This window comes from Orbicella franksi, chromosome 11, assembly GCF_964199315.1.
Source record: "Orbicella franksi chromosome 11, jaOrbFran1.1, whole genome shotgun sequence".
In the NCBI taxonomy this organism is placed as follows: Eukaryota; Metazoa; Cnidaria; class Anthozoa; order Scleractinia; family Merulinidae; genus Orbicella; species Orbicella franksi.
This window is the reverse complement of record NC_138155.1, coordinates 13,571,718-13,629,759: the sequence shown is the minus strand read 5'-3', so window position 1 is coordinate 13,629,759 and position 58,042 is coordinate 13,571,718. Positions and strand designations below refer to the sequence as shown.

At 38.4% G+C, this 58,042-nt stretch overlaps 3 protein-coding genes across 4 annotated transcripts; 2 read left to right on the top strand and 1 right to left on the bottom strand.

Annotated features, from left to right (window-relative positions):
* The first annotated feature begins 2,211 nt into the window (after positions 1–2,211).
* Positions 2,212–9,434, top strand: LOC145502124 (carboxypeptidase B-like). Its single transcript, XM_081481403.1, has 8 exons — positions 2,212–2,322; positions 3,021–3,119; positions 3,658–3,762; positions 4,556–4,681; positions 5,999–6,089; positions 7,326–7,537; positions 8,051–8,138; positions 9,247–9,434. Exons 1-8 carry the CDS (start codon positions 2,212–2,214, stop codon positions 9,432–9,434), a joined length of 1,020 nt encoding a protein of 339 aa, XP_081337529.1.
* Positions 9,435–11,577: 2,143 nt separating this feature from the next.
* Positions 11,578–23,204, top strand: LOC145460307 (carboxypeptidase A4-like). Of its 2 annotated transcripts, XM_081445068.1 has the most exons (11): positions 11,578–11,654; positions 15,887–16,025; positions 16,747–16,831; positions 16,980–17,201; positions 17,626–17,727; positions 18,192–18,296; positions 19,445–19,555; positions 20,601–20,691; positions 21,349–21,551; positions 22,302–22,392; positions 23,017–23,204. In XM_081445068.1, exons 2-11 carry the CDS (start codon positions 15,934–15,936, stop codon positions 23,202–23,204), a joined length of 1,290 nt encoding a protein of 429 aa, XP_081301194.1. In that variant the 5' UTR covers positions 11,578–11,654; positions 15,887–15,933. The 2 variants fall into 2 exon arrangements, with proteins under 2 accessions (XP_081301194.1, XP_081301193.1); XM_081445067.1 differs by lacking the exon at positions 11,578–11,654 and having other exon boundaries at positions 15,639–16,025.
* Positions 23,205–37,570: 14,366 nt separating this feature from the next.
* LOC145502666 (carboxypeptidase B-like) lies at positions 37,571–55,108 on the bottom strand. The gene is made up of 10 exons (XM_081482011.1): positions 54,839–55,108; positions 54,153–54,234; positions 51,426–51,644; positions 50,854–50,955; positions 47,963–48,067; positions 47,429–47,542; positions 45,012–45,114; positions 44,384–44,592; positions 38,828–38,912; positions 37,571–38,186 (listed from the first exon to the last, which is right to left on the bottom strand). The coding sequence occupies exons 1-10, from the start codon at positions 54,895–54,897 to the stop codon at positions 38,005–38,007; spliced, it is 1,260 nt and encodes a 419-aa protein (XP_081338137.1). The 5' UTR covers positions 54,898–55,108; the 3' UTR covers positions 37,571–38,004.
* Between the last annotated feature and the right edge of the window lie 2,934 nt (positions 55,109–58,042).

Here is a 58,042-nt window from a genome sequence, read left to right as displayed (position 1 = left end):
TTAGGCAGTTTTGCCCATATTTTGGTCCAAGGTAGCGCGGAGAATGTTGACCATATGTTACTGTATTATATCCAGGAATGCTGAAATCAGTTTGTCTTAAGGAATAAGAAGTGCTATGAGTATTAAAAATGTTGCTAATGTAGGCTGCACGTAATTTGTGTTTGACTTTAAACATAAGGGTGCATACATTACGTTTCCTCATCGGTAGTAACTAGACTGATTTACAGCAGTTCAATTGTTTGATCGTGTCCTTAGCTGTACTTCTAGCTGATCTTCCAGCAGTAGATAATGAGATTTAGAGACAAACGTAGGAAAAAAATAGTTGCTATAACGTACAAAGCTATTTCCAATTTGTTTATAGACATTCGGTCATATGTCCTGAACATGACCCGCGCAAAGATAAATGGGATAAAGCAGGTAACCTATGCCAACATAGTAGACGACAGAGGTTATTAGGGAAAATATTATGAAGGGGAAGGCTACAGTTAAGGCAATACTTACGAGAAGACAGAGGCTGCCACAGTAGTGCTATCTACTAATTAACGAAATACAGTCTGACTTAAAAACACTTTTTTATGTTTCTCATCTTAGAAGAAAGCCTACTAATAAAATGCAAATAAGAAGCTCTGATTTACGATTTTGAGCGATATTATCGATCCGTGTGACTAGACAATCGATATTTTCCGATTGCATTGAGTGTGTGGATTCTTAATTCATGTTTGATCAGGTTTAACTTAAAATACGTAGATTATATTACAACAAAACTTAACGAAAAATAGCCTGTAAAAATATCTAGTTGTTTTTACACCTCGTATCTAACTGACAAGTATAAATTGATTAAATTTTTGTTATTACATGTATTTTGAACCCAAGTTGTCAATTGTGGCTCGATCTCCACTCTGACTTGCCTACTGAGTAACAAAATTGTTTGATTGTGTCTTCCAATATTTAGCTCTTATTAGCCGTCAGTGAAGAAGCAAAAACATGACTTCCATATATTGTTTTTTTTCGTTCAATGTATAATAAAACAATTTTTAGATTCGGTTTTTGTGATATCTAGAATAATCAATTCGACCTCGGCTGATAACCCTTACCTCGACCTTGATTATTCTGGATATCACAAAAACCCCATCCAATAATTGTTAAAACAAATTAAGCCACAGCTGCGGACAGAAAGGTAAAAAAAAATCTAAAAGCTTTAACGTGCAGAGTCTGAACCTTAACTAATCAGTGAACGCAGCTGTTAGCTTAGTTTCCCTTTTAGTGTATTCAGCTTTTGTCTCTTTTGACAACTACGTAAACAAAGCTCGCTGTAATCGCTGAAATATACCTTTAATTAACGTTTTACAATCATTGCCCCCTTACTGCAACGTGTGCAAATTGACAAGCGCGCAGGCCAGCCTTAGAGAGAATGACCAACCTAATTATCTTGATCCTCTTTTTAACTTGGCAGCAAACTTCTCTTACAAGAAGGTTAGAACTTGATAAATTTTTCATTCAGTTGTAAACTTGATTTATTTCCTCGGGAGCTGTAGTTGGGATGAAAGATTTAAATTTAGAATTTGACACCTTAACACATACTTATGTTTTGGTAGGCAAAGTGAAACCTTGATATTCATCAAAAATTCCTTCTACATACACACACACCAGGTTATTATTTCTCAACCTCGTGAAATTTTGTAAGCCCCCTGATCAAAAAACCTCTTCAGATTAAGCCGCTGAAATGACTCCCTTCCAGAATCAGCCTAAATGGCTTCATTCTTTGAGGGCCTGCCAGCAATTTGTTTGAACGAGCAAAACACTGAACCAAAGGAAGAAAATCATCAGGGAATTTTCTAGGTTTTGAAACTCGCCAAGGCCTGTAGGGAGGTCTAAATTTCACTGGGAAGGGGCGAAAAAAAAACTTCACTGAGGCTTCATAAAGTTTGTTACACGAGACGTTCAAACAGTAAATCAAATCTCAACAAATTTAACCCGTTTTTTTTCAACATTTTCCTTCGTAACAGTTTCGCCCTACTAATTTTCTCAATTGTAGGATTTATTTTTATTTTTGTCTCTTGTGTTTATCTACCTCAGTTACGTTTTTCCGTTCGTTTTACTTGAAATTCATTGCGCGGGTTCAAACATTTCTTTCAACTAACGATTCGATTCGGTTTCCGGCAGTCATTTCCTTTTTCTCAACTACTCTCAGCCTCCAGGAAAATCTTGGATATGCTTATAGCTAAGAGAGAAGTTTTTGAGTTGTCCCTTATTCTATTTTCCAGCGAGAAAGTTGCTCGAAGTGTTTCAGGATGGTACAGTCAATACCACGATCTTACTGGGGTAAACTTCTGAATACAGTCTTTATAATTGAACATTCAATTTCCAGCAGGAATCCGTTTGAAACCTCATTTGAGATCCTTCCAACTCGCACTGTAAGGCGACTTGTAGCATTTATTCTGAGCTTGCAGGACCGATAAAATTACAGAGCTTAAAGAAAGTATCATTTAAGCACTGTTCTTACATGTACACTGTAGGTATCATGTATCATGTAAAGCGTAGTTTTTAGCTAATTTTATTTCAATTTCCCTCCCTTCTTGTAACATTTCAACTTGTTATGTAGCACTGAGATCGAGTTACTTTGTTTTCCTCAAACCCTGCCGAGATTCTCGGGAAAGTTTTGTTAAATCTAACGTGCGCTTTTATTCATTGATTTATGGTAACGTAGTAATGGCTAAATCCTAATGTCGCCCAGCGGAAGCAATTGTTGCTTGCTCTCCCTCTAACCTGTGGTTATTTTGACTTCTTCTTGCTTTATTACTTTACACTAAACCTCAGCTATGTAGCAAAAAAAAAACAAACAAACAAAAAAAGAACACTTAATTACAACAAAACAACAACAACAACAAAAAAAACACTTAATTACAAGTCCCTTTGAAAAACAGTTAATTAGTTTTGTTTTCCCTCTGGGCCAGCGATTAAGTGTACACTATTAAGTTAAGTGTTTAATGTGGACATGTTTTATTTTACCTGTTTCACAGATCAATCAAAAGCTAAATGAACTCAACAGCACATTCGACAACGCGTTTCTCTTTTCTATTGGAAAAACCAGCGAGGGCAGGGGCATGATGGCATTAAAAGTAAGTTTTATAACTCTTCTTTTTTTTTAGTGTACTAGTATCAAGATTAATGCCGGTAAAGAACCCAATTGAAGACTCAAGTTTTTCCCAGCTTTTATTTTTCTCCAATTCTCCTGGCGTTGCTAAATGGATCATAAGCAATTAGGGACAGATCATGGAATATATCAGCTTCCTTTAGACCCTCGAGGTGAATTGTGTGTCTACATGCATTTAATAGTAAGATGATTCAGTAAAGGAAGCTCGTTAGAGACGAAGCGCCGTAAAACATTTAAATGGATACTTTTTTCACGGAGAAAAGTTGGTCCTAGATTGCCTCGACCATGCGCTTACATGTACTTTTTGAAAGACGTATTGACCAATCCCAGAGTACAAAAGAACTTTCATGTACGATTACTTTTGAATAACCAACTCGGAAGTATTACTAGTATAATTTCATTAATTTTATTTCGATCATAATGGATGGCGCAAATTCAAGGACAGGATCATTAAATATTGTTTCTCTTATATAAAAGAATGACATAATTTTTTATTCTCCAAGATAACAGGAGCGAAGAAAGTAAACAAGCCATTGTTTTACACCCAATGTTTAATTCACCCCAGAGAGTGGGTGTCAGGCTCGATGTGTCTTTACATGGCCGATGAAGTACGTAAGTTTAAAACTATGAAGCCAAATTTGAAATCGAAAAAAAGTTTTAAGATGCACTCCAGGGTCGGGTCCAGGATTTTCCTCAGATAGGAGGGGTGCGCCACTGTTTTACTTTATCACCAGTAAACCACATAGTTTTTTTTTTCGCAGAATACCAGTTATGTTAAAAAGCGCATGATATCTCAGGGAGGGGGTGCGCACCCCCTGCATCCTCCCCCTAGATCCGCCTCTGTACTCCACTATCAATATACATAGACAATTTTAGCATTCACATAGGGTTTATAATACAGGCCCAGATGGGGAAGGGCTGAAGGTTGGAAATTGGGCAATATAAATATAACAAAACGTTTTAACAATGTTTGCATAAGTACAACATGTTGTTTTCTGGTAAAAAAAAAAAGGCGACTTATACGACTTGACCAAGCCTCAACAAGCCAAAGTCACAATGATGTTCCGATTACAAGAAGTATTACACGTTCACAGTTTCGTTTTGTACTTTGTAAGTAAGGAAGTACGTAAGCCGTACAAACAAATGTGAAAGTTATAATGAATTGTTTGTGTTTTCCGCAAACTTTTGTTTGTGCTTCTGCAACGATAAAAGGAGTCAAAAAAGCAACAAGGGTGGTTTGTCTTGTTATAAGATAAATGTGGTATTTCATATTATTACATTTTACGTGCTTGCCACGTGCTAGACAAGTACTAGACACGTGCTTAGACACCTCATTTGCCGCGAGTAACGCTACAAATACAATGATCGAGCAGTAACTTATACCAAATACTTCTTTTATAGCTGACTAAAAACTATGGAGTGGATTATAAAATCACTGCCTTGCTTGATAAAATGGACTTCGTTATTCTGCCAGTCGCCAACCCTGATGGTTATGCTTATAGCTGGTATATGGGAGGCAAAAATGACGTAAGGTTTCTTTGAATAGTGTTATAGGAATGTAGGCTACAAGTAATAAATCAAGTTTGACCACGTTCAGACCTAAACACCGAGAAGAGAGTTGAAAATACGACGCGCAACGGAGTATTTTTGACAAACTTTAGCTAACTTTAATTCGAGGTGTTTGGAAATGTTGTAAAATACCGTCTTGAATGTATATCTTCTCAATCGAAAATAAAACTAAGGAGAAAACGGAGAAATAAAATCATAAAAAATCTGTGCTAATTAGGATCAGATATCCAAACACCATCACGGTCATGTTTTCCTTTGTTTGAACTTGATGAATTATTAATGAGTTTGAGAAAACAATTTAAGGTGGCTCGATCGGATTTTTGAGTAACGATATCATTCGACTGTGAGCTACTAGGGCACCACCATAATCAATCTGACAGAAAATCAAACGTTACCGGTGTACTAAACAAAGATGAAAGTTTCAAATGGGTTCATTTCATCAGGATATGAGTTAACATAGCAACGAAATGACGCCATACCTCGTTTTACATAAGACCGAATAACTTGCCATCAAGAAAACATTTCGATCTCGGACTTGACATAGTTATCTTAATGATGGCAACTTTTTTAAAAAAAAATCTATAAGAGCGTTTTGGACAAAATTGCGAGTGAAGTTTCAAGCTGTCAAAATACAATAAAAATGAAGCTGTTTTAAAATGTTATCGCACTCTATGTCCACGAGGCTTGACTAAATGGTATTCTAGTCTTAAATGATTGATAATGGTGGTGCTCTAGTCGCTCAAAATTGGAAGGTATCGTTATTCAAAAATCCGGTCGAACCACCTTAAGTATAGTAAACTGTTATCATTACAGTGGCACGTACCCGATAGAGCTGTTCCAATGCAGGTTCATTGTAGATCATCTTCTGTTGTATGTACTTTGATAAGTTTCTACTCACGAGGTTTTAAAATGGTGCCTAGATAAACAAGCCCCAGCCCAGAAACTGAACTTCCTTACAAAAATATAATGTATTTGTTCAATATTTCGGCCCAGATCATGGCTATTTTTTATGGAAAAGAAAAATAATAAACACAACGTTGCGAAAGTAGTCACATGACCTTGTGCCACACGTCAATATACGTTGCCAGGTAACACTTTTATCGATAGGGATGTGTGTTCTTCCAGGTTAAAGTATCCGATCATCAAAAGCTGCAACTGACGAACGCGGAAACTTGCAAAGTCGCCAATTAGCACTCGGCCCTCGGCACTCGGAACTCTCACCTTAACTTATCTCTAGTAAATTTATAACAGATAAAATGCTATTTTTTTTTGCAGTACACTCGTTTATGGGTCAAAAATCGTCGTCGTGTGTCAAGGAGATGCCATGGTGTGGATCTAAACCGAAACTTTGGTTACGCATTTGGACGTAAGCAAATATCTTTAAAAAAAATCGTTGAGAAATTAAAACACCCTGCAAGATAGCGCGCTATAAGAAGCACTCCTCAGTTTAACAATAGACCTCACCACGGTTATTTGGAAGCCATCTTGACGGGTTGACAACAACGTTTGCAATTGCAGTGTTTATATCAAAATCAGATGGCAAATATATTCAAATGAATTCTGAACAATCTGTGAATAGTAAAGTAAAGATACTAGACAAGGTAAAGGTAGAGTCTGTACACGAGCCACGTGGCCCATCAGGCTGGAGCGTATCCCGGTTTTTGTAGCATGAGGCGACTAGAAGTACTTCTACTCCCCCCTGGATGGGATGCTAGTCCATCGCAGGGTTACCCTCAGCATTAAGTTCGCCGGTACCCATTTGTACACCTGGGTGGAGAGAGGCACTGCAGGAGTGCGGGGTTCGAACCCGGACCACTCGATCCGGAGACGAGCGCACTAACCATGAGACAAGGGATTGCATTAATTAACCACATTTGAGTGATGCAGCTGTGAGTGATGTACATTTTTCTATGATTTTTTTTATCCGCGAAATGGTAAGTCCCGGCACTTCGCAAAAACAAAAATCAAATATCACTTCACAGAAATCTAGAGCAAACCACAGAACTAGCACGAGCTGTTGACGTAATGATATGACGCAAGCAAAAAAAAAAAACAAAAAAAACAAAACAAAACAAAACCTTTTGGTTAATCAAAATGACCAAGTGACTGTACCTTGTTTTCTGGCGGTATCACCTGAAAGAAATACAGTACTCAGTCGTTCTCCCAGATGCCCACTCGTGTTTCTGTTAAAACAATTAGATAACGAGCTTTACATTTCCATGAAGTGATAGTTTATGTGGCCGAAAGAAACGTAGGAAATGCATTATAAATCTATCAGCGTTCAATCTGATCACGAATGCCGTTCTCTTATTGGCTACGCTACTCACTATCTACTTTGTTGTAAGTAGTGAGCAGTCTAGAAGTTAGCGGTTGTTAACAAAATGATGCACGGTTCATTTATGAAGTGTCTGTGAAGAGGATTTAAATAAAGTTTTGAGCGACTAGTAGATTTATACTAAAACAATTTGATTATTCGCTCGCGATTTCTATGCGTGGTAGTTGATTCGGGCTGCTGCGCCCTTGTCAACGATAGACCTCAAGCTTGCGAGACATAACTTATTTGTTAGATAGATATAAATTTTTCTTTGAATTGCATAAATAGACAAGATTGATGACGAATCAAGGAGGGACCCTTGCAGCAAAACATACATTGGTCCCTATCCTTTTTCCGAGCTAGAGACAAGGAACATCCGGGACTATCTGACGAGTCTTCGCGGGAAGTTGAAGGGCTTCATCGACTTCCGCGCTAAAGGCCGCAGCTGGTACTACCCCTGGAAATATACATATGAAGATTCCGCAGATACGAAAGAGCAGGTCTGAGATGTAAATATTTAGAGGAGCTCAGTCACGGTATTTTGAGTTATTTTGGCCACATACAAAATTACCTTTAAATGGTAAGAAACCTGAAAATAACAGTTTAATAAGATAGAAGAACACCAAAGAGATAATGATAAACTATAAAGGAACAAGGATGGCTAAGGATGGAGAAGATTGACACGGATTACAAACGACGAATTTGAAAAATTGGGGCTAAACTTTTCAATATGCGCAAACCGCGACTGAGCTCCTTTAACAATTCTTGGGGAGGGAAAGGGGAGTTTTCTCCCTTACAAAAGCTAAATAGGTACGTGTGATGCTTACGAAAGGTTTTGGACCAGGACTCGGCTTAAAACAGAGGCCCAAGGTATCTCGGAAATGGCTTGTTCCATGGGAAGAAAGTAACACTTGGCAATGCTGCGTGACAAAACGTATTGCGTCACATACGATACTGACTTTTCTACTTTTTTATTTCTGTAATATTTTTTGTATTTTTTTTTGGTTTTGTAGAAGCGGGTTGCCGTGGCGGCGGTCAGAGCAATATATTTTAACGGTGGATACTACTCAAGTTATATGAGTCATTCAGCAGGCTTAGGGAGTAAGGGAATTTTTATTATTTCTATAGTAAATGTAAAGAGAATAACCTGAGTAACGTAATAAAGAATATAACACAAACAGCGGTGATAAACGTTGTATTCCAACACATTTTAATGTAGAACTTGACGTTTCGTATGCTAGTCTACATACATTTTCAAAAGTGACCGTTACAATTTTTTGAAAACTATATATCGTAAATATTAGGGGTCTGCGCCTCAAGTGGGGAAACTAATCTAAAGCAGTACGTTAACTTGTCTAGAGATCATGAAGAGTAACAGCTAATAAAGCAACAACTTCTCACTACTGACATTGACATTAAGGGAAGGCTTTAGCTCTTTAATGAACAGTGTCTCTTTAATTTCGCAATGAAAGTCAGTTTTGCCGGGCGCTAGGATGCCAAAATGATCCCAGTTTATGCTGTGACCAGTGGTTTTCACATGATCAGCAATGGCTGATAAATGGTCAATTTTAGCGAGGGCCTTGAAATGCTCTGTTTGGGAGTTTTCGTTTTGCTTTGCCAGCGTAAAATTCCGTCCGTCTCCCGTCGGTCGGCAAAAAATCTTCACTTGCAATTCTCGGCTAGTGTGTAGTGAATATAGATCAGTCTCCGACAAGATCGGAGCTTGTCGGGCGATATCTGACTGTGCTAGATCTCAAAACGTCTTGCCGGGCCTTGTCGCGCTCCTCAACCAATTAGGAAATGTCATGAAAGTCACGTCAGTGTAAAAGACGCCGTCTTGATTTTGGATGACTCGGCCCCAGGCCTCAACGCGGCTAGTCTCGACAAAAAATCGCCCAGTGTGCGGCAAGCTGATGGCTCGACAAATTTTAACCCAATTTGACCCGATAAAAAAAATCTGCAGTTCTACGACAAAAAAATCGGTTAGTGTGCGGCAGCCTTAATTTCCCGATCGGTCGTGTCAAAATTGTCTTGCCATTTATTTTCTGACCGAAATCTCCGTAATTTTGGGGTAAATTGTAAACAGCCCCTATTTTCATTTCGCACTATCTTTCTTTCTCCCCGTTGCTTTGAGTATTACTAGAAAAATGCCCCACTGTTGACCCTTATTAAACAAACAATAATGAAACTAACTCTTACTATTTTTCAGTTCAAGCCGGAGGAACCTGTATGGACTGGGTATACGGTCAGTTGGGCGTGAAATATTCGTTCACAGTTAAGCTGCAGAATCGTTATGGTGGTAACGATGGGTATAAGCTTCGGCCGGCGTTCATTCCTGCTACAGTGAAGGAAGCATTCCTTGGAGTTAAGACGCTTGTTAGCGCTATGAACGTGTAATCAAGTTTTAGCTCGCGCCATTATGTAGTACATGTATAAAGTTAATATATTGCGTCACAATAAACATGCTACTAGAATGCCAAATGTTGACTTTTTATTCTCGAAAATTTGAAATAATGTATGAATTAAAAATATTATGAGAAAAACCATTCAAGTACAGTGAAATCTTCGTGAACCGACACAAGTTACAATCTCATCACTATAAATAATGATGTAACAAAAGGGATATTCATATGACGAAATGAAATCTAAAATGCATAGCGACATCAGAGAAATGATTGAAATTTGTTAAAGATTTCCTCGTGAACACTCAAATAAGTCTCCCTACGTTTAATAAAGTTTTTCTTTGACTTAACTTATTTCCATCAAAGAAAAAACAAACAATCTTCTTTAACATACCTTTAAATAAACTGACCCCGACAAAAGAGCTTCAATGAAAAGTGCATAGAAAAACAATGTGGAGCCTTTCTCTTATAATATTACACTGTGATTGCTAAGTCTCCCAAAGATATTGAAAATAATTAAAGCTTCAATCGCGAGGCCGAGAAAAAAAGGTTAGGCCGGAGTTGGTCAGTTTCTGGTTTAATATTATTGCAAATTTTTAATAATACAAGTGTCGTCTGAAACTCCTTCAACTCAAATGTCTGTTGTTATTAAGAAAATACATTTTTTCCTGTTTCTGGCCACAGCCACAGCTCTCAATTGGCTGTCAACGTTTTATTATCCCGGAAAAAAATGAAGTTAATTTATAACGAGATAAGATGAGACATATATGGAGCAAAATTAATTTGACAATTGTATTACTGATTGGTTTGCCACAGAAATAACTTTTTTTAAATTTAAAATTCTAGTTTTCTCAAACATAATTAAAAAAAAATTATGTGGTGAATGGGTTCTATTAATTGATTTACCAACAGACGAAAACGAATAGAACAAACATTTGAGAATTAAAAGTTCCACTTTTCGAGAATGTAAACTATAATACATTATTAAAAACGCGTTACTTAGTTTTGAAACCGTGATGATTTACAAAATCAACGGAAGAGTGGTTTCTCAATAAATTAAATCCAGTTGAGTTTTAATTAATCAGTCGATACTGCTAGCAGATGACTGGAATAAATTGAGCCTTCAAGGAAAATTCCCGCCTTCTTCAGAAAGGTATGAGAAATATTGTGCAAACCAAAGAGATTAAATTTAAAAAGGTTCTTATTTTTCATCGGGCCTCGCTCTAGCTGTAAGCCAATTAGGAAACACTGGGGATAGAAGCAGCGACAAGGCAAGACATAAAAATTTGTTTCGCGAAATTTGAGTCATTTTTGAGTACGCGATGATTAAAAAACAGCATGGAAACTAAAATGTTGTTAATTGATAATAACTTCGTGTGGAGATCTTAAAGTTTCTGTATGAATTTAAGGAACGAAGAGGCATTTTAATTTTTATTTAAATCTACTTATTCCAACGCGTGTGAAGCAAACATCTGGCCAATTTCTAATCACTATGTTGTGAAAGAAGCCGACTTCTAAAATATGACTAAAATACCACTTCTGTTAATTCTGTTCCGCCAAGCAGATATCATTTAAACATATCCAAAAAAATTGCATTTTGAATTTTCATTAACGTGATTTCATTAATTCTTTTGAGTATGTCTACAACATTAAAAGATCCTCAAAACTGCAACCGAAAACCTGATTGGTCTGTTTTCGTTGGCTTGGCGATAGAAACGACCGATACTAACTGTGACTTAATAACTTGTGCGAAGCAAATGCTCTCTTCGTAAAAAGACTAGGTTTTTAACAATATACTGTACAAAGACTTACGATAGGCGCTGTGAGTAGTAGTGTTGTTGTTTTTAAATTCAGAATGAGCTTTAATAGCATGCAGAGAGAGTGTTCTATCTTATCTGTAGAGTCACCCGTTTAATTATCTTGTCACAGATTCAAACGTATTCAAAAAAAGCCCTCAAAAGGTGACTACTCATTATTCCCAGACAATTATACTCGAGTGGCCCCTCTCCTTTTTCAAGTCATTAATTCATTTGCAGTGACAAGTATTCTTTATTTCTGGGCTAAAATTTAAGAGTTTCAAAATTTCGAGCTACCGCAGCCAGGACAAGTCAGAATTAAGTGCACAATATACCGCTTGAATCCAAAGAGGGGAAGAAATAAATACAAGCGTCTCACTTGTAAAGGGAAAAAGGGTAAAGCTGATATGATCTTTTAGGTAAGTGCTTGGCTTTGAGACTTAGAGTTAATTAATCAAACTAAGCTAGCCAATAGACATAATAATTCAAGACTCGGCAAAGACTTTACAAACAGATCGTTTGAATCGAAAAAGTTAACTGGTGAGAAGAAATACGCGAGGCAAGTTAACATCTGCGAGGAAACTATGGTTGTGAATGTAAATACCAAACACAAAACAAAAACTTCGCAGACCTGTATTTTGACTTTATTAATTTTTGTTTTGTTTAAGAAAGAAGCTGTACTTTCTAGACTTATATCAACGCAAGGGACCTTACGAATGTTTTTTTTTTTAGATACTGGTTCAGGAAATACAGAAATGTTCTTGGAAACTCAATGGTTCAGAAATTTTTCAGAAATTATTTTGGGAGTTTCTGAAGTACCTTCGTCAGCACTATTGTTTTCTGTGTCTGAAGGTTACGCCAAAAAAATTGCCAAACCATTTCCAATATTTCTAGCTTAGTGCTTTTAAGTCGATAACGTGAATAGAAAGTTAAAGTTAAAGACAGACTTAGCAAATGTTTTATTTGTGGTACATGGAAAGCGGAAACTTCAATTTTTTAAGTGAAAATAAATTCCGCGTCGGGCTATTATCACTGAACACAAATTTATGTTCATCCGGCTGTTATTGCCCTTGTAGAACAAATAATTATCGCACGCGTGGGTGTTGCGTGATTGCTATCGACTAATGACGTCACAATTTAAAAACATGGCGTGAACCGCTGGTCAAAGGTAACGTAGGCTCTGGCTCGTTGATAGGACTCGATGAAGATTTCTTGGTAGGTAAATGTTAGTTATTTTCTCATTTTTAGCCAATTATGTTTAGAAATTTCACTGTTATGTTTATTGTTATGTTTATATAACAAATCCTGAGGGAGAGCCTGTCGTTTCTGGACCATGGAAATCAACATAATCGTGGCCTGTTTCGTTGGGATGTAAGATGACGAGCATTTTTAATATAACTTGGACAATTAGATTTGATTCCACTTACGGATGTGACTTTAAAACACTTTGAGCCTTGGGATGTTAACCGGCTGTGAGGACAGCTAAATTTTATTGGCATCTTGATTTAATTTGATTACGAAACTATCTGGAGTTGACGGAAACGTCCTGGCCCTGAAGTCAGAGTAAGCCTTCACCTAGAAAACAATGATGCAAATATTGTCTAGTTCTATTCACTAGCAAAAAAACTCTAAACCGAGTGTTAAAGAGATCAAAGCCGATTCGAATCATTCGCGAGTAGCAAGGAGCTTGTTCACTGAACGCTATATGTATAAAAAGTATACTTTCACAAATTATATTTTTTGTTAAACATTGCAATTTAAAGTGCGAAAATACCTAGCACGAAGGTTGACGGCAAATATGAATGTTTTAATTTTCTTTTAATCCTGCGAGACTATAAAAACTGGCTCTGTCACGAAGAATATCAACACCACTTTAAACAAATTGTTATTTATAGAGGACACCTCCACTTGTTAACCAAAAAACAAGGAAATCACATCCACAGGGAAATATTGGGCTTCATCATTATCTAATATTTGTTCAGAAATTTTTTTTGATACTTAGTCCATGGTGTTATGAATAAAATCACACAGTTTAGGCCCCGTTCACATTTCGGCGGGGGAATTGGAAAATGCAACAATCACTGGTCATTTTGGATTTATGTCTGAGAAGAACTCAGTCAGGGAGATCACATGATTATTTCGACGCCATCACTTTCGAAAAACACCGTTTTCAAAATGTTTTCCGCCCATACGAAAACGAAAAGACGGCGTTTGTAAATTCTTCCGGTTTGAAGAGCGTTTTCGGAAAGCTCCGTTTCTGTGACAGATTAGTGTGGACGTTGTATTCAAGAGCGCCCCAAGTTTATTAGTTGTGTAACTATTAGGTGTTTACTCTCTACAAGTAAAGATTGATTGATTGATTGATTGATTCCTAACAGGAGAAATAAAGCTGCGTTTTCAAATTTCTCCAGTATAGTGTGTAGGGGGCCTTAGCAATATACAGGGGTCAAATGTCTGTTAATTAAATTATTCAAACTGATTGGGAGCGCCCTAAAGTCGAACGTATTCAGTAATTTTGATTATCATCTTTTTTTAGCACTACTGGAGGGGGTTTAAGTTTTTTTTTTAGCAAGGAGTCAAGCTACACGCATGATTATTTCAGTTACTCAAAAATAATCTAGTTAAAGATTTTCTGTTTAGAAAAACGCAGCAACTTTACACAAGAACATTTCGAACCGGAGTCCTTCCTTGTTCGTAATGCTGCGCAATTTGTAGCGAAAAAAATCCAAAAACATCAGATTACGTTGACTAATTTAAATAATCATTTTGACAAAACTTACATTAAAAAGCTTTGTTCAAAATTGACATATTTTCTAAAATGTTCGAAGAAATTTTGATTGCTTTTAACATTCTTTGTTTTCTCCTTGTGTGCACCTGTTAAAACGTATGTAGTGGTTATTATTCTAGTTCAAATGTTTTCACGGTGAAACAGATAGATAGATAGATAGATAAACTTTATGTAAACACGATAATAATTAAAGCTAAAAGCTTGTGGGGTCGTGTATTTAAATTTAACTGCTAAAAATTTAAATTACGATTAAAATGTTTAGATTACAATTCCTAGATTTACAATAAAATTAATTATTTAATTAATTGCTAACTAGAAATATTACCAAGTTAATCTACTATATGATTACAATAAACTAACTAAAACTAATTGTATATAAAATCACTATGTCTGTGGCGGGTTGTCGAAGCCGACAGGGCGTTAAAGTTAAAATCTTGAAAATAGGCTCTATTTACAACCTGCTTTCTAAGGTCGAAAAAGCTTGAAAAACTTTTATGTTGTTCATGGTATAAAACTACGTTCCAAAGGACAGATCCCTTATATCTAAGTGAGTCTTTCATAAATCGCGAGTTAAATCGTGGTATAGAAGAAAGTACTTTCCCTCGGAGCGAATAGCCGTGGCTGGAGTTTTCAAGTATCGATTTCATCAGGGGTTTGGGCAGGCTGTCGTTGTTTGCCTTACAAAATAGTCTTAGGATGTCGAGCTTATAATACAGGGAAAAGGTAGACCACTGATCATATTTGAGCACGTAATTTGTCGACATGTCCTTGGGCAAGTTGAACAGCAATCGGATCTCTGTCAAAAACCGACATTGTCATAGCTTTTAGGTTTAAAAGTTTGAATTTTGATGTAAAGTGTTCTCTTCATGAAAATTAAGTTGAATTATCACAATCACATTGCGGCATAAATTTCCATTGTAATCATTGCTGTGTAACATTAATTGTTCCACGTATAACATAACACTTTATTCTTATTATTGCGCATTTTCTTTGAAAGAAATGAGTGTTTTCTAGTTCTGTTTAAAAGCCGTTTTTACGGTTAATGTTTCTCGTTTGTACTACAATTTAATCCAACTTGTATGTGGGGCAATTCTGATAATTCAATTTTGTAGTTTCAACCCGAAATTGGATCGCATCCACGTTAGATTACATTGTAATGCAGATAAGAAAAGTTATCTGTGAAAAGGGCTATAGATTTATATCCAAAGAGAACAGCGTCTTTTGGTCGAGGAAGGTCAGGAAATTTTTGTTTTCTTGATGGATGGTACCCCGCCAGCCGGGAGAAAAATAATGACGCGAAACCGAAGAGGCGTATTTGTATTTTTTTCTTTACACCCGCTTTCAGTGTTAAGTGCATAGCGACTTTCTTTCGACATGCCATCTCTTGACATGCTATGTAACCTGGCCTATGTTAAAAATGTAAGGACAACTGACTTCTTTGTCGAACTCGACTTTTAGTCATGAAAGATGGATTTATTTGATGTCAAACTAAGGCTAGGAGTATCAGGAAATCATTCTATGTGAGATAAATCGACTGTTTTGAATGTCTACATCTTTCGAATACTAACTGAGCGGTAGCGGCCTAATTCTACCGGAAGTTACTTTTAAGAGCCGATCGAATACACTAAAACCATTTGAACTATCCCGTAAATAGGGAAACATGCAAAGTCCACAATCTTCTTCATCTATTTAATGTAAATAATTATCATTAATTTGTCATTTATTCCACTAATAACCACAGTTTTTCACAGTTTAACGGTCTTTCAGCCGTTTACATGGCATATCGAAAGATGGCATGTCGAAATGTGGTCGAAAGATGTCGTCTATGCACGTAACACTGATAGCGGGTGTTATTTATGGCAGTAACTGAGGTTTCAAGACCGAGTAAGAAGACGTGTGAAAGCTAAGCTATGAGAAGTCACTGTGTTTATTTGGCTTTTGGAAGTGTTCTACTAGTGACATGCCTAGCAAAAGAGATTGACACGAAGCAGTTCTACTTTGGGTAAGTTGGAATAGACCACTTTAAATATATGAAAATTCAGCTTGGCAGCTTGGCCTAAAGGACACAAACAAAGGAAATTGAATGACCATGCATATATGTTTATTCATTTCCTCTAGGCCTCTCTATCAGACTAAATTTTAATATATCGAAAGTTGCCTCTTGAATAATATCATCGTTCCCAGACTGTTCTCTTCTCCTCTTGCCCCGAAAAGAGGAGAGACCCTGAAAATGAGGTTTGTCCCAATTCGCCAGTTTTTGACAGTTAATTCTCATTAAAATATTAAAGGTATGAGAGAGTGTAGCAACTTAAACGCTGCGAAAATAAGGTCTGGAAAAAAAATTCAGGCTTGAACTGGATTCGAAGCCTTAACCCCCATTGCAATTCCTACATGGTGAAATGTTTCAAATACTTTCGAAATTCTCCACTTTGAAGAACTTTTTCCAAAAGCTTCTTTATTGATGAAAACTGACCTAAACGCAACGTATACACAAGGAGACATGAAAAGATTCCCCCTCCCCTGCTCAACTCGAGCTAGCTCTTTGACAATTATCCACGAATAACATGTTTATTATTATCTACAAATACAACCTCAGGAACAATAAAAATCATCTACAGTAGCTTAACATAGCACTTTTTATATTTACTTAGAACACGTGCAACTCTACCTAAGCTGTTACTATTTGGTATTGTATCTTTTAAATCTTTTTTTGTCACCAACAGCCATAAAGTTATACGAGTGTTCCCTGCGACACAAGCACACCTCAACGTGTTAGTCACACTACAAAATCAATTCAACAATGAAGCTGTAAGTTAAAGCTGTCTTTGTTTCACAACTTATTGCGTCTGAAAACTGATTTCAATTGGCCGACTGATTGTTTGATGATTGATTGATTGACTGATTGACCTTTGGACATTTGTTGTGCTCCTTTTAATCCTGCGTTCTCTAATGTTAGCTCGACTTTTGGACACAAACGCTGCTTGAGGGAGCACCTGTTGATATTCGTCTGTCTCCCGTAAACAGTTATGAAAACATCACTGCATTGCTGACAAGTTATGGCATCGAGTTCAGAGTTCAGATACCAAACTTACAATCCGTCATTGACCAACAAAACGGGAACCAACGAGGGAAGCGTGAAACTTCATCATGGTTTGACCGATATCATAGTTTGGACGAGGTAGGCGCTACAGAAAACACGCCTGACTTGAAAATGATAAAAATAATCTCATATTTACGCCAGTTGTTATAAGAATCTTCCTAATTGCACCATCTATCTTGCCAAAGGGCGTTGTAAGTACTACAGAAAACATGTCTGACATTAAAATGACAAAAGTAGTTTCATATGGTTATAGGGGGTCTACCTATTTTCGGAGCACTTGCGAGTTCTCGCGCTATTTCGGATTGGATGATATGATCTGAATCTCTTGGACTGGATCAGTGAAAAGTTACCACACAAAAGTCTCGAAACTGCATATTGTTGTCACTGCATTGTATACTAAATACTGTTTCAAAAATGCTACACACATTAAGCTGAAAGTCACTCTAAGTATCCGGATAATCGTCTGCTCTTGTTCATCGCATTTTGGTCTATTTTGCTTAAGATTTTCTCTCAGCTTAGAGAAACCGCCGCCTTGAATAAGGAAAGAGTTCGGATATTCACGTTCGGAAAGTCTTATGAGGGAAGACAGCTGTTCGGTGTTGAGGTAAATATGACCATCAAATTGATCTCCGTGGTAAAAATTATAGGCTGATATTTTGTGTATATTACCAAGTAGTATCTCTGTAGCTTATATCGACCTCACACTCGGGCAATAACTTTGGTATTTTTGTAGTAAGGTACGCCTCAAACATTTGTGGCATGGCATAGTTAAGTTATCTAATAGTTCATTAGAAAATAGTTAGTAGGTTATTAATTATATTAAGTGTCCCCAATTAGCAGAGGTGTTTTTTCCCCCATTGGCTAGATGTTAAGACACATTAATAAAGTTTATGGTATGTTATGTTATGTTATGTTATGTTATGTTATGTTATGTTATGTTATGTTATGTTATGTTATATTATGTTATGTTAACTGCTCCAGAAAGAAGGATTAAAAACCATTACTTTGTTTTACTAAGAAGTAGTGTTCTTTGAAGTCTGAACTGATCCGTGCCACTTGGCTGTTTAGATCCAGACAACCCCACAAGACGCTAAGCCATTGGTATTCATAAACTGTGGAATCCATGCCAGAGAATGGGTCACACCAGCTACATGCATGTATCTTATACATCAGGTCAGTATCAAGAGCTAGTTTGTTTGTTTACATCACATGACTGTGACAAAAAACAAACAACAACAAAGCGAAACTAAACAAAACCGAACAGAAGGCAAACCGAACCTAACCAAAGCAAATGAAACCAATAAACCAAATATAGAACTAATTCAAAATCAATAGGCCTTATCACGGTTTTCGACGCCATCTTTACGGCTACGGTAGGCAAAGCGGTCAGAAATTACAGTGTTTGTATGGCAATCCGATGGCAAATAACATTTTCAAAAATTGGATTTTACACAATTTGTGAATCGCAACGTTAACATACTTGGTAGAAAATTGTATTAACCAAGTTTGAAGGATGTAGCTTGGCTAGAAGACGCTCAGTTAATTTTTCTAATTTTCCATGCATTTGTCTGTAAATTTGGCTGGGTAGACGCGTTTGACGGGAAAAAAATATAGACAAATGTATAGGACATTAAAAATTAACTGAGCGTCTTCTAACCCAGCTATGTCCTTCAAATTTGGTGCTAGAATCTGCTACATAGTATGTTGTAAGTTGCAATTCCTAAGTTGTGCAAAATCAATATCAAAAACTAAAAATTGTTTGCTATCCGATTCCCAAACAAACTCTGTAACTGTTACTGTAACTTTTGACTGCTTTGCCTTTTATCGTTTTACTATTGTGCGAAGCGCTTTTTAGATAGGTTTTAATCATGTTATTATTATCAATTGCAACATTTGAGTTGCTAGGTCAATACAGCAGGACCTCAGTTTGACATTTTCCCGTAGACCTGGCTTGCGAACGCAAACGTATTTCCGGCTGTGGCTTGTCTCCGCGGAAAATAACGTCTGCGAACCCGAGCCGGGAAACGATTTCTGTGACGTAGGAATTTTAAGCCAATCGCACTTTAGCTCAAGTAGCCCCAGAACTACTGCGCGAGGTATTCGCTGCGAGGGGCACTCGAGTTTCATTCTATCATGGTATCTGATTGGCCAAGGAGAAACAAAAGTCATAAGGTCACAGAAATCGTTTCCTGGCTCGGGTTCGCAGACGTTATTTTCGGCGGAGACTAGCGACAGCCGGAAATACGTCTGCGTTCGTAGGCTAGTAAAGAACTCACTTTAGTTTAATAAATTCGTTTTTTTTTTTAATTTTAATCCCCTAGTTAACCTCTCAATATCAAGATGACGTCACTGTGCAGGAGGTGTTAAACAGAGTGGATGTTGTTATAATGCCTGTTTTTAACGTGGACGGTTACGTATACACTTGGAAAAAGGTAGGAAAAGAGCGACCCTCTACAAAAAGAAAAGTCATTTCGCTGTATTGATAGAGTCGTGAGAAAAAGTAAGCTTTGTCGAAATGGGGACAAACTGAGAAACCGCGAGTTACGATAACGGTATGAGCAATGTACGAGCTAGGTACAAGCCTACACTAGGGAGATACTAGCAAATAATGAGCAAGAGAATTGTGTTACGAAAGGTATGGGAACAGTTCGATCGAGAAATGAATGAAGCTCGGGAACAGTATGAAAAAAGTATCTATAACAGCTCGATTCAAGAAAAACAAAAAAGGTTCCAGCGAAGCAGCGTAACGTGTAATCTACGAGAAGATTACCAGCGATTGCGACCAAAAATCGAGGCGGGTTCGAAATACAAAGGGGGTTGGATCTTTAGCGCCGATCTAGAGCGCCTTTCCAAACCAGAGAGATAACTGGAACCTTTAAGCTAAAACATATATATCAAACTCGTGGAGAGATGGGCACGAGACTAACATTAAATCATGCATAATGACGTCAGCGTTTAAAAATGTATACATTTATGTTCCCTACACGAAGACGCACGTTTAAGAACTTATCCATTCTGGCGAAAGTATACGAATAGATCCATATACGTATAAGAATATATATGGGTTATTGAGTAAGCGTGAGGTCAAGGTGGCTGGATATTGGCCAAGTTCTTTTTTTTTTTTTGCGTGTTTATGGACTGAGACAGAGCCATACTGACCGAACAAGTTTGATAAAAAAAAAAAAAAAAAGATTTATTATATGGAAAAAGAACACTATTATCTTACGGGACACAGCGGGTAATCCCGAGCGAACAAAATAGTGCCAACTTGCACGCTCGGGAAGCCAATCACAGCCCAGTATTTGATTCATTTTTCCCGTTACCGGAGCTAGGTAGGTAGCCATATAGTAAATACATTTACACGTTGAGTCCTGCGAGAAGAAACATAGCGTGCGGTTTCCACATAACGGCTCATCGAGGGAACCCCTAAAGTTCATGTAAATACTACAAAAATAATCCAGTTTCTATTGTGTATAGGATCGTATGTGGAGGAAGAACAGAAGCTTGAACCCAGGCTCCAAATGCGTCGGGACAGACCTCAACCGGAACTGGGGATTCGGATGGGGTGGTACGTAATAGAATTCTCTTCCATTCAGGATAAAAATACTTATGAAATGTAATTTCTGACGATTGAAGAACGAGTTTGTCAGAAATTATTATTCTGACGGCGCGATGAAGAGGCTCGCAGGGTGTCAAGGGACGTTTAGGGACTATTAGGCATTTGGCGGAAAATTTAGGTCATTCTAGGTCGGTCAGTCTTCTTCCACGGTTTTTTATTAAGCTTTTATTTTAACAGCTTGTGTGTATAATTGTAAAAATGTTCTAGCTTATTGATTGTGTACCCTTTCCTCGGGTTTTTTTAGTGGTTTTTCGTACGTGGCGTAGGACAGGTTCTAATTGTTGGAACCATTAGTTGTAACTTGCAAGGATACAGATTAACTTATTAGACGGAATACATCTGCATCTGATGCATCCTCAATGAACTATTCATATTGAATGTCTCGTGTTAATGTGGTCAGCATTGCTTTCACTCAATGGATCAAAACAGCTTTAAACCTTGTTATCATAGAGGGAATACTCAAAATTTCGTAGTAGAAATATTCACAATTTTGTTTTGGTGTGGTTATTGTTTGTTGCCAATTGATCTTTTGTTTTACGGCATTTGTGATGCTTCTTGTGACGGATTCTGATGATTTCGTTTTATATTCATTTCAATTTTGACCAGAGACCGGAGCAAGCGGCCATCCCTGCAGTGAAATCTACCATGGACGTGCTGCGATGTCCGAACGTGAAGTTCAAAGTGTTGCTAACTTCCTTCAGTCCCAAGGACACCGACTGGTAGGGTATCTCGATATTCATTCCTACAGCCAAATTTTGATGTTTCCGTGGGGATATACAAAGAGACGGAACAAGGACTACGAAGAGCTGGTACATTACAAGATTAGACTATTTATATATTCGAACAAATTTGCTTAGAGCTATATGCAATGCTGATACGAATGTCCGCAAAGTGGGAAAACAGATAGGGTAAAAACGTTGAAACTCTTGCGCAAGCCCACTGTTAGATACAATAGTCAAAGGTTGAATCTGTTGTATGCAATGTCGCAGGTAGACGAAAAAGCTTTAAAATGTTGTGTTCAATGTTTCAAGGAGTAAAACAAAAGTTAAAAATGTTGAGCGCAATGTTACAGATAGTACACAAACGTTTTTTGCACAATGTTATAGATAGTTGAGAAACGTTTAGTTTGTTGTGCGCAATGTTACACATAGTTGGCAAACGTTGAGATTGTTGCACGCAATACTGCTGATAGTGGACAAACTTGGAAACTTTTTTTTTGGAATTTGTTCTGCGCAATGTTACAAATAGCGTAAAAACGTTGAAATTATTGTGGGTAATGTTGCAGATAGCAGACAAACGTTGAAACTGTTGCGCTTAATGTTGTAGGAAGCGGACAAATGCTGAAAATGTTAGGCATGTTTCTAAAACTGAGCGCTTAGGAAAAAGAACTCCTATTTTTATGTACCGTCTGATTTTTTAAAATCTATATGCTCACAATTTTACCTCCACATAAAACTCTTTTTAGGCAGGCTAGCTACTGTGAATTACTTGGCTTAAAAGATATCCGGCAAGTTTTTGTTTGGGTTTACTCTGTACGAAAATACTAATTCCTGTTTCAGATGCGGGTTGGTCAGGCTGCAGTGGATGCGATCAAAACTCGCGGAGGTGACAACACCAGTTACACTTTAGGACAAGCATCCGATATCATGTGTACGTATATAGTCTGATGGAGTTTACACTTTGGCTCAGTTTGCAAGCATGTCGTCATGTTCTAACTTTTTAGTTTCAGCTTTTGGTTTGGCACTCGTCGAACATGCTGAAAAAGAGACCCCGTTATTGTCATTAGTACCGTAGTTAGAAATTTAGCGATTCTTAATTCAAAGCCAAAAAACACCATAAGAATTAATGCTTAACTACATTCGATTTATTGTCCACACACTTTTAGACTAGAACCATCTTGTGGGGCATAATAAACGGTACCACATGAGCGTACTGTTTTGTAGCTTGTATTTGAATGGTTACGCACGGGGTTTTTTCCTCAGACTTAAAAGGTAGAACCACCTTGTACAGCAACGTACGTAAATAGTACCACATGAAAGTACTGCAGAATGGTCACAGACTAGGGTTTGATCCACAGATTCAGAAGTTAGAACCAACTTGTACAGGACAATAAACTGTACAAAAAATGCTCAATATCTTTCGCTGGAAGGTTAAAACCCTTGCCCCTTCGCTAGATTTTTTTTCAAGGGGTGGGAGATAGTGGCAGTAGAGTAACAGTTTTACTCATTACTGACTTTTGACTAATTCGTAATATTTTTGTTTTGTTTCTCACAGATCTCGAGTCCGGCACAACAAAGGACTACATTTATGGCCATTTGAACGTGCGATACGCGTTCTCTATGGAGCTAAGAGACACTGGAAAATACGGATTCCTTCTTCCCAGCCATCTGATAGAACCAACAGCTAAGGAAGCGTTTGAAGGAATCAAAGCCATAATTCTGAATATGAAATTAAATGATTAACAAACCAATGTCGTTATTTTCTATATTGTGATTCAAATACTTGCAGAAAACGAAATAGATAAAGCTTTGGCGTGTTTTGCCTCAGCAAATGTCATAGAGTAACCCCAAACATTTTAAATTCCATATTTTCTGTTTCAATGTTATCCAAATGAAAAAGTGAAAAGATTCAACATTGAGAGAAGGAAAGAGATATGAAAAGATGAACATTATTGAAATCCTTTTCCAAAACATTGTTTAACTACTGTAGCAATGTTGAGGAAATAAACAAGGATGGCTTCGAAAAAATATGAGAGAGGGCTGAATTTCCACAAAAACCCGTTATTTCAGTTGCAGCGAAAATGATATTTTGCTTTGAAACAGAAATGGAGAGAGTGCAGACTATAAATAGCTTTAGACATGAACTGTAAGTGAGCAATCCCTTACCTACTTTACGAGCATTTTAACTTTAACGGTTTATGAGCTGAACACTTGTGTCATTGTCGTGTTATAATCTTGCTTTACTATACTACACGCCAAAAGAACGTGGTGAAAGGAAACACAAAACACAACAACAACAACAAGAAAAACAAACAATTAAAAAGAGGGGGTGATATTGAATCCCGACAAGTTATTGACAAACGTATTGATTTTTCCTCTTTAAAGCTTAAAAAATTTATAAATCCCTTCAGCAGTAAAATAGGTAGGAATCTCAATTGTCGAGACGATAAAGTCTATGGATGGCTATCCAGAGAACTGAAGGGCATAGAGTTTCCAGTGTGGTGACTTTTTCGAAGGAAAACATGGACAACCGAGTAATGTTTATACTAATACCCCCTTGTTTTCATACGGTCACGATCATGCATAGCTGTACTGATTCTTGTTGTTAACCGAAAAGAAGATGGAAAAAAAAAATCGCATCAAACATTATATTAACAACCGCACACTGCTAGGGTACTCTCTGTCTACAACAGAGTAGATAATCAATAGCGTAGCCAATCAGAGAACGGCATTCGTGATAGAACGCAAGCAGATTTATATTAACCAGCGCTAAAAAGTCACGACGTTTCGACCTCTCCGAGGTGATTTTCAAGTGAGTAAAATTTTCTAAATTAGGATAAATATGTTAAAAACAAGTTATAATAGGTAAAGATGTGGCGAACGCTAAAATGTGATAAAATATGTGAAAAAGTGTTAAAAACATACAATGGAAAAATAAAATAATCTTAGCAAGAATTGATCTAAACAAATAATTTGGCGCGAATTGAATCAAAGAACTGAAACCAACGCTAACTAAACAGTGCGATTCAATTCGCGCCAAATTATTTGTTTAGAGCAATTCTTTCTAAAATTATTTTATTTTTCCATTGTATATTTTAAACACTTTTTCACATACTTTATCACATTTTAGCGTTCGCCACATTTTTATCTATTTTAACTTGTTTTTAACATATTTAAGCTAATTTAGAAACTTTTACTCATTTGAAAATGACCTCGGAGACGTCGAAACGTCGCAACTTTTAAGCGCTAGTTTTTATTTCAAAATCGATTTCTAAGAAACTACTTATTAAGATTTATATTAATCAGCAATATTTCACATGGCTTAAGTCTGCATACGAGCCAAGTGGCCCATCAGTAAACGTAGGGAGTGGTTGCCCAATCTCCCGATTCAGGGGTCCATGAAAAAAAAAAACGCACGACTATTTACAATAACATTACTACTTACAATTAATATATTCGCTATGATGAATTCTAGTCCATCTAGTTGCTCGTCCATCGAATGTTTACCCCCATCATTACACTTGCCGGTACCCATTTGTACAACTGGGTGGAGAGAGGCATTGTAAGAGTAAAATGAATCGCTTAAGAATACGACACAATGTGCCCGGCCAGGGCTCCCAACCCGGACGGCTCGATCGGGAGTCGAGCGCACTAACCATGAAGCCACTGCGCCCCCACAATATTTCACACGCATTGGATTGAAATGACACTGTTTTTTGTTGATAGGTTTTAATGAAGTATCATGTTTCTGTTAACTTTACAAACGATTGTCTCGGGGAAGTGCATATCCAGGTCCATCACTCCCACAGGTGTCCGATCCTGGGGTACAGAAGCAGGCAAATGAAGGACGTCCGCCAATCATGAAAGTGTAGCACGTTTTACCCATACCACAGTTTTCTCTTTGTGCCAAACGGGCGTTGCACTCTAAGAAATAAATGAATGTGATAAAAGTCAGTGTGTCCCGACTGACATCAGTGGAACCTCGCCTTATACGGCCACCTCGTTAATGCAGTCACCTGGTTACCACGGGCACTTTATTCTCGCCCGAACAAAAGTCCAGTCAATCATTTTCGTTTTAAAGAACCCCTTAAACGAGGCCGCCCAGTTACTACCGAAAGATTTTTGTGGCCCGTTGGTGACCAGATTAATGGGGATACACTGTATAGCTAAGAACGTGTTATAATCTTACTTTACTATACTACACCCCAAAAGGACGTGGTGAAAGGAAACACAAAACACAGCAACAACAACAACAAACAATTAAAAAGAGGGGATGATATTGAATCCTGAAAGGTTAGGGTACGATTTGTGACTGAGAGGCGTGGGTGGTGGACACGTTATTCCTCAAAAAGTGAAAACGAAAGTTTATACCATGGCTGAACCAAGCTAACCTCGGAGAATTCAAATCATTCTGACCTAAAGTACATTTTAAGCTATAGCACATGCACTCCCTATCATATTGTGGAAGCATATAAGCTAGCAAGTTGTGTATATAACTGCGATGGTCAATTGTGTCTTCCTACAAGCTAGCCTTCAAGTATTTAGATGACTTCCTGGTATATTGCCGTTTAAAAGAAATGTTAAATGAGCATTTTTGCTCTTCACGCGCGCAATAAGTGTATAAGAGCATCGACAGTATCTTTCCTAAGCAGTACCTCTCGTATTGTAGCTGTGTTACTGCTCACCTGTTTGTTAGATAAAATGAATTAAGGCTTTAACAGTTGGCAATTTCTCCACGCAACAAGTGTGGAGGGCGACGTGCAGAAGGACTTGCAAGACAGAGTTGACTTGAGAGATTGGATTTGGAATAATCAACGGGAAATTATCAAAAGGAAATACCGGTACTCACCTGTAAATATTTTGTCCCTTTGTTTTGCACCTAAAGAAAAAAAGACGTTATGACATAGCCAGCAAAGCCGTATTCGTGGTGTGAACAAAGTGAATTTCGCTTGGCTATTTCCACTGTCAATGTTCTAAAGCAAATGATTATTTCTTTTTTTACTGTGCATATTTGACTTATGATGCACTTGAGAAGTTTATAAAGCACTCAAGAAACTAGATTTCGTGTACTCCAAACTGCCCGCGTACATCGTAACCTCGGGGGGGGGGGTACCCCCGTATATGGGCTCTATAGGTACGTGCGGCTCCAAAGATTACGGTTTTTTGAGCCGTTTTGGCCATAAATAAAGGTGACGATTGTAGCTGATTTTGGCCATTTTGGTCATAAATAGGGTATGGGTTTTGCACTCTAGGATTGATGTGGGTATGTTTTAAAGAAGAAGCCACTTTTTCATCATTATCGAAAAGAAAATCAACAAAAGCCCTTCACAAATTATGTTTACGGTAATTTAACATTGGTCTAAACTAGGCTACTAGTCCCAACGCAGGTCTGAAACAGGGTTTTGATTTAAGGTTCAGGTCATAAATAGGGTTTCGAACTTTTTGGTCAGGTCATAAATAGGGTAGGAATAGCGCCGAGTTTTAGTCATAAAGAGGGTAAGGGTTTTGGGAAGCGAGCCGCACACCCCCAATCAATTTTTCTGGTGGTAACTCCCGGGATTATAACCCAGTGAATTTTTCTATAGTTAGTAATGGTAATAGGACTGAGTAGAGTCCAAATCGGTCTGTAATCATACGACTGATAACAAAATCGGACGACCGTGCAGCGGGAGTGCGATTTGTTTATCACGAGTATGATTACATGTCGAATTGGACGACACGAAGTATTACTACTAATTAATCATAAAAATTACAATTTCCGAGAAAAGCATAATAGCCAAGTTAAGAAAGAAAGGAAAAATTTGCATTAAAAGTACACTGTTTCTATGGTGATTGAAACCAAGGTTGTGATTGGTTGATTTAACTCTACAACTTTGAATGTGATTGACTTATTGCACTGTCCGATAACAAACTGTCCGATAACAACTTGGCAAATGAATTAGTGGAAAATAGGAATTTTTTGAAACCAATCACAATCGAGGAAATTGTAATTTTTATGATTATTTTAAAAATATTTACTTAATACAGAAATCTCAGCTACAGAATTGACCTAGATATTATAAGACTCAAATATAACGTTATGGTTTTCACACAAATATTGTTCAGCCTCAATGGAGTTACCGCGAATGACGCATCTTGTTATGATTTTCAAGGCGCTTACGGTATACTTATGTAGACGCAGTTTTCAACGATTTTGTATGATCCCTGGTCGAGGTCTGTTTATAACTTAAAAGTTGGTAGAGTACTATTGAACAGAGTTTCTGTCCCTGGATAGCTAGTCAACAGTTGTTCAGCCTTTCTGATCCTTTCTAGAAAATGTAACAGAGTGTTAAATAGAGAGGTACAGTGTAATACGAATTATTCGAAACTCCAAGAAAACAAAATAGGTTCGAGTTATCTAAAGTTCAAGAAAACAATAAATGGGGGTGGGGGGAAGGTAAGATTGCAGTGTTCCAGTAAAGGAAATCGGCCATGAGCATGGCGTTCGGTTTCTCGCGGTCGTATCTGAAATAAGCCCAAAAAACACTCAGGGGCCTCAAAGGAGCGTTCTGAAAAGCGGGGAAAGAAGAAGGAGGAGGAGAAGGAGGAGGAGGAGGAGGAGGAGGAGGAGGAGGAGGAGGAAGGTGGAGGGGGATTGATTGTAAAACCCATTTCCCTGCCCAAAACCATCCCCTTTCCCATTTTTGTTTGTCTGTGATTCAAAGTCCCAGTGACCCAAATCCCATTTTCTTAGTGAGAAAAATGGACAGATTGAACTTTCAGGCTCCTTTCGAAGGATACGTTGATTCCTGTTAACGGTGCATTGCTTGACCAACTGAGCCATGCACAACATTGGGAGTGGACCATTAATTTTTGCGATTCCATATGTTTCCGCGAAGGAATGGAGTGACAGATGATGTTGTTAAAACTTATCTTTACTCTCGAGTGTTGCATCGGCGACATGTTTAGAGGTATGTATAAAACCAAACGTAAATTATAAACAGCTATCGATTTAAGATGCCGCAGTGTTTATACAAGAGGAATTGTCTTCGTACAAGAATTCAAGGTCAAAGCAAGTAGCATTGAAGAATTATGAAAAACATATTTCCAACAACTATCCTACCGTGTTATAAGTGCAATGAAGCCAGAAACATTGGGGGTTGGCCATATTGTGGGTTAATTTGTTGAGATAAAAGGAACATAGTGATCAGTGATGCTAGAGGGAATCTCCCCTAAAAAATAAATGCAGGGGTATCCGTCGGAAATTTTAAAAAGAAATCCCTGAATGAGAATAGCTCAAGTTCATTTTCAACCCCGAAGAACTCGAAGAGGAAACAGTTTAGCTGCTTTTGTGATTTGAAAAAGTGGCTTTGACTACATTTTACATAAATTCCACAAACTCATTAACAATTCATCGAGTTTAAATAAAAGGAATCAGTTACTTGGTGAGGATTTTACGATTTTATTTCTCCGTTTTCTCTTTAGTTTTTGTTACGATTGTGAAAAAATATCAAACACGACAAGACCGTCTTTGACAACATTTCCAAACACCTCGAAGCTCGTCAAAAATACTCCCCTACAATCCTCTTCTCGGTGTTTGGAAATGTGGTCAAACATGGTCTTTTGTGTTTCTTAAACTCATTAATAATTCATCAAGTTTAGACAAAGGAAATCATGACCGTGACAGTGTTTGGCTATCTGATTTGAATTAGCATAGATTTTTACGATTTTATTTCTCCGTTTTCTCCTTTAGTTTAGCTTAGATTAAGAAGATACATCAAACGCTTAAGACAGTGTTTGACCACATTTCCAAACACCTCGAACTTCGTTAAAAATACTCCGCTGTGCGTCGTATTTTCAACTCTGTTCTCGGTGTTTGGAAATGTGGTCAAACACGGTCTTTCGTATTTGATATATTACGTCACAAACTCATTAATAGTCCATCAAGTTTAACTAAAAGGAATCAGTTACTTAGTTAAGATTTTACGAGTTTATTTCTCCATTTTCTCTTAAGTTTTTGGTACGACTGAGAAAAAATATCAAACACGACAAGACAGTGTTTGACTACATTTCCAAACACCCCGAAGTTGGTCAAAAATACGCCGCTAAGCGTCGCGTTTTCAACGTTCTCGGTGTTTGGAAATGCGGTCAAACATGGTCTTTTGTGCTTGATATATTACGCTAACTTTGAAGCAAATAAGAAATCAGTTGACTAACACGTGATTCCTGAGTTACACTATAAGCGATAAATTAGGTACAATGGACTCCCGCTCACTTCCCTAAATTCCCGTCATCTTTTTACTGTAATCTCAGCCTCGGTAACTCGATCGAGCACTCGATAACGGGAACCTCCCGCTAGTTTCAAGCTATTTTCTATATAATTTTATGCTCGATAACTCGAATACGTTATCCAAACATTGAAACTATTTTCTCCAACAAGAAAATCGCTTGGACTCTGCAACGGTAGCCCGACCTTGCTCTCTTTGAAACCTGGAAAGTTCGCAGCACCTGGACTTCTCTTGCTGCTTTGCTTTGTTTTCTTTCACGTTATGTTATCTTCTGATTTATGCAGTGATTTAGAAATGTATTGTTTCATTTTCCCTCTACTTCTATGTGATTAAATATGATTGAAAAAGCACAATTAAACAAAGAACAGCTTCCAAGTAACGACTTTTTGCTACTAAGCAAAAACGTGTCTTTGTACAGAAATGCAACTTCAAAGCATCTTCTTGTGCGAGAATCTCGTACCGTATCGTCATTTATAAATGTGAGAAGCTTTTCAGAACATAACGCCAAATCAAAGCGATAGCTTACCTCCAGCATCACTCCGTTCATGTCCACCATTGGCAGCACAAATCATCTAAGTAATAAGGCAAAAGATAACAGCAACCTTCATTGTTCTTCGCTTGTGAAAATTTTCTTCCCTTACAAACTCGTGTTCCCCTGTCGGAAACTTGGCAGATGCTTCTGTGTTTAATCATGTCTTTGCGGGAATTTATTGGCGCGCCTGAAACATCTCAGACATATCCACCGTGTTAGATAACGGATTTTTGCTTGTGTTCTATTGATTTGTGGAGTGGTACAAGCCAAAAAGATGGCCCTTTGCGCTGTATATTGGGTGGAACCACGGGGGGACTTCCATTTGAAAAGGTCAGCATGCCAATCTTCTGGCTTTTAAATTAAGGATGTTGGTCTCACTAAAGGTCTTCAGGTCGAAAAGCAAACCAATCAGATTTCCGTGTTTCACCTTGTCACTAAGTGGGACACTCCATTATTTACAACCAAATTTAAAATAATTTGAAGTAAAAACTGACGATAAAAGCGCCTGACGTTTCGACCAAACTTAAGCCATTATCAAGCTTAAAAGTGAAGATAAAATTATGCAGAGTATAAATATATAACAAAGAAGTAAAAGTATGTAAAGTATGAAAATGAAGAATTGTAAGAAAAGGGTGTTAAAGACAATAAAAAACACGCAAGAATAACATCATTAAAAGTGATTAAAGACTTTCGCACGAATTGAGTCTGACTGTACATTGAGACAGTCAAACTTGTTCTTGCACTTTTTTAAGATGTTAAAATTCTTGTTACATGTAAGATCCTTGGGCACATAAGAATGTTTCACACCAAAATGTTTTACAATGGAGGAAGACGCATTAATTTCTTGTGCTCGTGTACGCGTTGATGCAAATGCAGCCGCGTATAATCAACATAACCTGCATCACACAGGTCACATTTAAATTGGTAAACAAGGGATTGTTGGTTGACAACAGACGGTTTGACTTCGTGCAGTTTGAGATGTTGTTTAATCTTGTGACTAACAGACGTGGACGCGCTGGACGGTCACTTGATCATGAATTTTCGGGCTCAGATCTTTAAGTTGGGTTCGTACAATATCGGCTGAAGCCTGGTCTTTAGATAGCAGAACAACGTGAACAGATTCTAATTCATTGTGAACAGCTGGTAACTAGGGGAACAGGTTGATCAGAAATATATAATATTGGCCGGCTGGGAGGTCCGTATAGTGGAAAATTGTGACCGAGGTCTTGAAAAATGCTGCCCGAGGCCGCAGGCCGAGGGCAGCACTTTCAAGCCTTAGATCACAGTTTTTCACTGTAAGGACCGACCCTAAGGCGAACAATAACATGTTGGCTTACAAGTGGGATTGTTTACAAGTGATTGTTTACAAGTTTACAAGTGGGATTGTTTACGCAACTTTGTCATTGAATTGGCATACGCGCCGTCTACAAACCATTCGTAAAAAAGTCAAACGAGGGAACGAGCAAGTAACTCAGATACCAGACAAAGACAGATATATTAAAGAACAGATTTATTTCGAACTACTTTATGTTAGTTGCATTTAGTTCACCGGTTAAGTTCTCCAAAAGTGTTTTTCCGGTGCGAAATTTCGTGCAAAGTTTAAAGTTATACTACAAAAGCAATTTCTCTCAGTCGCTACGAATCACTCGAAATCAGACTTTTTTTTTTTTTTACCGTAAATTGAGTAGCAGATAGCGAGGAAATTCTTTAAGTGTATTCCACAGAACTTCTCTCAAATACAGCAACAATCAGAGAGGTAAACTCGACTGAAATTGACTCATTTTTTACTTACAATTGAACAGAGGGAGACACAGGATTACGCGCCTTTACAGCACCGAGCTACAAACAGCCAAACAAACTCTCAAAACTTCAAAAACCCAATTGGATTTACTCACAATGACTTTCCTTGCCATTTAAAGGTGAATAGAGATTAACTTGCGTTGATTAATCGTCTACGGAAGTGTAAAAAGGGCGAAAGATTGACGATTACCGCTAATTCGTTCACGAAAATAGATCAACTCGACGGATTCCGGCCGCTGTGGCGGTCGGGATGAGAAAGTACCGTCCGCTCCAGGAACCAATCAGGTTGCAGGATTTGTTGAATTCCACCCGCACACGAGCTGAGAAAAAGATAAAATATTTTATTTTAAAAAGTTACAAGTGAGTGGTATTAAGACTCCAACACCGGGACGAACCTGCAGTTTTTGAAACTAGGTTGCTAAGCAACTGTTTGCACCATGATGCCGTGACAACTGTCTCACATTTTCGTGCCTTGTTTTGATTGCAAGATAAAGACGGGAACGTTACAAGGATTCGACCACGATTTGCTTTAAATTAAAAAAAATTTCATCCCACGGCTGCTTTCTTTTGTTTAAATTTAATAAATAGAGACAAACTAGCGAGAGAGACTAGGGAGACTAAACAGTCATGCAACGTCAAAGGGCCCCTTTTTCTCGACGTTGCATGACAGAGAGAGGGCCAGAAATGGAGTAATACTAAACATGTGCATGTGCTTTTGTTTGACTGCTGCTATATATAAACTTTGTTTTGCAAGTTTCGTAATTATGTTGTAAATAAACTTTCAACTTGCCATAAAATATATACCATTTCAATGATACCCAAGACTCCCTAGTATCAATAAATCATAGAAATTTGATGTATAGATAAACAATGAACAATGAATGATGAAATCCAAGTTATCTCCTGATCCACCTAAAAAATTGGTATAAAATCATTGTTCATGGAAATTGTTGTTCCCATGGTAACAGTTGTTTTTTGAGCTTTGAAATTTGAATTTGGGAAATGCTATAATTCCACTAGGTTTCACTGTTCATAGCTCTAATATTCTAAGAGTTACTTGATGTGGGCTTCAAAGGCATCCCCATCCTCACCCCATTCTCCGGTTTCAAATGCAAAATTTAGGGCGGAGGTCTATCTGAATTTAAGGTTACTTCAAACATATCCAAAAATCACCAAAAATTTTACAAAACAGCCCGAAACGTCAACCTCGTCCCCAGCCCCAGGGCCTCCTCCACTTTTCAAAATGGCGGGAAGGGAGATATACCCTGAGCAATGCTGAACTAACACCCTTGCTGATTAGCCCATTCATACGAACAGGCTGATTGGTCTACAATCATCCTGAAAAAATATGTCGGACTGCCGCTCGCCGGCAGGTATATTTTGCAGGTTGCAGGTTGCAGGTTAAAATTTAATTATAACTGGAAAACTGCTGGCACTAAAAATAATCACTAACCTCTATACTCGTCAGGGGTCCTTACATAAATTAGTTCGCCTCTTTCACTTAGTGAAAACATGATCGATCCGCGAAAAGTACTTATCGATCGACACGCTGAGACCAGTGAAATCTCTTCAAAGCCAGCTGGATGGCCGCTCTACAGATATTTCCATCGATTCCAGATTTGGCTCGGCTCTTCCCTCAACAACAAAAGATTGCCATCACAAATGAAGCAAATAAATAAAGAAATGAAATAAGATTTTAACCAACCGAATACAGTGACTAGCACAAGCTCAGTGTGCTTTCATTTTGGTACTCACAGGGAAGAAACTAAATTCAGAAGATATTTCAGATGATATTTCAGATGTTTCTTCAAAAACAATAATTCATTGCAGGCTTAAAATCATAGGAGTATACTCTCCTCCCATCGCTTCGGCCGGTTTGGCACTTAAGTACTAGTGGAAGCCACCTTTACGAGCGGTTGTAAAAAGCCTCATGTAACAGTCACGGTAAGTCTACCACCTGTACGTTTCTTTTAAGTGCCAGCGGTTTTCCAGTTATAATTAAATTTAAACCTGCAACCAGCTGCAACCTGCAACCTGCAAAATATACATGCCGCTTGGCGAGTGTTTACACGAATAAGAAAGGGCTATAGGAGGTCGTATTGCAGTTCACTGTTCAGTTCATGCGATGTTGAATCAGGCTGCCGTTAAATCTTTTCCGTCAGATTTTAACTTAAAAGATGTAACCGATACCATAGAAGTAGAAATAAGCCCGGGAAAATGAAAATAACGAGCATTTTATTGAAGTACGGATCGGCCGACAGCTGGCGAGCTGCAGTTCGTCACAAGCGGCCTTAAGTGCTCCTTTTTCTGTTCTATATTCATGCGCTATTAGATTTTCTGATAACCGAAACGAAGTAGTAATATTGTTTTCCCGGCCGAGGCTGAATATTTTTATTTTTCTGCTAGTTTTAGATTAAAAATATCCCTGTGAATATTCTTAGATTATAGCGTACGAAATTTCTGGCGCCTGGATGGTGTTAATTTTAGAGCGAGCCTACAGGAATTAAAGACTTATCGATGCAATGCACATACCTTCTTGCAGAAATGTTGTTAGCATCAAACATTCAGCTAATGCTGTTTTTGTTGCTTTTTGGCTAGCTTTGCTGTTTAATTTAATACGGTTTAGGTTAGGGTTAGAAACATAACTGTATTGTAATTACGAATTTTTAACACACAAAATTATGTTCTTTTCAAAATCTCAGCCTCAGCCTCAGGTTTATTCTTTAAGTATTCTTAAAATTTTGCAAATTTCAACCTCACTGTTCTTAAAGGTGAAGGAGATCAGTTATATCTACTTTTTGTTCAGTAAGAACTAATTTACAAATAAATGCAGAGGAAGGGATTTGAATTTATTGCTTTTTTCCTGTCTGGCCCCTCTCTGGGGTCTCCTAAGCTCCCAATTAGAGAAGTGAGATCTGAGGATGATATAAGTTTCTCTGGATGGATGTTAATTAAAGTGCTGTGGCTAAATTGACTTTTATTAAGATCTTGGCGCTGGAAAGGGCCAATAAAAACTGTTATGAAAAAAGGTTTATGTGTGTTAACAAATTTACAAGAGAATCTTACTTACCACAGAAAGACAATAGCAATAGATATCTAGATATGTACTGCTTGTGGTACTCTACAAAAATTTATCTCTTTTCCTTAAATACATATACTATTTGTTTCCACAAAATTCTTTGTGTACAGAATTATAACCAGATGGTGATTTTTCTTTGCAATTAATTCATGAGTTTGTCACTTATTTGATTTTTCTACTAGTCAGGGAAGCAGTGAATCTTGCCAATGTCAACAGTAAATAAACGGAATGACCTTGAGAAAAAAGTTGTGAAACCTGTATTGCCTGACGTTGTTTTTCTAATCATTACTTTAACTTGTATTTCGTGATCAAAACAAACATGACAACAATTCAACACATTTTCAAACACTGAGAAGAGAGTCCATATTATAGCACAGCATAGCCCTGTATTTTTGATGCAGTTTATGGTGTTTGGTACGTGATGAAACACTCTCCCAAGTGTTTGATATATATTAGCTGCTTTTATACTAGAGGACGCATTATTCATCCAGACGGCTAATGCATAACAACAAACTGCAGCGTAAATATCTTCCAGCAAAGACGATACAGTTCGTAGTGACAGAAGCACCTTACTAAGTAAGTGTGGCAGTCATCCAAGCGATCGAAATTTACAGAATTTACTTGTCTACTCAGTTTCACCAACACGGACTTCGTTCACCAGCTGCTCGCTTCTGTGGCAATAGAAATCAAGCCTATCAACCGTGTTGAACATATTCATTTTGCGCTATTAATTATCCTTCCCCTGCTCGGGAAGCTAAATGCAAACAAACGAAAATTGAGCATTATGATGGGAATTATGGAACCGGTCTAGAAAAAGATTATCCCCCAACTCCTCCTCCACCCCTCTCAGGAATTTCCTGGGCCTTTGAACCCCCTACCCCTCTGGAATTTCCAATCCCTTCCGTGGGGGGGAGGGGGGGTCGGGGGTGGGCGGATATGGATATTTTCTGGAACCACACATTGTAAACATATGTGCTATATATTTAACATTCCACATCCAGACAACTGTTATCAGTGTGTTATAGCTATGGTTTCCTCTGTTTTAAACAAATTCATGAATTATTGGGTTTGGAAGGGGATCATAGATATTTCAGGGCTGCCAACATTCAGGAATGAATTTGTGAGAGCCTCAGAAGCAAGCATCCTTTTGTATCATAAGGCAATCATTGGACTTGAATTGGTTGCTACCAAAAAAAGCAATTCTAAGAGTCTTAAATATCACTAATCAGTAAAGGATAATTGATATTATATTTTCCCAACATGACTAGAACACAATATTCTTTTTCATTACACAAAATTACTAGAATGCATGGTAATCTCAGTCTTTATCTTTTCATAAAAAATTATTGAAAAGTAACAAAAGAAATACTCAGTCAAGGTCAAGCACAGATTCCAGTAGGGTCTGTTAGTTTATAAAAAGTCAAGTCTGTTGTTTACTAAATGCTAATGGATCTCTGAGACCTTTTCCTAAGGTGAAGGCAGTATCATTTCCACAGTTCTCTTATTTTCATCCATAACAAGGGAGAGGCTGCTCTTCTCCTGGCTGGAGAAACACAGACACAGAGACTATTGCATGGGGTAACAAATTTTTGTTTATTTTATAATGTTTCTTCTGGTAGTTGACGCTAATAGCTTCACTCTGAAAATGTACACCCAATGCAAATCCAAAACAGTCCTTAGAGCTGATCACTTTTATTGCATAAAAGTAAATTAACTCAGCAAAAATGAGAAGCAAAATGATAAGTTGTGATGGGTCAATATAAAGTTGGAACAATCGTGTACTTTCAGGTGCTTTTAAGGTACATACACTACGTCTTTTGATTCTATGCCAGTGAACAATAATTAACAATTTTTAATAATTTCTTGAGATCAACTCATTCTCGATTACAGGCAGTCAGTCACTGATATGCATATACTTCATTTGGAAAGGAAAACCATACAACACATAGTTCAGGCAAAAATATTTACCAGAGTAGGTTTGATTTCAGGTTAACTTTAATCAAAAAAGAGTTAATTAATCAACAGGATTGAAAACATTACGCCACAAAAATGGCCATTCAGATAGACACAAGTTAAATCAATGGCTTAAATACAATTGTAGGAAATTAAAATCAATACAACTAGGTCGCTCGTGTTTAAGTAAAAAAAAATGCACTCATTACTCATTTTGAGTCATTCCTATCTTTTAAGTTCAATCGGAATTAAGAGTTACATGAAAAATAAAAGCACTGTAGGAAAAATAACTATAAACTTCGTTATTTCAAATAGTTACAGTCTTTCATGTAAAGTACAAACCGTAGCGCTCCAGATTCTTTAACAAAGCGACCTGCTTCCAAAAAGCCGGCGAAAATAATGTGTCATATTCCCAGGAAGCCATCACTGCCTCGTGCATAACGATTCCGCGTTCTAATGTAAAGGCTGCCATTTTCTTTTGGTCTTCTCAAAATGTCACGTGATAAAAATCTCCAAGATTTTTGGAGCCTTTGTACCACGTGACCCAGCCTTTGACAGGGTCTTCTCCCGACGAGCCGCTATTTTGAAAATCGTCGAGGAGAAGGTCCTGGGGACGAGGTTGCCCAAAACGTAGATATGTGAGATGAGCTAAGAGATTTTTGACTACTTGAGACTTGAACCGAGATATTTGCGTTGAAACCATAATACCCAGCCAAAATACGGCCTTCATGTTAACTCCCGTCTTAAGCCTGGTCTAAATACGTATAAGGGCTGAATATTATAACATTGCTCAGCTGTAAAAGGAAAGGAGCTAATATGACGTTCAAAAGCCAAATGAAAGCAAAATGTACGCTAACGTCTTTTATTCTGCATTTCAAAGATCGAGTTAGCAAAGGTTTCCTGCTAAGGTAACTACATTACCATTGCCTTGACCAAGGCTTTCAACCCCTCAAATGTCTCCTCCCCCGTGGGGATGATTTGATCGGGTGGCAGTAAGAAACCGTAACGCCCCGTGTCACGCAACTCCACCGAGAATGAATATTTCACACCAAGCTCGCCGTATGTCCAGTCCTCTGATCCTCCAGCTGCAGGATCTGGTGGAGAGAAGCATGGTATTGAAATGAGCGCCATAATGTTGCCACACAACAAATTGAATGACTTAACATTAACAAAGCTATTATTTGAGAGCGTTTCCGTTAATGAAGCGGTATTCCGTGTTACATGAAAAGTAACAGATTTTAAGCTTATAGAATCATAAGTAGAAAAAAAGTTGGGGAAAGTGTCATCTCAAGTATGGAAAGATCATTTCTAACGGACAAACCCAACTCAATTTAAGCACTGCGTCTCTACATGTGAAAGGAATACTATTTTTAATAGAATGAATAAATACATATAAAAGGGTACCGCTTCTAGTCAAAAATGTTATACAAAATTTTAAAATTTTGAACCACTGGGTGCAGCCTCTCCGTATAAAGCTTCGTTATGTAAATCCCCCTCCTCCTAAATGTTAGTAACTCAGGATAGATAAAAGTTAGGAACCTTCTTTGAAGCTTTTCATTCTCGACCCCAGAGCTCTTCTCTTTTGAGCATGACTGACGGCAGCCTGTCAAGAAAGCGAACGATCTGGGGTCGAAAATGTGAAGCTTTTGTGCTGCTTGGCATTGGCAAACTGTGGAAGCCACAAACAGAAAAAAAGAAAAATACGTGAAGTAAATGGAGAAATCTTAATTCTTACAAAGAAGAGCTGCCGACGATCCATACTGGAATTTTGTTCCATGTTTCCTCTCGATAGCCATTGCGGCCTCCTTAGCTACTCTCATCTAGTAGTAAGAACGAGAAAAAGTTATCATTTACTATCGATCAATTGCAATTTGACTTACTGAGTTTCAATTCTAGTTTGAAACCCAATACAGCTGTCATAAACACGGAAGACTCAGTGATCAGTCGGTCCTTCAACTGTCGCGCTGTTACGATCGACCTGTCAGTTAGCCAGCCAGTCGCAAGTTCGCTGGCCGGTCGGTCTATCAGCGGGTGGGTGGGTCAGATAGGCAGTGGGTCAGTTAGTCAATCAGTCAATCAGTCAGTCAGTCAGTCAATCAGTCAGTCAATCAGTCAATCAGGACACCGCGGAAATACGGTTTTTGGGACGCGATACAGTATTTTGCTGGTCAGCGGTACACCTAAACAAAACTGCAAAATGCCTGCAACTTTTACATTGTTTTCGCAGCGAGTCTTGTCGACAGTCAAAAAGATACAAAACTTAGAGCGCACACTGTAAACTTAGCTTTTAGACTCCGCTCATTTGTTGGTTAGTTCTCAGTTAATATTATATATTGTGCCAAAGCGAAACTGAACTTGCACACGGTGTGAAATTGTTGTTGTTTCGTGAAAGTTCATGGTCGCAAGCGGCGAGCCAGTGGCAATTTACGTTACGATGTGCGCTAAGGCTAAAACTAAGCAGCTTTTGTGTTGCTGTAGCGGTGTTCTGAGGACATCAACTTCTCAAGTTTGTTGAATTGATGGGCTTGAACCGTGTGAGTCGGTATGTCAACGGCATTTCGATCAAATTCGTCGGGAAGACAAGCTCGTGTTCATCCACTTGTTCGATTGAGGGCACTCGCGTAAGTACACGGTCATCCTGTCTCCACTCGGTATCACCGAATTATGGACCAAATTGGCCGAAATCGAAGCAGTGCTTCGTATAAATCTTGCACACGTCGGTGTAACAAGTGTAGGACTGAATCCCTAAAAGGGTTCAAAATCTGGACTCAACTCGGGGAAGAATTCACCAAGGTATGTTTTATCATAAATTATCCAATTTTAATTATACTGTACTTCAGTAAGCTTGAGGCTGGCGAAAATAAAATTTTAAATTTTCATGTTTATTATTGTTTCTTTGTTTCTCGTCATAATTTCGAATTATTGCAGTTCTGTATTTTGCTTTTAGCGCCTCTAAAGTGTGAAAATTATTTTAAACTAGTTGCATAGCTATTAGAGTTTAGAAAAAAAGCTATTTAGCTATTAGAAAAACCACAAGAAGTACATGACATCTGATTATCTAAAGATGGCAGAAGTCATGGAATACAAAGCTGTTAAAAGGGTAATTAAAAATACATGCATATGTTATTGCAAGACAATAAAAATACCATAAAATCTGGGTAATAACAACTTCCAATTAAAACTCAATAAATGAATTTCATTTTTAGTTATAAATAGGCTATCCCCCCTGTATTCACAAAGCAATCTTCTGATTGTAAGGCCACCCAGATAATTTCTGACCACATTATCTTAGAGCCTGAGACTCTGCATAACTTTCTAAGATTAATATTTGTTTACATATTACTATTATCCGGATTTCCCAATAGAAAACTTCTCCTATTGTAAATTTTTTTCTATTTTGGCTCAGCAAAAATCCTTTTAGATACTGTCCATGGATGATTTCCACAACATCAATGCTGTAAAAACACTAACTGAGAGAACAGTGACCAATGCTCTCCATATGGCAACTCCTCTCCTGAACATTCAGCCATCTGTTGATGGTGGGGAGAGGCAGGGGCAAGAGCCCGGGAGAATAGGGGGCAGGAATCCAGAGAGAAATGCAAAATGCTAATTTTTGTCATTCATTAAGGCTTCAAATACTTTCAAAAACAAGAACTGAAAATGTTACTTGACTTTCATTTAGTGTCTTTAGAGACTTCTAGGCCGACGGGCAAAGAAAAATTTACCCTTGGGCTCAAAATGAGGCCCAAAATGAAACCCTTTGACAGTGGTTTTGTCATAGGTCATTCACTTGAAAGACATGGGTAAGAGTAGCAAGGCTGAAAATGAAGGAAAAGGAAATGTCCAAGGGGTGTGCAGCTAAATGACTTAGATGTGTTTTGAGTCTCTTAATTTACAGGGGACAGGAGCAGGACAAACAAGGGTGGGAGTCAAGAGATAGAGGTATGGGAAGTGGGAGAACAGGGTATGGGAAGTGGGAGGTTCTGACTCCACTGTCTCTTCCCCCACTGATGCAGCACCTTGTCCCTAAGTAAAAGGTAAAGTCTGCATAGAGCCAAGTGGCCTATCAGGCCAGGCTTATCTCGGGTTCTGTAGCATGACCCGACTAGGAGTATTTCTACTACCCCCTGCCGGATAGGATGCTAGTCGATCACAGGGTTACCCCCAGCATTAAATTCACCAGTACCCATATGTACAACTTTGTGGAGAGAGGCACCGTGAGAGTAAAAGTGTCTTGCCCAAAAACACAACACAATGTCCTTGACAAGGGCTCAAACACAGACCGCTCGATCCATTGCTGAGGGCACTAACCACAAGGCCACTGCACCTCCCACCTTGTCCCTTAGGCCTAACCTTAACCCTAAACCTAAAAAAAGGAGTCCGTAGATTTCAGTCAAGTTTATCTCTTTTATCACTTGTGTATTTGAGACAATTTCTAATTTCCTCGCTTTCTGCCATTCAGTTTACAGTACCAAAGCCTGATTTTAAGTGATTCGCAACTACTGACGGAACTTGTTTTTGCAACTTACAACTTCAGACTTTGCACAAAATTTCTCACTGGAGAAAAGCAATGTAGAACTTAAGTGATGAACTAAATGCAATAAATATAAATTTGTAAGAAATGTATCTGTTCTTTAATACATGCTTTTGTGTCTAGTATCTGAGTTGGATGTAGCGAAGATATATTACCAATGGTTTGTAGACAGTAAGCCAATTCAGAGACACAGTGGCATAAACAAACCCACTTGTTAGCCAAATATCACAGGAAAAAAAAAAACCATATAATTATATAATTTATTGTCATCAGGTGTTATAATGTCCTGTAATAAAGTGGTTACAAGTTAAGTAAGAATCTTACAGAAGGGAGGATGATACAATATTATGACTAAGGGGATCATAATTAATTTCATATTGATTCAAAGCACGTGATATGTACATGTCTGATTCATTAAGCACATACAATGTAAAAATTATTTTGTAGTGATTGAGCAAAGCTCATCTGAATTAAATTAAATGAAAGGAAAAACAACAACAGTCAATTATTTATATCAGTTGATACACTGCACATGTAAGATAGGGAAATAGAAATCGAAAAGCTTCAAATGACTGAGTGAACAAAATAAACTAGTGGGTTTCATTGAAGAGTTGATTACTGCCTCTCTGAAATGTTGAATGTCTTTTCAGCATCAAAAGATGTGAAACTTGACCACATCCCATAAGTGGAAGCGGTTTCGTGTAAACAAATTCAGGTGTTTGGGCATTTTAAAATATTTAGTTACCTGTGCATACATGTACAAGGAAACGGTCTTGAAAATTTCCATGTACTATCAACATGTAATCGATGTAAACAAAAAAGACCTCAAGCGAGGAAAAATTGTTTATGAACCGAACATATTGAGCGGTCTTGAATGTTTTCAGTATTTCCAGCGTTCGCTGCGGCCAACAAATCACAATATTTTCGATTTCTACTCCCCTCGCAAACGCCACCATTATATATAAATGTAGGCTTAAACAATCTTTAATGACAGAGAAATATCTTGTGAATGAAATGAACAAATGTTTTATTCTGACAGCAAACGGCAGGTACAAAAAAATTATTTCACCTGTTCCAAAAGGCGCAGAAAGTCAGAAAGGTGATAGAAACGCCAAACAAGCCAGTCTTTAAAGACAAATTCTTATCAAAGTTTCTTTGACGCGTTGCGAAATATAATCTAGCTGAAAAAGCACCACATGTCGGCGCAAAGTGAGTGTGAATAAAACGGTTCCGACTTACATGTACCTTAACCATTTCATGCAAATTACACTTTTAATCCAACTAGTCTTCAAAATCCTTGCAAAAGCTTCATACAAAACCAATCTTCTGCTTTGCTGGATACCCATCGTTGTTTTCGACAATTCTGAGGCGAGGGCGACTGAAGCAACACGATCCAGGCTCGAGTCAGCAAACTACACATTACTCCACACAAAATGACTCCCCTGTACCCCTATTCATTACCGGAACATTATTTGACTATTAAAAACCCATTTAAGGACATCAACCTCACCAATAACGAGAAGTATCAAGGATATTTTCGACCTTAAAACGAACCAAAATACTGATCTCGGAGAACTGATCGATCGAAGGACAGCACAGCCTGATGGTGATGACCACTGACCAGTTACGGTGACGTCAAAAAACGTATTTCCGCGGTGTCGTCAATCAGTCAGTCAGTAGGGAGCTTACGAATCGACGACTTTCGGACGACGGCGCCGTTGGGTCATCTTATAGTCTCGCGTCGCCGTCCTGTAGAAATTTGAATTTACGATTCGCAGTAAAGGCGACGACGTTTATGCGCGACCGGCAAATTTTTTTTGTCTCAGGAGCTCGAGAAAAAAAATACTCAAGACAGACCAACAAAATGTGCTAGCATGGCAGAAAAGAAAGCCCAGCTGTACGTCGAGAAAAATTTGGGTTCTAAAAGATTAGGCTGGCTATAAGACCACTCAAAACAACAGGGGAAAAATCGCCTAGCTCTCTAGTTGAGCTATCTAGTCCTTGTTTCTAACTGTCGACACGAAAGCTAAAACTTTTTAGTCCTTTCAAATTCATTGTACACCAAAAAATGTCTTATATTTCAGTGAAGCGTGATTAAAATGAAAGATTTTTCATATAGCAATTTGCTTTTCATTCGCACCGTGTCGTGCTTTGACCGCTTACAGTGTTGGTTGATCTCATAGCGTTCGCCATGGCACTGTAGAAGGCCGTTTCTTGAACGAAAACAGGCAAATAAAATTAAAATCAAACATCAAGGACATGCCCCAAATGTGATACATAAATTATCTGGCAAAAATACCCGAAGTATCGAGGTGAAACTTTGAAAACTAACCTCACGGCCTCCTGTTTCCAAGACGCCGGCAAATCGCTCTCACCAACGTCGTCGACTTTGGCGCGAAGCTGGGAAGTGCTCAGAAACGCATGCGCAGTGAGCATGTCACGCAATCTAACGGCGGCGTCGTGCAAAAGTCGTCGATTCGTAAGCTCCCTAGTGAGTCAGTCACGCCGCCGCTCGAGCAGTCAGTACTCATGCAGTCTGGCGGACAGTGAGAAAGTCAACAAGCCTGGCAGTGAGATATGTAGTCGTATAAGCATACAGACTTACAGAAGCTCACACAGTCGATCAAATGTGATAAAACAATAACAGGAATCAACTACGTATAATAAAACAAACAAACAAACAACAACAACAACAACAACAACAACAATAACAACAGCAACAACAAAAACATGAAAATAACATCGAAAATTGAAAACCTGTTCATTGTAGTCATTGGTTCGACGACTCGTGTATCCCCAAGGAATGAACCACATTTGACTGTAGGCGTGGAAATCAATAAAACCTTTCAACTTCCCTTCACTGTTAAGATCGCTCAGAAAATTACGGACGTTAACAGTTTCCACTTCAGAAAATTTTGTCGAGCCCCTGTATGTGGTATCACAGGGATATCTGCTAGCTCCAGCACCTGTGGTGTTCAATATTTGAATTAAAAAGCTGCGGTCGTTTACAAACTTCACACAAGTACGGAAAAATAAACAAACCTTACAAAACCCCTATCATTCCCGCCCTACATTCCCTTAAAAAAGCTTAACTGTAATAGTTTTAAATCAAGAGAAGATCAAGGTAAGAGAGTGAATCCCCATATAGGCCTTATACCCAAGGTAATCCGTCGTAAGTCATTTTTAGACATGGTTCCCAGTTCTCCCGCGGATGTTAATCGCGCGATGCGTGAATAGCCCAAGCGACTTTCTCGAAACTACCCGAGCTGAAATGACGGAAAATGTGATGAAAAGTCTACTATAAATTTGATTCATTATACATCGATTTCAGTCAAGACAAAAGTCCATAAGTTGTAATCATTAGCTAGCTGGATAAAAACCTTACCTCCCCAGCCATAGCCCCAGTTTCGATTCAAATCCACGCCATGACAGCCATATCTGTCATGCTTTCGACGGTTCTTCCTCCACAGTCGATATTTACTCCATTTCTGAAATATTATAAAATTGCTGAACACAAAATAATAATAATAATAATAATAATAATAATAATAATAATATAATAATAATAGATTTGTATAGCGCCATATCCATGGCTCATGGCGCTTTACAGTAAAAAATGTTATTAAAAATAAAATTTACATTAAAAATTTACATCAGTGATAAAAAATTACTAACAAATAAAATAGCTAAGCTGTAAAAATGAAAGTAAAACTAGGAATCATTAAAACCTTTAAATAAAAACTGACTAACTTAACTAAGTGGCTGACTAACTAACTAGCTAAACTATCTAATCTACTAATTAACTAACTAACCAAAAGTCTAGTTATAAAATTTGTTAAAAAGATATGTCTTTATACAAGTCTTAAAATCTGATAGCGAGCCGCTCCCTCTTATATTGTTCGGAAGAGAGTTCCATAGGCTAGGTGCCACAAAAGAGAAACACCTATGACCATAGCCTATTAACTTGACAGGTGATACTTTCAAGAGGTTTTTGGAGGAGGATCGAAAACTCCCTATCTAAGAAGTGTCTCCTAGGACCTAGGTTTCCTTTTCCTTATTCTTGTAGTTAAACGCCCGGGGAGGGGAAGGGGGGGGGGGTACTCCCATGTCAAAAGGGCGGGGTGCTCGTCGGAATTTTGAAAAGAACCCCTATTAGGCGCAAAGATCATGTTTTTTTTTCCGGATCAATACTCTAAGAGGTACCGCAAAGGCTACCGCTGTGGACCTATGACTATTTATTATAACATTACTACTAACAATACTAAAATCAAAATTAAAATGTAAAATATTCCTAAGAGCACAGCTATTTTCATTAACATTACTACATACAATACTATATTCGCTAAGATAAATTCAAAATTAAAATGTAAAATATTCCTAAGAGTACGACTATTTACAATAACACATCATTACTTACAATTACTATATTCGCTAAGATAAAATTAGAATTAAAATATAAAATATTCCTAAGAGTACGACTATTTGCAATAACACATCATTACTTACAATTACTATATTCGCTAAGATAAAATCAGAATTAAAATATAAAATATTCCTAAGAGTACGACTATTTGCAATAACACATCATTACTTACAATTACTATATTCGCTAAGATAAAATCAGAATTAAAATGTAAAATATTCCTAAGAGCGCCTAGTCCTAATGGTTGAATACCCTAAGAGGTATCAAAACAGCTTTTTGGACTCCTAAAAGGTACGATGAACACCCCCGTCCTTTTTAATGGAAGTCAGCCCCCGGTTAAAAACACTTGTGGGATTTGAGTATGACTAGGGACTCGTGCCGTACGAAGAGATAAGTCACTGGGAAATTTCTGAGGACGAATCATTTGTATAGTTTACTCTGAAGATTTAATTTGTTCCAGCGACATATAGTGCGCTTTCCATACAACCGCCAAATTCCGGGACTTTCAAAACCAGAGCAAATGACATGGAAATTTCTTGGGAAATTTTCTAGAAAATCTGAGAATTGTTAAATTTCTGAAATGTGAACCATTTAACAGAAAATGTCAAGAAATACTAGAGCAAAATTAAATGAAACGCGAATTCCCGGTAACGAATTTTCGTAAAGTAGATTATGCATCGCGGGGTCCTTGCATTTGCCAAGAGAAATTTCCGGAAATTGAAAACCGAAAGTTTTGGTCGAATCTTAGGGCCTGAAAAATAACGCAGATACAATAACTTGTTGCAGTAAAAGCGGTCTTCATTGTGACTGTTGGTTTTTCAGTTTTCACTGTACTGCACTGGGCCTTGTCACACAAACAGCTGACACTAAACGGGACGATATCACATTTTAACTTAATGTGGCCTCGTGAATATTTCCCGTATGATTTCACTGCGACTAGTCCCTTCGTGTATTCGAGTTAGAAAGAGTTTTGACCAAGAAGTAAATTCTGCATCGGCCCATGTGGTGCACTTCGTCGAAGCCTGTCTCGGTTTCTGGGCGACTAGGAGTATCTCGCGTATCTCTACCCTCCCGTAATTTGAATGTTACAGTCCAACGCAGTGTTGTCCTCCTCCCCACCCCACCCTGCATTTAATTGGTCGACACCATTTATCTGGGTGTATATAAAGAGCTAGAGTCAACGTGAGCCAGAGTAGAGGACACGACATAATGTCTTCAGCTCTCCAACGAGATGAACGTTACCTTAGAGTACTCGGTCTAGAGTCCGGCACACTAACCATCGGGCAGCCGCTCCTTCGACTCCAACGAGAAATTATTAAAAAAAGAAAAACATACACGAGAAAGATGGGGGATTTTTGAACTACGCTGCTGTGACCTACCGGATCTATCCATGTGTAGGCATATCCATCAACGTTTAAAACAGGCAATATTATGAAATCCATCTTATCCAAAAGAGCTGTCACTGAAGAGTCTTTGCCGTACTTCTGCGTCATCTTAAGATAAAAATAAATTAAGAATAAACTTAATTGCTATATTTATTTTATTAATTTAAACATATTTGTTTCTCATTTTTTTATTGACGGTTTCCCACTACCCAATTAGAATAAAAAACACCAACAATTGAATATTTCTGGGGTCGTTAGGTTCAGTTAATTACAACCAGATGTTAAGTTTTAGTAGGCATCGACTTGTCGGCCCTGTTTGTTGGCCACGATAAATCCGATAGCCAATAGTTCTTGTGAATGGCAGTTCGATACCAGTGTTTGCGACTTTAATTAAGCGGGACGGCCGATTTGGTTTTTTCTTAAATCAATGAAAGCCCTTTCTGCTGTTGTACCAAAAGTAATACATGTACGTTTTTATTTCACTGAAACCTAAGTCGTTCTTTATTATTTGGGAGAAAATTCCATTACCTTGTCAATGATGAACATACACGTGGCTGGAGACACCCATTCCCGGGCGTGAATTCCGCATTCAATGAAAAATACTGGTTTGTTGTAACTGTTCTTTCCTCGGATCTTAAAGCAAGGAGTGTAAAAATGTTATAAGACAATCAATCAATCAAGCAAGCAAGAAAGCAAGCAAGCAAGCAAGCAAGGGATAAATAATCAACAATTCAAACCTGAACTAGTCGTTGTAAAACCTAGTTGTTCTTATTGGAGACGCAAACTAATAATAAACCAAATAAAATTCAAACAGTCAGTCAGTGGGTCAGTGGGTCAGTCGGCCAGTCGTTCCATCCGTCCGTCCGTCCATCAGTCAGCCAGCCAGCATCAGTCAGTCGGTCGGTCGTTCGGTCTGGTCAGTCAGTCAGTCAGTCAGCATCAGTCAGTCGGTCGGTTGTTCGGTCTGGTCAGTCAGTCAGTCAGCCAGCATCAGTCAGTCGGTCGGTCGGTCGGTCTGGTCAGTCAGTCAGTCAGCCAGCATCAGTCAGTTGGTCGGTCGGTCGGTCTGGTCAGTCAGTCAGTCAGCCAGCATCAGTCAGTTGGTCGGTCGGTCGGTCGGTCTGGTCAGTCAGTCAGTCAGCCAGCATCAGTCAGTCGGTTGGTCGGTCGGTCTGGTCAGTCAGTCAGTCAGTCAGTCAGCCAGCATCAGTCAGTTGGTCGGTCGGTCGGTCTGGTCAGTCAGTCAGTCAGCCAGCATCAGTCAGTTGGTCGGTCGGTCGGTCGGTCTGGTCAGTCAGTCAGTCAGCCAGCATCAGTCAGTCGGTTGGTCGGTCGGTCTGGTCAGTCAGTCAGTCAGTCAGTCAGCCAGCATCAGTCAGTTGGTCGGTCGGTCGGTCTGGTCAGTCAGTCAGTCAGCCAGCATCAGTCAGTTGGTCGGTCGGTCGGTCGGTCTGGTCAGTCAGTCAGTCAGCCAGCATCAGTCAGTCGGTTGGTCGGTCGGTCTGGTCAGTCAGTCAGTCAGTCAGTCAGCCAGCATCAGTCAGTCGGTCGGTCGGTCGGTCTGGTCAGTCAGTCAGTCAGTCAGCCAGCATCAGTCAGTCGGTCGGTCGGTCGGTCTGGTCAGTCAGTCAGTCAGCCAGCATCAGTCAGTTGGTTGGTCGGTCAGTCTGGTCAGTGAGTCAGTCAGTCAGTCAGCTAGCATCAGTCAGTCGGTCGGTCGGTCGGTCGGTCTGGTCAGTCAGTCAGTCAGTCAGTCAGTCAGTCAGATTTTCAGTCCATTAATCAATCAGGACGCTAGAAGAACTACATGTATGTATTCAAATCAAAACATCTAAAACCTAATGCTGGGTCCGTTTTCGCCTAATATTTAGCTCTTATTAACACAGCAGGAGGTCTGAATGGGAGAATCTTGACCGAGGTCTGTACACACGACCGAGGTCAAGATTCTCACATACAGATCGACTAAGCTCGGTTAATAAGATGTTTATTACATGGGAAACAAGAAAAAATTAATTCGTTTAATGTAACTGGTTTGTACTAGCTGACATTTTGCTTGCGAACGGCGATGAGCTGCTTAGTTCTGCTTAATTTAATTCTCGTCCCATGTTGTAAAGGCCAGTTTTTGGTCGAGGATTGTTCAAAAACCTACCTACAACCCAAGATGAAATTTTCACAGTTGATTTGAAGGGGTGAATTACGTTTACAGCCAAAATTTAAAAAAAATCTGTAACACAGAATTTGAGCTATTTTTGATTTCACATTTTCTTAGTTTGCGAAGAATTTGTCTTACAGATTTTTATTTTACTTTGCATAAATGTTGAATCAGTGCCAATTTCTTTTTCCTGAATTTTTGAGGTGGGGTCATACGGGTAGATTTTAAGAAAAACATGGTTTAACGTACTAGTGCCCAGTCTCTCCTTGGGTACTCGGTGGTTCATTTTGGCCACTTGTTAACGTTTAATTGTTCAAGTTTCACATAGAATGGTAAAAGATTTAAGCAAAAAGTAAATAGAGAAATGAAAAACATCTTGGAACATTTTTCAAAAGAGTTGGAAGTTGGGCCGCTGTAATCCATTAAAACTGTAGTAAGCCACCTTAGGATAACCCAGGTTAGGCAAGAATTTTGATTTCAGTTTTGTAACTTTGCAGTGAGGTTTTCCGTGTATTGTTTGCCCTGCTGTTTTGAGTTTGAATGATCTCAAATTTCACAAACAAACGTTTGTATACAATAAATATTTATACCTCTGTTAACTTTTAATCCTGGGTTAGCGTTAACCGGCTTCTGAACAACCTGGTCCCGTTTACAACGTAACATGAGCCCGTGATCCAATAGAAAACCAGTTCTTGGTCAGTGGGCAACGTAAAATGACGTTACCTCGATGAGCTCAAAACTTGAACCCGCGATATAGTCACGTGATACTGGTTAGCGGATACCTTGTTTTGACAGGTGTCAATTGACCATCACATGGATGTCCAATATCAAAGATGGAGGCTATAAATCAAGGCTGCATGTCTCTGTTAACCTTTTAGATGGAATATGGCCGCCATCTTGCGCGACTCCGTCGTCGTCGTCGTCGTCGTTCGTACGCACTCAGGAGCAATACCGCTAGCCATGATAACCATGAGAAAATCAATTCATGGGTTTCCTTTTCTTTCCTATATGGGTATGGAGCTCCGCTTGTTGGCCCTTCGGCCACCGGAGCTCTGCTATTACTTTATCATGGCACTGCATCTTAAATCGGCTTTGTTCGAAGTCTGTTATATATCATGATAAACACTTCGAAGATATCATAATTTCTCTTTTCACACAAAGGCCATTATGAAAACATGATAAGCTGTAGAGTGAATTTTGATGAGTGTTGGACATAGAAAGAAGCTCTGACAAAAGTATTTGATAATTTAATTCGCAGGACACTTACCTTAATGGCTGTCATTTCTCTATTCTCGTGAGACCTGCCAAGGGTTATAGTCTCAGTCATGTGTTCATAGGAGGATTGAACCTGGATCAGTTTTAAGCGAATCTGTAAAAAACGCTGAATTAGATAGGTAGGCAGACGGACAGAGGGAGCGAAAAACAGACGGACCACGTTGGGTCAGCTTTCACCAAAAAGGGAACTATGCTTTATGTTTTTAAACCGACAGAGATTTAAAAACTTTGTTACATGATAGACAATTCTCATATCCAAATAATCGTGCGTTTTTTTGTTATTTGATTTTAACGGGTTCTGGCGAAAAAATGACGTCATCAAACCAACAGCAAAATTGAATTTTCACTTTGTCACTAAACTAACGCATGATTTCGAAAGAGTATGTTGAGGTGAATTCAAATAAGAAAAACAAGATTTAAAAAGGCGTCAACAGCATAGAGGAAAAGGCGTCAACAGCATAGAGGAATAAATTCGTGTACGATTTGTGATTCGAGCACAAAGGTTTTACGTCATCATTACTGGTATCTCCTATCTACCAATCATATCACACGTTATAATCATACCTCCTCAAGGTCGTGATACTGATTATGCCAACTTTCACCGAATCTTCTCGCTCCAACAGTTTCTAGTTCCCCCTCGATCAGTTTCTGCACGTCATCAATTTGGACTCTGTACTCGATACCATCAGCTTCCAGAAGGAATGACAGAGTAATGAAATCTTCTTCCGAGACCCCGATGTCTACTGCTTGGAAAAGATGACTAGGTTCTTTCCAAAAGTCAATCTTTAAAGTTGCGAAACGAGAAGCATTTAGAAACACATTACCCGCTGAAATTCAGATTAAGGCTGGGATAAACGTTACTTCGAGTAATTGCATTGTAGCAGGAGCCATAATCGGGGACGGAGACCGTAAGTCTCGGGTTTCGCGCGTACCTATGATATGGGACAATTTTTCTATTTTTAGAACAAATTGCGCCATCCTGACGTCATATATCCGCGCGGATTCACGCACATGTCGGGGGCTCTCGCGTGGATGTTGTCACGTTGTGTGATCAAATGGTGAGAGTTGAGAGATTCTCTTGCGTATTTTTCACAGCGATGGCAGGGAATAAGGCAGGGAATACGAATCAGGGCGCTTATATGTAGTTTTATGCTCTGAGCTAACGGAAAAGGTGGGTTTTTCAGGGTCGAAAACAAGACTTCAATTTCGCGCTGGGAATGAATAATAAGATCTGCTCACGCTAGTTGTAAGCTTACTTGTATGTTTTTGCGTTTGTTCTGACTTAAGAATATAGCAAGAAAACTCTCTACTCTGGTATCGAGTTAATTTGTGAGTTTCTCAGACAATGGCTCATCATAACCAAAACCTGTTTTGACGGTTTCTTATTATTTCTGCTTGTTTGGTGAGTTTGCAAAAATTTTTGAAAGGAAAGTCTGACGCGTACAATTAGCTCATTTGCATAGTGCAGTTCGTGCACTTTCAAGTCCGAGTCGGTGTTTTAAATTGTCAACAAATCTTGACAAAGATTTCTTTCGTTATCTTTTGTGCTGAGCTGCTGCAACAAATTTCACGAACGCAAAAAAGGTTACTAACATCATGTGTCTTTCTTCAACATAAGCATAGTGAAGTTTTACACTGCGAAAATGAAAATAAACAAGGAGTTTTCATAACTCGATCAACAAAATCGAAATCGTTATTCCAAGTTGATTAAAGAAAGCGTCATCGTAACTTTGCTGATTATTTCTGCTTTATTCACATATTTTCAGTTTAGCTTTTAATATGTTCTCAAACATTTATCGATCTTAAACTATAGAGTTATTGTTTGAGTTCGATGTACGCTTTCACACGAAAGTGCGGTGGAAGTACAATTTGTCATGTTTACTGACTATACAAAACACGCATCGGCGGGCGCTCTCATTCATCGACAACAGAGAATTTACTGGATTTTTACACGAATAAAACTGAGCAGTATCTACGGACGTAAAGTTATTGGGCCTAGATGAAACATCAAGCGTTGCTTACAATTCAAGCGAAACTCAAACTAGCAATTATTTTGTTTTACTTTTCGGTCGCGATAGACTGACAAATTCCTCGCAAGCGTGTGGCAAGAGGAGCTAGGAAACTATGAAGTCCTGAAGCTCTGCTATATCTAAATATATTCAGCTAGTGTTTTGCTGTGTAATGGAAAAGCTGTTAATCCTCAACATATGTGAAATTTAAAGTGGAGTAATGTACAGCTCATGTAAAAGAAGCATCCGTCGGAACACAACTTGGTCAGCAATATATATATATGTACGCTTACAGCGGAATATACCTAAATTCGACACTGTCTTACTTCACTCAAACTGGAGCAGCTTACGACGAAAATACTTAAGCAAAATTCCAACAGACGTAAACGCGTTGAGTTGTGGGCCAAAAACATGAAAAATTTCGGGAATTTCGGAAGCCATTTCCCCGCGCGACATCCGCAAAAATCCTCGCAGCATGTACGCGCGTGTGCCGCAGGCGATGGCGCAATTTGTTCTAAAAATAGAATTATTGTCCCATATCATGGGGACAACCCCAATACTAGAAATGGCGCGCGCTTACGGTCTCCGTCCCCGATTATGGCTCCTGATTGTAGCTATTACGAAGATATCAGTGACGTCAGCTTTTGTTGCTAGTTGAACTATTTCTATTCTTTCTACCCATATAAGCAGTTCGTGGCAGCACTACATTTGAGTACGAGCGCGAAATCGAGTACAAGAACAACTTTTGGATTCTAGTTTTTTAGGCTTGACATTATCACGTCACATACCCATCTCAACCCATTAGCTACCCTCTCTACCTTACGGCAGCTTGTAGAGCGAGGGCTCTGGACACGTCACTGGTGTGAAATTTAAAAATCGTACTCGCGCTCAATCTTGTACTCGTAGACCAATCCAAAGGGTTCTTTTATTGGTTACTAATGACAATTGGAATCTCCTACAGCACAAAGAAGCTTATCGTGCACATCAAACTTTCCTCGCCATTTCTGAACAATGCCTTAAACAACAGCTGAAAATTATGGCTTTTCACCAAAAAAACCGTTTTTTTTTTATCATGTGTAAATCCGCGCTCTTTGCATGTCATTTTGGCCGAAGATGGAAAAGAATGATATGGAAACATAACCGCAGAAAGTTTCTTGTATCTTGTCGTCCATATATTAGGCGTCTCGATTAAACTTTATCCTTTACGATTAGAAACAGTCAAGGAAAAGTCTTTCAATTAATCAGCGGTTTAGCGCCACTTTTAGCTGCCTAGTTTGTTTACCTTGATGTCACCACGTTTTTCCAGTCCTCGCAAAAATGCAAGATGAGCCTCCACTTCAGGAGTCACACGGATAACCTTATCACTGGGGAATTAAAATGATCAATAAAAATTGTATAAAATAACTAAGAAATTTTTACGAACGAGTATTCTCGAAGATCATTAGTAATTTTAGGATTTGAAACGTTTTGATGACTGCAATGATTTGATCAGGTACGCCCGCATTTCAGTAATCTCTCCTCTTGAATGTGCGTCGAGACCTTTTTGTGTAAATAGTTTCCGATTTTCGAATTTCACAATCGCCATATGCTCTAGGAAATTTAAACTTCATATAGTCTGGGTTTGTTCTTACACGACCACTGAAATTGCCTCGAAAGAACTGGGCGTTGGGTCAGTGCAATCAGTTTTGCTGGTGTGCTTTCCATTTTCGGTTAATATAATTTCTTTAATAATTCATGTTTCAACAGTTTCAAACAGCTCCGTTTGAGGATAAGAGCAGTACAAGGATCACTGAATTAATTCTTTCCAAAAAAAATCCCTACCTGAATTTTAGGCCAAAGTGTGGTTCAGTTTCATTAATACTCATTTTAAAAAGCATTAACAAAAACATTTTAAAACGATAATTTTAAAAGTTATTCTGCTAAAAATGGCCCGAAAATTTGGTCAAAATGATGTTAGGTTTTACTCACCTTTGCACAAGCAGAGCTTGTAGAAGAGCTAAGATGAGTAAAGGCAAGCCCCAGTTCATGATCACGACGTGAGTCGACGGGGAAATTGAGCGACAAATGTTTTATCTTTCAGTTTTCAAAGAAATTTGATAAAAATTAAGTGTTTAAGAATGACACGCATCTGTTTCAAGATAAATGATCCCAAAGTGTAAGAAAATATTATCACTGCGGTATATAAACAATTTTAATGAAAGATTTTAAGCCACCCCAGCTAAATCAACGAATGTAACGTTTCTTTTTAAGCTGCATTTAAACAAAGAGGTCATATGCCATTCCGGGTCACTGGCAAGCGTTTATCGAGAATATTGCAATGTCAGAATCTGGTTCATTTTAAAAATTGCAATAACTACAACTAATATACAGCTAATGTTCTGTTGAAGCTGTGTAAAGTGTGCCTTAATTGGTTTGTATTTAATGTTTGTCTGCTCTTTGTCTTCGGTGTCCCATGATTACACAAAGCGAGGGGTCCGTTTCTCGAAAAGCACGGAAATATTTTAGGCCCGCAAAGCCATTTTTAGTTAATCTTTTCTAAAAGCAGAGAATCTCAGTTCAGATGAAGAATATGTGAATAAAACGGCTCTGAAATTATAATGTTTGAGAGTTTGCTATGGCTTTCCGGGTGCTAAAACGCTTCAGTTAGTTCAAGACCTTCGAGAAACGGGCCCCAGAGTCCTAATGGATTGATGTTGCTTGAGAAAGAAATTTGCTTTCGTGAAGGTATACCCATTTATTTTGATTTATTTTTCGTGCCATATAGAATCATGTGTCGGGGGATGGGTTATTCCACCTGAGATGGTCAAAAAGTAATCAAAATTTGTTTCAATTTATACCCTCGGTCTTTTAACGACAACCATGGCTCCTGATGACAACATACATTGTGAAGCCGACGGCGATAAACTGAGTCTGAATGTTGTTTTTCATGACTTGAGGCTGAAAATTAACCGGCTTTGGTGCTGTGTTCTTACATCTTGCTCGGCGTTTTACATATTTTCAGCTACGTAGTTAGATGTCCATTTAAGCATTTTGCACTCAGTTGAACAGAAATATTTCATAAAAATATTGAAGGACCGTAGCCAGGGTTGAGCATAATAAAAAATTTTAAAAACGATCTCTGGCTAAAAATGTTTGTAGATATTCGAGCTTTCGACTGTTAGATCTACAGTCTTCAACGGGTAAAGATAAATGGTTCACCCTTCGAAGACTGCAGATCTAACAGTCGAAAGCTCGTATAGCTATAAACATTTTTAGCCAGAGATCGTTTTTAAAACTTCTATTAGAAATATTTCAGTTGTTAAGCCCTGGCCAAACGGAGTCGCAAGTAGACGCAAGTTCTCAAATTGCGTCTACTTGCGACTCCGTTTGGCCAGGCCTTGCGTGCACTTACGTTGACTTGCGATGACTTGCGCTCACTTTGGTCGAGATCAAATTTGCACGCAAGTCGACGCAAGTTTTTCACCGTTTGGCCACCCAACCCAAGTCAACGGAAGTTGAGTGACGTCCATTAACCTATTATTAGCTAATGAAATACAGGATATGTCTGCCTTGAAATGGGTTTATTGCGACTTGCGGGTACTTGCGAGGAAACTTTGGAGTCCGTTTGGCCACCCAACGCAAGTCTCTACGCAAGTTCAACTTGTGGCTACTTGCGACCACTTGGGTGTACGTTTGTCCAGGGCTTTAAATATGGTTATTGTTCTTGTAGTATAAATAAGTGCGTATACTGAACTATTGTAGATAAAGCTCGATGCTAAATCGAGAAGAGAAAACATCTTCTTCAAGACGGAATAATACATCGATATACTTTGCTTTGGATTGCACATTGCTTTTTTTCCAGTCTAATTGTATCTGAAGTCCCCTCTTTTGAAGGGTCGTAGTTGGGGGCCTCGGAAGTCAGAAATGCGAAAAGTTGATTGACAGAATCGAAGCGGAAGCGGTAGTGTCGCTTGTTCTGATTGGTAAGTTTTAATTCCGGAAGTTAATCAGGAAATAGAATGCTGCCTCATCGCCAGAAATCGGTGACATTTGAACCTGCGAATGTAAAATCCAGCGGTATCTGTAACTTTGCAGCGAAGAAATCGAACGCCAAATGTACAAAGAAAATGTATGAAGAATGAGATATTTAATGGAATATTTCTTGAAGAATTAGCAAATGTAAAAATGTGCATGCCAGACACGATAGACTGGTCTATCACAAAATACATCGTGCACAAATGAAAGAGGAGACTTACAAGTTTATGTTTCCTTTCGAAGGTTTTCTGCGAGATGTTTTCACTCGAAAAATTACAAGGCGTAGAGGGAGAATTACCGACAGAATCAAAACTCATAGTTTATAACCAACGATAATCGTCAAACCGAATGCGATCGTAAAAATGTGTATACAGGAATGAAAAATATGTATGTTAAAATAACTCACCTTGGGTCTCACAGCTCCATATGACTAATTTCGATGTTTCCTTTTTACTTTTGAAAACCACGAGGAAAATGCCTTCGGTGAACATCGCATGGCAATCCACGGTAAAATCACAAAAATTTGCTATCTTTGAACTACGATATTTCGGCCGTCTATACTCCAATTTTGCTCCAAAAGACATCACTTGAAAGATATTTTTCTCTATCTTTACGTTAATACGATATTTGAGATCAGTGGTTTAACCACTAAATACAAATTTACTTCGTGTATGCTTCACTTTTGCTTCTCATCGGCCGTATATGAGCCCATAGTCATTGTTTTTTCTCAGCGGTTTTTACCATTTTGTTCGGCGGGAATTTTGATTTTTTCGAGGGAAATTGTTCCTTCTCTTTGTGTATTGCCATGTCTGAAAATTATACGTGGCGAGAAGAGTTGAAAGCGAATTTTCAACTAAACATTTTGGAAAATACGTCGTCCATGCACTATATTTTTAAACAGAGAGCTGGAACGTACCTAGGTTCAAAAATACCGCACAAGGCATTGTTGAAATGGAGAGAGCTAAAGCAAGTAATAGTGAACAGTTCTTACCTGGAGCTCTTGCAAGTGACTGCATCAAATTTATTTTCGACCGCCGAATGCTTTCTTTTCGCGACGGCCATTTTGTTTATTTTTTAACAAATTGCCGCTGTTAAATCCGCGGACTCAAATGTCTCGAATTTCTGTCGATGGGCCAGATATTCCCGATTTGTTACGCC

Excerpts from the sequence above, each read along its gene's own strand:
- LOC145502124 (XM_081481403.1), top strand. The coding sequence starts at position 2,212 with ATGCTTATAGCTAAGAGAGAAGTTTTTGAGTTGTCCCTTATTCTATTT. Across the intron at positions 3,120-3,657 it reads GGGGCATGATGGCATTAAAA|ATAACAGGAGCGAAGAAAGT; the intron begins GTAAGTTTTATA and ends TTATTCTCCAAG. Across the intron at positions 7,538-8,050 it reads CCGCAGATACGAAAGAGCAG|AAGCGGGTTGCCGTGGCGGC; the intron begins GTCTGAGATGTA and ends TTGGTTTTGTAG.
- LOC145460307 (XM_081445068.1), top strand. The coding sequence starts at position 15,934 with ATGAGAAGTCACTGTGTTTATTTGGCTTTTGGAAGTGTTCTACTAGTG. Across the intron at positions 16,832-16,979 it reads ATCAATTCAACAATGAAGCT|CTCGACTTTTGGACACAAAC; the intron begins GTAAGTTAAAGC and ends CTCTAATGTTAG. Across the intron at positions 17,202-17,625 it reads GATATCATAGTTTGGACGAG|ATTTTCTCTCAGCTTAGAGA; the intron begins GTAGGCGCTACA and ends ATTTTGCTTAAG.
- LOC145502666 (XM_081482011.1), bottom strand. The coding sequence starts at position 54,897 with ATGAACTGGGGCTTGCCTTTACTCATCTTAGCTCTTCTACAAGCTCTG. Across the intron at positions 47,543-47,962 it reads GTATGTTCATCATTGACAAG|ATGACGCAGAAGTACGGCAA; the intron begins GTAATGGAATTT and ends TTTTATCTTAAG. Across the intron at positions 38,187-38,827 it reads ATCGTCGGCAGCTCTTCTTT|ATCCTGCAGCTGGAGGATCA; the intron begins GTAAGAATTAAG and ends TCTCTCCACCAG.